This window comes from Mizuhopecten yessoensis, unplaced genomic scaffold (genome assembly GCF_002113885.1).
Source record: "Mizuhopecten yessoensis strain PY_sf001 unplaced genomic scaffold, ASM211388v2 scaffold716273, whole genome shotgun sequence".
Taxonomy (NCBI): Eukaryota; Metazoa; Mollusca; class Bivalvia; order Pectinida; family Pectinidae; genus Mizuhopecten; species Mizuhopecten yessoensis.
The window spans coordinates 454564-526652 of NW_018480034.1; the positions used below are offsets into that span (position 1 = coordinate 454564).

Genomic DNA, 72089 nt, shown 5'->3' on the forward strand with positions numbered 1-72089 from the left:
GTTCAGTGTTACTCGGTATTGTTTTATTTAGCATGATATAACTTACAAAAACGGGGTTTAATTGAACGACATAATTATGTTCATTACTGTAGGAATTTCTCAATGTTATGAAATTATAAAATGTGAAAAAGGAGTTGCTGTTGTCAATTGATATTTCTGTTTTGCGGAAAAGGCAAAACTATGTGTTGATGTTTGATGATCACCGGCTCAAAATGTACTCGGTATCATATAAGAACGACAGAGTTGTCTCCCCTCACTTGTGCTGACTGAACAGTTCGTAATTTTCCAAAAGGTTAAAAATATAAATTATGATTAATCAACATAGAAATAAAAATGTACTTGATACTTTTGAAATAAAAAATATAAATATCATTTATCAAGAATTGTATTCGGAAACAAAACAAGATTTACACCTCGCGTAGCGTTTTTGCTGTGATGATTCCTCAGTTCCCGTTGTTGTTTTTCCTTTTGTTTCGGTCTCTCCTCAGTTCCTGTTGCGGTCCTTTTGTTTTTCCTGTTGTTTTCTTTCTTGTTTGTTTATGTGTATACTCAGTTCTGATGTTGTTTTTGTGAATACTCAGTTCTGATGTTGTTTATGTGAATACTCAGTTCTGATGTTGTTATTGTGTATACTCAGTTCTGATGTTGTTTTTGTGAATACTCAGTTCTAATGTTGTTTATGTGTATGCTAAGTTCTGATGTTGTTTATGTGTATGCTCAGTTCTGATGTTGTTTTTGTGAATACTCAGATCTGATGTTGTTTATGTGAATACTCAGTTCTGATGTTATTTATGTGTATACTCAGTTCTGATGTTGTTTTTGTGTATACTCAGTTCTGAAGTTGTTTATGTGTATACTCAGTTCTGATGTTGTTTATGTGTATATTCAGTTCTGATGTTGTTTATATGTATACTCGGTTCTGATGTTGTTTATGTGTATACTCAGTTCTGTTTTTGTTTTTGTGTATACTCGGTTCTGATGTTGTTTTTGGGTATACTCGGTTTTGATGTTGTTTTTGGGTATACTCAGTTCTGATGTTGTTTATGTGTATGCTCAGTTCTGATGTTGTTTTTGTGAATACTCAGTTCTAATGTTGTTTATGTGTATGCTAAGTTCTGATGTTGTTTATGTGTATGCTCAGTTCTGATGTTGTTTTTGTGAATACTCAGTTCTGATGTTGTTTATGTGTATATTCAGTTCTGATGTTGTTTTTGTGTATACTCAATCCTGATGTTGTTTATGTGTATACTCAGTTCTGATGTTATTTATGTGTATATTCAGTTCTGATGTTGTTTTTGTGTATACTCAATCCTGATGTTGTTTATGTGTATACTCAGTTCTGTTTTTGTTTTTGTGTATACTCGGTTCTGATGTTGTTTTTGTGAATACTCAGTTCTAATGTTGTTTATGTGTATGCTAAGTTCTGATGTTGTTTATGTGTATGCTCAGTTCTGATGTTGTTTTTGTGAATACTCAGTTCTAATGTTGTTTATGTGTATGCTAAATTCTGATGTTGTTTATGTGTATGCTCAGTTCTGATGTTGTTTTTGTGAATACTCAGTTCTGATGTTGTTTATGTGTATACTGAGTTCTGATGTTGTTTTTGTGTATACTCAGTTCTGATGTTGTTTATGTGTATACTCAGATCTGATGTTGTTTATGTGAATACACAGTTCTGATGTTATTTATGTGTATACTCAGTTCTGATCTTGTTTATGTGTATACTGAGTTCTGATGTTGTTTATGTCTATACTCAGTTCTGATGTTGTTTTTGTCTATACTCAGTTCTGATGTTGTTTATGTGTACCTTTAGTTCTGATGTTGTTTTTGTGTATGCTCAGTTCTGATGTTGTTTATGTGAATACACAGTTCTGAGTGTATACTAAGTTCTGATGTTGTTTATGTGTATGCTTGGTTCTGATGTTGTTTTTGTGTATCCTGAGTTCTGATGTTGTTTATGTCTATACTCAGTTCTGATGTTGTTTAGGTGTATACTCAGTTCTGATGTTGGTTTTGTGTATACTCAGTTCTGATGTTGCTTATGTGTATACTCAGTTCTGATCTTGTTTATGTGTATACTGGGTTCTGATGTTGTTTATGTGTATGCTCAGTTCTGATGTTGTTTTTGTGAATACTCAGTTATGTTTTTGTTTTTGTGTATAATCGGTTCTGATGTTGTTTTTGTCTATACTCAGTTCTGATGTTGTTTTTGTGAATACTCAGTTCTGATGTTGTTTTTGTGAATACTCAGTTATGTTTTTGTTTTTGTGTATAATCGGTTCTGATGTTGTTTTTGTCTATACTCAGTTCTGATGTTGTTTTTGTGAATACTCAGTTCTGATGTTATTTATGTGTACACTCAGTTCTGATCTTGTTTATGTGTATACTGGGTTCTGATGTTGTTTATGTGTATCCTCAGTTCTGATGTTGTTTATGTATATGCTCAGTTCTGATGTTGTTTTTGTCTATACTCAGTTCTGATGTTGTTTTTGTGTTTACTCAGTTCTGATGTTGTTTATGATGTTGTTTATGTGTATATTCAGTTCTGATGTTGTTCTTGTGTATACTCAGTTCTGATGTTATTTATGTGTATACTCAGTTCTGATGGTGTTTATGTGTATACTCAGTTCTATGTTGTTTATGTGTATACTCAGAGTGTATACTCAGTTCTGATGTTGCTTATGTGTATACTCAGTTCTGATGGTGTTTATGTGTATACTCAGTTCTATGTTGTTTATGTGTATACTCAGTTCTGATGTTATTTATGTGTACACTCAGTTCTGATCTTGTTTATGTGTATACTGGGTTCTGATGTTGTTTTTGTGTATCCTGAGTTCTGATGTTGTTTATGTGAATACTCAGTTCTGATGTTGTTTTTGTCTATACTCAGTTCTGATGTTGTTTATGATGTTGTTTATGTGTATATTCAGTTCTGATGTTGTTTTTGTGAATACTCAGTTATGTTTTTGTTTTTGTGTATAATCGGTTCTGATGTTGTTTTTGTCTATACTCAGTTCTGATGTTGTTTTTGTCTATACTCAGTTCTGATGTTGTTTTTGTCTATACTCAGTTCTGATGTTGTTTTTGTCTATACTCAGTTCTGATGTTGTTTATGATGTTGTTTATGTGTATATTCAGTTCTGATGTTGTTCTTGTGTATACTCAGTTCTGATGTTATTTATGTGTACACTCAGTTCTGATCTTGTTTATGTGTATACTGGGTTCTGATGTTGTTTATGTGTATCCTCAGTTCTGATGTTGTTTATGTGAATACACAGTTCTGAGTGTATACTAAGTTCTGATGTTGTTTATGTGTAGACTCAGTTCTGTTTTTGTTTTGATGTATTCTCGGTTCTGATGTTGTTTTTGTGTATTCTGAGTTCTGATGTTGTTTTTGTGTATACTCGGTTCTGATGTTGTTTATGTGTATCCTCAGTTCTGATGTTGTTTATGTATATGCTCAGTTCTGATGTTGTTTATGTATATGCTCAGTTCTGATGTTGTTTATGTATATGCTCAGTTCTGATGTTGTTTTTGTCTATACTCAGTTCTGATGTTGTTTAGGTGTATACTCAGTTCTGATGTTGGTTTTGTGTATACTCAGTTCTGATGTTATTTATGTGTACACTCAGTTCTGATCTTGTTTATGTGTATACTGAGTTCTGATGTTGTTTATGTGTATACTCAGTTCTGTTTTTGTTTTGATGTATTCTCGGTTCTGATGTTGTTTTTGTGTATACTCAGTTCCTTTAGTTTTCTTTCTTGTTTGTTTTCTTTCTTGTTTGTTTATGTGTATACTCATTTCTGATGTTGTTTTTGTGTCTTTCCCTTTTTTCTCTTCGTGTCTCCTCAGTTCCATTTGTTTTCTTTTCCTGTTGTTTTCGTGTATAATCTGTTCCTTTTGTTTTAATTTCTTGTTGTTTTCGTCTCCTTCAGTTCCTTTTGTTTTCTTTTCTTGTTGTTTTTGTGTCTCGTCAGTTCCTTTTTTAATTTTCCTGTTGTTTTTGTTGCTCCTCAGTTTCTTTTGTTTTCATTTCTTGTTGTTTTCGTGTCTTTCAGTTCCCTTTGTTTTCTTTTCCTGTTGTTTTTGTGTCTCTTCAGTTCCTTATTTTTCATTTCCTGTTGTTTTTGTGTCTTTTCTATGAATTTGAAATCAAGATACTTCATCAACTCTTCTTCAATTTCTTGTTCCATTTATTCCTTTTACAAAGCATGGCATAAAGAAATATATTTAAAAAGCTATACAGAATTGCATTAAGTTTCGGACTCGCCAATCATTAAGACGACCGGGGCTGGACGGATAAAGGTATTGGGTCACCTGCAAGACCAAGTGGGGTTTTCTTGGGAACTCCGGTTTCCTTCATCCAGGCAGACAAGAGTGATTGATACAAGTTTTTTTAAAAAGGTGATAATTGTCGTGGAATACATTAAAAAAATACATCAAGTTTTCATAAGTAATTTTTTCATAATATAATTCAAATACGGACGGCAATTGTTGCCTTTACTTTGTATATTGTGCTGTTAGTCATACAAAACCTTCAACAAAATCTTAAATAAATAACATTATATGTTCAGACCATATAATCATGAACACTCAGTTTTTACGAGTAAACTCGACCATTGCATTTACTAAAATCCACGAGGCGTTTTCCATTTTTTCTTTCTTTATCCTTACTTGTTCTGTGTTTGGATAGATTAAAGATATTTAACTCATTTTCATTTAACATCACCTTAGCTTTTTGGTCTCTTTCATCTTTGAATTGCCTCTTTATTGATAGCAACATCCACTCTTTCCCAACATACAGTATATACACGTGACAGTTGAGTTGTATACAAGAGCTTGCTAAGAATGACATGTTTACCATGATAGATGTCGACTGCTGACGGGCAAACTTACCACACTAGGTGTCCAGGCGAGATGCAGGTTGATGAAGGCAATGTGTTATTTCTTGTAATACATGACGGTCCTTGTATTTGATAGTGCTCATTATAGTGTACACTGGCTCTCGCTTTAAGAACGTAACTTTAATACATGACGGTCCTTGTTTTTGATAGTGCTCATTAGTGTACCCTGGTTCTCGCTTTGAGAACATAACTTTAATACATGACGGTCCTTGTATTTGATAGTGCTCGTTATAGTGTACACTGGTTCTCGCTGAGAGAACGTAACTTTGATACATGACGGTCCTTGTATTTGATAGTGCTCATTATAGTGTACACTGGTTCTCGCTGAGAGAACGTAACTTTGATACATGACGGTCCTGTTTTTGATAGTGCTCATTATAGTGTACACTGGTTCTTGCTTAGAGAACGTAACTTTAATACATGACGGTCCTTGTATTTGATAGTGCTCATTATAGTGTACGCTGGTTCTCGCTTTGAGAACGTAACTTTACCTTGACATATATTTACACTGCAGTTATCGTCAATGTAAGAAAAGACCCTTCGGAATACCTGATCTCATTCTTCTTTAAATTGTCAAGGTCTCCGTGTAAATATTTCCTTTGATCACATTCTGCCCTATTTATATCGATTTTGAGGTCAGGTTGTTGTTTAGTTCAATCTTTGCATTCTGTTGCTGGGTTTTTTTACGCAACCATCCACTCGTCAGTCTTTAAGAGACATGCAACCAGGAAATATCGGCTCTGGCATTTTTTTAAATTTTAGTGTCCACTTTGAATACTTAATTTGAAAAAGCAATGCAATTACGTATTACATGCATATGTGATATAACATCAATATATAATTATCTGAATTATCTTTGATAACTAATATATTATATAATCAGAAAAATATAATATTTTGTCGTAGTGAGAACTGTAACAATATGATATAGTAAGCCTTTCAAATGAGATATTGTGAAAAATAATTATAAGGAAACAACATTAGGACATATATTTCCTTTTACTAGGACACACATTTTTTTATTTCAATGACAAGTTGTGATCATATATTATATAGATGGTGTATATCATTCTATTATGGATAATTAAACTATTTTCTATTGTATTTATTTTTTTACTGGTATTATTACTGAGTCAGCTAATTATTTATATAGTTATTCAAGCGGCTGTGTACCCCGAAAGTCCAGAATATAGATCATTCATACACACACTTTAAACGCACGTGAGAGTACGAGACTGGTTTGACGTGCAGTGCATACCTGCATAACACAATAAAGCTCCCGCGTCAAGGTGTATTTTGTTCGTTACAACTCAGTCCGTGAAGTGAAAATTGCAATGAAATACAATTTATACAGACATTCGTGTATATGGATGACGCAATGTAGGTAATTTGATCTTAACTCGGATTACTTACCTGTTTATTACAAGCACATATGTGACAAGGAGGCACTGAGTACAAAGCACGCGCAGGAATATAGATTATGCACGTGATCACGTTCACCAATGAAAATGTTCGTAAACACGGACAGCCAATCAGAGCTGGTAACGAACAGCGGAATTATATTCACAATAGTCGAGTTTTACAATTCGGCGGGTGTACATCATTGTGAGAACACAAACTGACCGAGCTGGACGTGGTTAGTGTATTTGCCTTACCTTTTTTTATTTTCCATATTCATGCGTTAAGCGTAGCATTTATGATTATTTTGAACCTTTACAAGATACAAGATACAAGAAACTTTATTTAACGTCGCATACAGGTAAACAAGGAACATTAGCTCTTGAGAGCTATTATTGCGACAAACATATGCAAAATAACAATAACATATTATATTACAAGTAAAGGGAGATAATCACATATATTAATAAAAAAAAACGGTAATACATATACCTTTAAATAATACTGTTGACGATTGTGATATAAGATGTGTATATCGTTCCGATAAGGACTGTATTGATCAAACAATAGTTTGAATGACATTAATTGGAATTCTTGAGGAAATTATTTATCAGTTTTGTAGATTTATATCCTTTTGTCCATCCCCTACACTAGCATTAGGATGTTTTATTCATTCTCCTAATTTATTAAAAAAACACCCACTAAACAGGTAGGTACCTGTTAAACATTATTATTGCTTTTGTGTATGCTTGATTTCTCTGCAAAAAAATGAAATTAAAACTTCAAATGAATTATATTCATACACAAAATCACTGTTTGTTTTAAGGAGGCTCCACCCATTCGCAATTAGCCAGCAGAATTCAATGAAAGTTTCACATGATGGTTATGTCACTATGTAGAGATGATTTTATGAAAATCTAAGCATTCCGATAAACTGGGGATTTTTGTGTAAAAAATACCGAAAAATTGATATTTTGTCAAATTCAACACTTTCACATTTTTTGAGGTTGTGGCATTGTTCAAAACTATAACAACAATAAAATAATGAAAAGAAACATTTTTAATCAACCCTACACATATTTTATTTATCATAAAATATCTACAACATGTTACAAAAAGCGTTTTTTTATTGAAATTGTATGTATAAAAGTTACTAAATACCAGTTTAAAGCAAACAGGACACATAGTTTCATACAAAAAGAGTGAAAAATTGAACCAAATACACACAAAGTCTTTATAATTAATTTATTTTACATTTTACAATAATTTTGATCCTGGTGAGAGTTGTTTACCTTGGAAAAAACCAAAACTTTTTGCAGAGGGATAGAACTTATACAATGACACTTATTTTCTTTACTCTACCAAAAACGATGGAAATAAATTAAATTACAATATATAATTGTCAATTTACTGTTCTTTTATGGAACAAAATTACTCTCAATCATGTACCTTTGGACATCATTCCATAGCGCGCTTACGCATGGTATATTAACATGTCAGGTACATATGTAACCATGTGCTATCGCATGGTATGCCGTTATTACGTGCACGCACATGTACTTGCATTTTATACGGATCTTGATATTTTACAAACCACTATTTTCACAGAGTCATAGTAATTAGTTAACCGATTTATCTGACAGAGCAACTCGCTCGACAACAAAAGTCGTAGCGACCAAGAGCTTGTGAACTACTGTTAGCACGTGATACGTACAGGTGAGGTCGGTAAACAAAACACACCAGTCTGCATTCCAGGCGCCTAATATACGACCTTCTTGAAGTCGTCTGATCGTATGTCAATGTTTTCCTGTGAGTTAATTAATGTCTTTGTATCATAAGCTTTATTTCTGAAGTACTTGTGATTACACATTTCCAAGTTAAGTCTCGATATCGGGTGTTGACATGTCATCGTCACGCACGTGTACTATTGTTTATCCGGTGTTACCATAATTTTCACTACGGTAATGGAATGCCCGATACGCAATACGGAAATGACAACACGAAAATAGAAAATGAAAACCTTGAGTCGACAACACAGTTAAACATAACAAACAGTCAATGGTAACACTATAAAAGCAAATACATGACATTAGGCGACAGGTGAAAAATGGGAAAGAATGACATTCGGATCAGTCATCAAAAGCTGTTCTAAACCCTCCTCCGCGATCAGTTATGCAGCATCCAAGCGCGTAGCGAAAGAGCATGCACGTGAGGTTTCTGAAGATAAGACCATTTACAATTTCGTCTTCAAACATCCATCTCAAACTGAAAAAGAAGCAAGTAACGGGCGCTCGCAGAAATCCTCAAACCCAATTCCGGTTCCCCTCTTCCGCATGTGCTACAGGTAATTCAGAGAACATTGTCAATCATCACTCGCCTCCAAACACGTCATCTGGACCGCAGTTTGTTGGGTTCGTTCCTGCAAAGAAAAGAAGAATAAGGAGGTATTATATTCATGGAATAGACAAACAGAGGTCATCTGTAAATGCACTGCGCGATTTTCTGTATGAAAACTTTATCGAATATTCCTACTTGCAGTACTTTTCCCGGTCATGGAAACACTGTTTCAGCTCAACTGAATGTAGTAGACGACGATAACATCACAAAACGTATCGAAATCCCTCGTTCTGGGCAAATGGGGTTCACGTACGCGAATGGCTGCCGCATAATGGTTTCCAGAACCATCTCGAAAACAATTACTTACCTTAATTTCAATTTCATGTGTTGGAACATTGAAGGTATTATGGCAGGAATGCTCTTCCTTCTAGAGTGCTTAGATAAATACGACATTGATGTTTGTGGTATCTCTGATCATTGGGTAAGATAATGCAATATATCTTTTTTTTGATTCCTTTAAGATCTCGGATGATTTAACTTGCATAGTTAAACCTGTTCAAGAATTAGACCCTTTTCGCTATAGATGTAACATTAGATGCGGTTTTAACACAATTTAAGAGTACAAGAAATTGCTGTTGATAACCACAGAATTGTAGGACTTGAGGTTCAAATGCAAAACAGTAAATATCTTTATGTTTGTTTTCGGTTTACATGCCTGCAGCCTCCAGGTCAATAGAACACATAGAAACTCTGGAGTCGTTAGTAGTTGTGTACTTTGAAAAAGGGAAAGGGGTTATATTGGGAGATATGACGTTCAAATTCGTGGTAGTCGGTGTCGGTTTGTCGAAAATTAAAGATCTTCTAAATTTCAGACCTTTTTGGATATTTCAAATATGATGTCTTTAAATGTGACGGACATATACTCAGCAAAAAAAGTTAAGGGTAACTTTTTAAGATTGAAGAAAATTCCTCAAAATTCCCCCGGGATTAATTGTCTGCTATCCGTTTAGAAATTACTGCATTCACTATAACGTGCACGTGTAACATTGTGTCTAGGAGCACGACAGCCAGTCAGCGTACATGGATTTGTATACGTACCCGACAATATAGAGTGAAACCTGAATATGATGATCATCAGAAACCACTAGTAAATGAAGTGAATCTCTCTAATTTAGAAGTAATTGAATATTGTCATAGCCCATATTTGACGAAATGCTCTAAAGGCGGCACTTGAGCGAACAAAAGGCCGGTAGTGTTTTAGGAATACTTCAAGCTGGCACGACTCCGCGAAATGTGGCCCGAAATTTTAATGTCAGTCAAAGTGTAATGGAAAATTGTGGCAACGCTTTCAGGCAAGTGGTTCTGTCGGCCAGAGACCAAGAAGTGGTAGGCCAAGATGTACGACAGCCCGCCAGGACCGCACAATTATTCTACAGGCCACGAGGAATAGGTTTTCCTCTGCTGTAGAGCTGAATACCAACTTGAGAAATCATCTAAGGGTGCGAATTTCAACTTAAACCTACCGAAACCACATACCCGAAGACTGGAAACGGGGAAAAATTTGACATTGTTTGGCACGACGGGTTGCTTCTAAAACTGTATCTTTTGGTTTCAAGGGCAAACTTTGGACTATATTAAAACATATGTATACCGGCTTTGTTAGTAATGGTTATAGTAAAAAGAGGTACAATGGCTCTTATTAAGGTCTGGTACTCACTCTAAAACTCTCAACCCATTAACTGCAGCCAAAATAGTTAAGACAAAAGTTTTTCCGTCTGCTTTTTATGGGCGTGAATTATGACAACTATCTAAAACAGAATTAATTAAACTAGAACGTATTCAAGCTTTCAGTGCTGGGTCTAGAACCGATATGGTTAACTTACTGATTGGATGGACATCAATCGAATCTTGCATTGATATAAGAAAACTTTTGTTCCTTGATCGACTTTGTGGAATGAATACAAAATATTTTACCCAATAAGTGTTCCTGAAACGTCTTCTTATGTACTTTTGTAGGATTTTTGTGAAGGTGGTTTTATTCCCGATATTGTGAGAATACTTCGCAAGTACGATTTATTTGACTATGTACTAAAGTCTGTTTCATTGTGGAAATCACTTGTGTACAAAGCAGTGTACAATCAAGAAGAACTGATGATGCATGATAGAACGATAAGCGATTCTGATTTTACAAGATTTTTGCTTATTCGTGATACCATTTACTTTATGGACATTAGCTTTGAAGTTCCCTGGGCACTTCGATATGATACATAATGTAGTAAGGTTGTGCGTAGACATAAGATCTACCAACGAAATTGAGTTGTGTCATTTTTGTGGTATTTTACATTCTGACATTACTACACACATTTTCCTTCATTGTATAGAAACTGAGAAACTTAGAGACGATCTTTCGTGTCTTATTAGTACTGGGTTTGATATAGAGCTAAATATCTATTTGCATTCCTTTTCAGACTACAGTTTAATTCACGTACTACTTGGAGGTATCTTCCATTACAAGTTATGTGAATTAGATTATTAAAACCTTGTAATGTGCTAACATTTGATCACGGACGAACAATGTCTTATGTTTCATGTGATTTTTGTACATAAGAATATCTAATTATTAATTGACCATTAATTATCTTGTATATAAAATTATGTTATTGTAACTCTTGAAATTGGAGGAAATAAAGGAAATAATAATTGATTTAGATTGTTGCTTTAAACATTTTTGAAGCGTGAAAAAGCAAACTATTATATTATATTTGTTAATTGTTTACAACGATACATGTCTTTAAGTTCAAACTGAATATAATAAACCCACTTTATCAACGAAAGAGACTTTTCGCTATGCTAGTAACAAAAAGACAATATTTTCAAGAGCCATCACACACGAAGACTTAAAATTCCAGTCTGATAAAAGTAGTTTTGTATAAGATATTTGCGTTTAATCAACTGCCATTTCTTTCTAAATGAACAAAAAAGATAATTTAGAATCTTAACATTGATAATACATAATCGCTTTTGGAGACTGAAATGTCCTTTTCCTCTGCCATCATTTAACATTTGTATTACTATATTATACAAATGACAGGTTATGGATAATAATTGTTAAAGTAATATTTTAAGTAATTGTTACACCCCTCACACGAAACTGACTGAAGTATTACGTGATACAATACATCAGTCTGTCCATCAGCTTGTGCCAAATAAACATATCATTGGGTTTCTTGCTGAAGTATTACTTAACAATATTGACAACATTAAGGTGAAATATCTTAACATGTTTTCACGACATCCTCACTCACAGTCAATGGTTTATCAGACCGGAGTAATTGCACTATATATTAAAATGCGTCCATACAAGTTTCCCCCTGAATGAAAATTTATCCGTAACAAGTAAGTTACTACGAGCGTACTGTAATCCCATACATACAGATAATACTATTATCATAAACAATTTTATGATATACAATTTCATAAAGAATTTTATGATAAAAGTTCTAAATTTGAACTTTTATTTAATATCTCATTTTATTCGTTATTTGGCGTATTTTAAACTACCAACTTGTTAACTTTCAATTAATTTATTCCATCGTGTGACATAAATACAATGAATATCCTAGAACTATTTTGTGTAAATTGTTTCTCCTTATCTTGTGTCAATTGAAATAAGTTCTATTAACGAAGCTTTTTCTTTGAAGTGGACATGTATGATTCGTTTGAACCATTGTTGTCAGATTAACTTATGCATTGACTATGTCCAACGTATACAATTTACACTTTTTACTCAATTCTATTACGTAACGGGATTAAGAGGTATTACCAGATCGGACACTGCTTTCAGTCTTAGACAAAGGACAGCTAAATTGGCTTACCTGGTCGGCTACGGCCTGGGTCCGAAAGTCCGATTGCTATGAATGGCAGATGTCACTCAAAAACTAATTACTTATTGCCATTGTGTAATGTGCTTAGAACATGATTATGATTTGTAACTTCAGTTAGGACCTAGGCATCTGACTGTACGGGTGTGTTTTTTGGATACTCCAGAAATCACCCACCGACCTGGAGAAAGTTATTCTAATAAATTTATATTTGGACCATACAACATCTCCAGAACTTTTCCTTTTCAAATTAGATAACAACATCCCACAAAAGTGTTGTTATAATATGATAGAGAAACAAAGTATACACAGAATGTACGGTAAGTATAAGTCTGTCGCGATGGAAAACAATTCACGGCATTTCCGGACTTTCTCGATGTTTTACGAACATGAATATTTGGAATGTATTGATTTTGATAACTTCTCTGTTGACATCAGTTCCTGGTACGATTTCCTTCCATCATGTTTGGTTAGTCATTGTGTGTTATTATGCTTCTTCAAAAATGTATTGAGGCAGTGGTCTACAGGTACAGTGATGCTGGTCTGAAGGATTCCTCTTGTATTGGACTGGACTGGGATGACAATGTATATAAATATGTGGACGTGGTTCCAGTAATGTACATCTTGTTTCACCTGATGGGTCAAGTAGGAGGATATTGTTACCAAAGCTGTCTGGTATCGCCATTCCGCGGGGGTATAGTTGTCCACCACACCAAACAAGAATTCGTAGTCACTTCTTACATGGAGTCAACTTCACTCGAGGTGTACAGTTTCAGTAACATTTAGTAAAACAAGAAGTACAGTCACACATCATTACATTACTGATAATCAGATCTCTTCTTTCCTATGAATTCAGTCGTGTATATTATACGTTTTATACTTTATATCACTGTAGTAAGTAAACGTGTATAAGCACAAGCTAAACAGCTCAGAGGGCCCAGGTCATCACACCGTGACCGGGATAACATTGGTAATAGAACACAGTATTAGGACAGACTAAACAATGGCCCTCAATGACTCCACTTGGGGATGGCCGAAAAACAATGCATAGTATGAGGTGGATATGAGTATGAATCCAAACTATTCCTAATAATAAACATATGACCAGATGTTCTTGCATTTAGAGTAAAACCAATTTGACAATCATGGATGATATTATTTCTTATCAAAAAAAAATTTAGTCGTGCATTAAGGATGCTAGTGAAAAGTTAACCAATTGTACTTGAAATAGTTAGACTTGTGCATTAAAATAATGAATCCTTTAGCCCATGAACTAGGACAGACAGGCATTAAAGATCGTACTTAAACCTGACAAAAGTGAGCCCTGACCATATTGAATAATTTGATTAGATACATTATCCAATCCTGGAGATTTATTGCCATTTAACTTGGATAGTGCTTTAAATATTTCTTTTTCAGATATTAAACAATCAAGCTCATTAAAGCATGCACTGGTTTCTAACCTTGCAACAAGTTCATCTAAATAATAAACGTGACTCCTGAGAGATATCCTATCTTATTTTAACCTAGACAAATAGTTGTTCCATGTAGTTGTTGGAATGACTGAGCTCTTGTCATCATTTTTGCTGTAACGTCGTTCATTGATAATATTCCAATAAAGCCTGGGATTGTCACAATGTCTCTTAATGATGTAACATTTGTTGTTTATATTGTTTACGTTTAAGAGTTACTCAGTTGAGCAAACTCTTTTCAAAGTTTGTAGAAATGAACTTTTACTATTGGATTCTTTGGGAAGGAAGAATGAATTTTTGCATAATCAATTAAATGTTTTCTTGCCTAAATCAGTATCAAACCATCTTTTTCTACGACTTTGTTTGAGCTGCCATTAATTTTCTTACGTCTCAGTAAGACTTCACCTACAGAACTTATAATTCTTGTCAAGTTCCTGTAACCGTATATGTATATCAGGCGAAGACAATGCAAAATTTCTCTGCAGATGTTTCAGACCATATAAAATTTGGCTGCAGTGAAAATTTTGCTACATAATCACCCCTGTCAACTGTACTTGTGGCAGAAAGTAACCATTATAACAGACAATGACAATCAGAAATAATTGGCATAAAATCTTCAATATAAAAAATATAGTATACAATCCAAGAGTAGTTCTGACACCATGCCATAGTATACAATACTTGATCCATAAGGTGTATAACCAGTACTTTTACCGAAACAATCACCAAATGTTCTACCATTAAGTCATCTAATTTGATGAGTAATAGAAACGTCTAATAAAGTTCTATCTCTAGCATCAGTTGTGCTATCCTGACTCGAGCGAGGAATTGCACCTTTATCAGCAGAGTAATTTCCATCCAAAGGAAGCAATAAGTCATTAGTAAAGTCAGTGCCATTAGAAACTCTGACATTGAAGTTACCACACATTAGTATATCACCTTTTTTATTTAATTGAGACAGATCATTTTCAAGATATTCGATAATGTCACGTTCTAGATTCTGAGTATAGGATGATGTTTCCGGAGGGTTGTATACAGCAGATGTATAAAGATCTCTTTGAAAACCAAAGAACTTTTCTAATTTGACCAACTGATAATCCGTATTGCTATTAGATAAACTTTTAACCTTGGGTTTTATCGGAACTTTGCACAGTACAGCTAAACCACCGAAGTGTCTATTATTATTTGATTTAGGCCTACGGGTAGCATGACAATGAAAGGCTCCAATATTTGGGATGGCAAAATCATAACAAATATGGGTTTCAGCTAAAAACATTAAATCGAGAAATAAAAGGTCTTCGAATTTGTTTATATCGTTTTGAACAAGACCACCAACATTAAGGAAACCCATCTTCTTGGTTGAATTACTGTTGGTACAGTACATTGCAGTGGGGGAAATGCATTACTACACTAAAAGATAAAAAAAAAGATAACGAAAAGAGAAACAAATGTTTCTTACACACTGAACTCAAATTAAATCTCAACAGGTATGCAAGTTAAACTAGAGTTGTCTACCTTTACACAGTGTGCTACAAGAATTAAGTAACATAATGCAACAACGGAGACTGAATGATAAACTGGTGTAACACCACATTAACAAAATAGCAGCAGTTCAATTTCCATACAGAATGATAACAATTGTGTGAAATATTTTGTCTTAAAAAAAGAAATTGGGTGTAACTCCTTAACCACACAAGAATGATGTACTCAATTTTACACAAAAACTGAGAATATATAGAACACCTGAAACAACAGATCTTACCTCCAGTAGAAGGTACGCATTACTACTAGTAATCGGTTGTATGTGGTTCGATCGCGTCCATATTCTCTCGACTGATTCCGATCAAAACGCCCCCGACCTCGCGATCTGCTCCTATGTTTGGGTTAGTTCCCAGTTTAGAGCAGAGTGGATGGCGTTGCGGATGTTAATAGTTAGGTAGGCAACTCCTCGATCACTTAGATGTATATTGTATATTCTTCTGTTTCAGCGTGGCATTTATAATTTGCCCATTGGTGAAATTCATAAGATTGTCATTCCTTGAAGTTGAAAGTGACAACAAAATTTTGGCATTTTGCCAATTCTTGGTGATTTCTGAGATAACTTCATCAATCTTGGTAACACACGCTGTAGGCTCATTGTTATTGAGACCATTGGTCATAATTTGCAACACAACAGCATCTGAATCTTTTATAGATCACATGTTATTACTTCATTTCTCGCCTCGTTGATGGTATATGTCATTTTTTAATGATATATGCAACAGGAGTAAGCATGGCTTCTCAGAGTAGGCAAGACATCTTAGGCTCTTGATAGGCATTTCGAAGATGTATCCATCAGATCTTTTCCTGGTAGACCTGATTTGAAATGCAGGCACTTTTGTAGTTACAGGGATAATCCTGAGCTTTATCAAGTTTTGTAGACAGGTCCTCAACTTTCTGTTCTAGCGACTCAATTTCATCAGTTTTTTACTCCAATCTGTTCATCAAAAAGTCATCTTCGAACTTTGTTGCCGTCACAATATTTTTAAGTTCATTGCGGGTTTCTCCTAAAAGATATTTATGGTTTTTGACAGAGTCATTTCCCCCGCTGAATTTGTGTTTTGAGTGATGCATTTTCATTCTGTAACGACTTGACTTTTTTTCTCCAGTTCCTAAATCTTGGAGGATTGACCTGGTTTTGTTTTATTTCATGAAACGTTTTGAGGAGATCAGTAATAAGTATGGTATTGCTATTTTGGTAAGCTTCTAATTTATCTAAAGCTTGCACCAAGGTATCCTTCAGACGTTCTACCTACGTCAATGGATTTCAGTCTGATAATACTTAGTAGACATACTCGTGTGTTCATGTGCTGTTTTGAGGTCGGTCTCTGAATCATTAAGATCATTACAAAAAGTCGGACGCCTCTCTGTTGTATCTGTATTTGACTCCTCAAGTAGATTGCACTCTTTTTATCATATCAACCACTTTAAGAGGAACCTCGAAAAGGTGAATTGCAAAAATTTCATAATGTGCCCTAGGCACAAAAAGTGCCAGTAGAAACGAAAAATGTTACATTGTACACGAGAGAGCCCTGGTTATCTAACAGTCCTATGCGAACGGAATTGTCAGTATCTGAATTGCACCATTTCTGAGGATTGTCTACCTTTTTCATTCCCATGCCTTCCATTTGCCAATATTATCATAATACGTTATACTCAAGGTGTTCAACCACAGAAGAACTCCCTCCTCATTAGTGTAGATCACATCACCGTTCGAGCATTTTCTTCATATAAATTGCGGTCAACGTCTTCAAATAGATAACGTTTTGATTTACCCGTTCTGGGTTCGAACTGTCTTGGCAAACACGATTTTGGATGTTTATTAATTACGGCCTCCATAGACAGGCCTACTTTAAAGTTTACTAGTTTTTTGAATTTACAAAATTTAATTTATAAATTTTAAAATTAAATTTGATTTTTAATTTACAAATCTTTGAATATATCAGATCGGACCCACGTCAACAAAACGCTGCCATTTTGGAATTGGAATGTGAAAGATGCGGGGTGAAATCTAGAACGTATCAGGTATGTGACGATTAACGTTACGTTACACACAAGTCACATGTGTACTACAAATAGTTAAATAAGGATATTTCACACATTGAAATGCTACATTAGGTATAAGAAACACCAGTGAAATCTTCCAGGAGTTCTGCGACAGCGGTTATAATCTCATACTCGTTATCAATGACGTATATATATATATATATCTCGAGAATCACAACACTTGCCAAGAAACCTCGGAGGGATTTTCAAGGAAATGATTGATTTCGCTGCTAAATTTTTGCATCTGATCAGTTAAATAAGAATTTAAAAAACTAATGAAATATTTTTTTCTCCTTACATATAAGGGAGTAAATAAAGCTTCAATCCATATTTTGTTTCATATCGTTCACTCCTTCTGAAATTAAACATGATTCATAACGAGTAATGTCCACTCAAACACTGTTGTTTTTTAAAACAAATCAGATATATCATCAATTTTCTTCTTCTCACACAGGGAGCTTGATTCAACACGAGTCATGTACCATCGTGTCTGTCACTTTAGTTATTTTTAATGCTTCTATTGAGAACCTAGTGTTTAGCGCTGAATATATTGTGTAATTTTAACTGAAATTTGTGCTCATTCTAAGCTGTATGGTATTGATCAATCCCTCTCACATAGATTAATGCATTGACTGCATAGCTTATCGAACAATATGAAGCTATAAGTATTTAGAGTTACCTCCCGTTCACAATGATGATCAGGTGATTAGTTGGAAGAACCAAGGCGGAAGTAACCTACAGCATCGACATTTTCGCCAGGTAAATATTTATTGAAACTTTCGAGTGCGTAATGAAAGTATTATTCAACATAAAAAACCTTGTGTAAATAGAAATCATATTTATTTCTCAGTGTCATTAAAGCAAAGTATCATGCAAATAATACTTTTATTAATACTGAAAGTAGCAGTAAGTTAAGGACATTCCAATATGGCTGCCACACCAAACTGTATATCAAATTCAATAATGCATTCTGTTAGCATTAAACAATCCCTGTCACAAAATAATAATCCTCCAATATTTTTCAAACATAATTGAGGTACATGCACACTGAATTTCAGAAAAAAACATTCAATAACTAATGAAAAAACTCACTTTTTTGTGTACATTTTCCAAGCTAAATAAAAGTCACGTTTAAACTTGTAAATATCATACGGTTGGATGTCTATGGAGATGCATTTGTCGAGAAAATTGTAAGAAAATGTGTCAAATCTCCAGAATAATGGCATATATTTCCCCTCAATCAATGCTGACTAAGGTTGGAATTTACCTGTACACCATTCACTACAGGTTTCTCACTCAGGTAATATGGCTTGACTTGTATCAAAAGTCTTGTTAGCTTGATGAATTATTTTAAAATATCCAATCAAAATACATGTCATTCTCGAGATTTGAAGCATTTTCTCACATTTTTCTCGACAAATGCATCTCCATGGACATCCAACCTTATGATATTTACAAGTTTAAATTTTTTTACCCCTGAATCGTGACTTTTATTTAGCTTGGAAAATGAACATATAAAAGGGGAGTTTTTCATCAGTTATTGAATGGTTTTTTTCTGAAATTTAGTGTGCATGCACCACAATTATGTTTGAGAAATATTGGAGGCGGATTATTTTGGGACAGGTGTTGTTTAATGCTAACGGAATGTATTATTGAATTTGATATACAGTTTGGTGTGGCAGCCATATTGGAATGTCCTTAACTTACATAACGTGAGGGTTTCTAAAATGGAACACTTTTCATATTTTCAGAAAGTTAAACCAATATACAGGTAACAATAACAATAACAACAATCCTTTCGTCATGCCCCAGCTATCACGATGTGTACTCGTTGTGTACAGTAAGTATGCGTGTATCATGATGGACAACTTTTCACGAAAATTCCGGTCTTTCTCGACAGCTGTCTAAGATGATCATTCCGAATACGTTTAATATAAAGGTATTAGGTTTAGAATTTGTCTATCTAACCATAATGGTGACACATCGCATCCTTACTGGTGTCCTTAAACTGCTGTTATATTACACCACGACCAGGGGGAAACACCGGGAAACGACACAACCGGAAGTTGTGAGACAGAACATAGACTGTTGCAGAAAATGGCATACAGGATCTTATTAAGAGATATATCGCTGTTTTTGATTATGTATGCAGACGATACTGTCCTTTTTTCTGAGTCCATAGAAGGACTTCAGACTATGCTTGATACCTTGTATGACTATAGTACCACATGGAATATAAAGGTCAATGTGGCCAAAACGAAAATCGTTGTCTTTCGTAATGGCGGTAACCTTTCAAATGATAACAGATGGTATTACAATGGAAAAACCATTGAAATTGTTGAGTCTTTCAATTATCTGGGTGTAACATTGTTTTATAATGGAAAGTTTACCCAAACTCAGAATATTATTAGTCAGCAAGGTCGAAAATGTGTATACCGCATAACGAATATTTGTAATAACAATTTTTTTAACATTGAAACTAAAATATACGTATTTGATATTTATGTTTCAAGTGTATTAAACTACGGCTGTGAAGTATGGGGATTCCATGCTGCCCCTGACGTAGAGAAAGTGCACATAGATTTTTGTAAGCGCTTACTTAATGTTAGAAGGTGTACTCCAAACAATATGTTGTACTCTGAACTTGGTAGATTACCACTTTGTATAATACGGAAAATGAGAATAATTAAGTATTGGTTGAAATTACTTGAAACAGATAACTGTATTTTGAAAGCCTTGTATAATGATATGTTGTCTGAAGTAAATACAAAGGCCAACTGGCTTAGTAATGTGAAATCAATGTTAATGTCTCTAGGTTTTGGATATGTTTGGTATGATCAGAAAGTTGTATGTAAGAATCAATTTATATTGGACGTTAAACTACGTCTACGTGATGTTTTTATACAAAATATGAACACTTTTTTTGAAAACTCTACGAAATGTTTTTTATATAGATGTCTGCCCGAGGTTAATTGTCTTCAGTATTATCTTTGTAAATCTTTTCCTGAATCTTGTATTTTAACCATTGCGAAATTTAGATTATCTTCACACGACCTTCGTATAGAAAGGGGCAGATATGAGAGAATACCTCGTAATGAAAGACTTTGTTTAAAGTGTAATTTAGGCGATATAGAGGACGAATTGCATTTTATTCTTGTTTGTCCATTTTACAACGAAGTAAGAACACAATATATTGACAGATATTACAGAATTAGACCGTCTATGTTTAAATTAATTAATTTACTTTCTGTTAGAAGTAAGAGGAAATTGAATAATCTTTCCAAATTTTTAATTTCTGCTTCACAACTGAGATCAAATGAATAATTACACATATTGTCCATCCTCCATAATATGTCTGTATTGCTGTGTATCACTCACTCAATTTTGTAAAATGTATTGTAATGTTTATGCTGATTAGCCGAAAGGCTAAAGGCCAATAAACTAAACTAAACTAAACAGAGGGATTGTCCTCCCGGCCGATATATCGGAGACGGATTCACTGCAGTTTTTGAATAATTATATAAGATCGCATGAGCGTTTGTATGGTTTCACTCATCCTTCATATTTTTATTAGACTATTGTGTCCTTATTTTGGGTCTCAAATGTTACTTGAACGATATTTTGAATCCTTTTTTATCTTCAACAGAACACCTAATCACTGCACGGACCCAACATGGCAGAAGCAAACCCAGATCCAGAGTACAAGTGTTTGATGTGCATGAAACCCTACAACGAACCAAGAGAGCTGCCCTGTGGTCATACCTTCTGCTACCAGTGTCTGACGTCATACATCGACAAGGAACACGTCACGGCAGACGAAGACCGGCATTACTTCCCCTGTCCTGTCTGTGACACGCCAATATCTCCTCGTGACGTCAGTTTGAACGTAAGAAACTGGGCGACATCATTTCCTATCAATAATTTGTTCCTTTCCTCTACAGCCCAGAGGTCGAATGACCGGGTCTGCGGGGCCTGTCTTAGGGACAATGAAACCAGTGCTGGCGAGGCCTGGTGCGCGGATTGTGCTGAGATACTATGTAAACAGTGCAGAGCTGTTCATGGCCGAATCAAGGTGACGGCAAAACATCGACTTGTTCCAGTTGGAGAAAACGTTGGTGGGTTTTACGACATGATGGTTAATGGGGTCTGTTCAAATCACGACGAAAAACCATTAGAAATCTATTGTCTAGACCACACTGCGATGTGTTGCAGTGTTTGTGTATCCTTGTCACACAGAAGTTGTAATCATGTAAAATCTTTACGTGATGTTATAGAGAAAACGATGACAGACCGAAGTTCACACGAGACAGAATGGGAGGATATCACAGATGAGTCCAAGAAGATGTTAGATGAAGAAGATGCCGGATTCACCTTCCTAGTTTCTAAAGAAAAGGCGGTGTCGGCCGAAATGACGAACAGGATACAGCAAGCGAAAGACAAGCTTGATGACCTCAATACAACATTTCAGTCAGACCTCGCAGAAAAATGTAACGAACACAGGAAACAATTGTCCCCCCGACGGAATCACGTTAACACATTTCACATCAATGCTGAAAATTCTAATATGTTAATGACTCGTCTCGAGAAACAGTGTTCAGACAGAGATCGGTTCATCATGAGGGAAAAGACAAAGAATCAAATATCGGCCCATTACCGTCGGTTGGATCAAAACACCAAGAACCAGCCTAGTAGGTTTGAAATCACCCTCAAATTAGGAACAATTATTGACGAAATCATGAAAGTGACATCCGCAGGGAATGCTGACGTGACTTCGACAGAATCATCGATATCACAAAACGCGAATGTGCGTATACAAACATTACTTGGAGCTTTGCTCTCCACGCCATCAGTTACAACGTTTGCAAATTCGACTTCGGCCTCCGACATCGCTGGTTCCCTGCAACATATGACAGTCCAGTCTGCTCCAGTGACGGAACCGGTGGATGTGTGGACCGGTTCAGTGTCTTGCGTACATTCTTTAAACGCTAGTGCACTAGGAGGGTCAAATAGTTGTTTATTGAATGGGGGCATCTTTACTGACAACGGGGAGCTATTGATGACAGATTGCAACAACAGCAGACTCCTCCTATTTGATGATATGTATTCCTTCCAGAAAGAATATATATTTGATAGTGGAAAACCTCAGTAGATATAGCACGTGGAAGTACTGCTGACGAGATCTTTGTGGCTTTCCAAGATGACGATATTGTGAGGTGTACACTACGGGATGGTCAACTGTCCGTGATCAACACGATCCGCGGTCCACTTCAGACCTGCGGCATTGCAGTTATAGCGGACAGCATCCTGGTCGCTACAGCTGATAGTGTGAAGGACATGTCTATGGATGGTAATGTGACTAGGTTAATACAGACACCAGCGATTAGGAGGGCTTATCCCTGCCTTGCCGTATCTACCTCTAAGGGAACATTGTACCACAATGACAAAAATGGCGTTATGTGTAGACAACTAGACAGTGGCGCAATAGTTTACAGGTACAAAGCTACTAGCATGACTCATAACAGAGGTATTAGTCTTGACGGGGACGACAACTTGTATGTATGTGGCTCTGGTTCCAGTAATGTGCATCTTTTTTCATCTGATGGGTCACGTTGGAGGATATTGCTTGCCAAACTGCTGACTATTAGAGATCCATGCTGTTTAGTAGTCCATCCAACCAAACAGGAGTTCGTTGTTTCGTCATTATTTGGGTCGACGTCACTCGAGGTGTACAGATTCCGTAACGTCAACAATTAGGATTACAATGAGAACTATAGTCAAAGAGATAACGGACCCTGTCCCAGTGCGGGCAAAACACTAGGTATTTCGATTGTAGTGTTTTGTTCATAGAGTTACCTCCCCTTAGTTTCATTTTTGCTTTTAAATAGTTCTTTGTATTACATGAGCATTTCTTGGGTCGCTTTTCCAGGAAGTGTCCCGTTTTAATCCACTGACCGTATGCATGGCGGATTTGCTCCTGAATTAAGTCAAAGAGACTGCAAGGGTCACTAAACTCTGACGCCGGAAAAATGGCGCGGTATAGATTTATCATTTTACTTGAAACCTGGGCAAGGTCGGGGTGGCCATGTGTTTAGAATGAGATCGGAGGAGATATTACATTTGACTAACACCCGAGATAAGATCGCCATTGGTCATGTCGCATTTCTTTAATGAAGTTTTCGATAATTACGTTAGACGTCTGTATGATTTGTGGGATTTTTTATAATAAATAATTTGGGTACAACGATTTAGAGTCAAAAGATTTCTCAATGCTCACTCTTTTTTATTTACATTTTTCATATACCTTTACCATAACGTTTTTTTTCTTTTCAGTGTGATTGCGTATTTTGTCGTGGATGATTATTTAGTATCTTGCCATTTTCATTTAATTTTATCAATATTCTTTTCTATGTCCATTTTTTTGTGCAGTGTCGGAAAAAATTGATAAGGAGTTTTTTCTCTCTCTGGTGTACCCCGTGTTAGTTGATAAACGTCAATTATCAGTTTTCTATAGAAGGATAAAAAGAATAAAGATTATAGATTATCACACTGTATTTACATTTCCACTGCAAGGTTACCTGGAAAAATTGCGTCCATAAAACTATGAACACAATTCGATCAGTGTCATTTTGAATCTTAGCATACATGTTTTTCTATTTCCCATATTTGGTGTCATTTTATCATCCACAACATTTTTCAATGTTATTTCCTACATGATTCTATCTTCAATTTTGGAAAAAATATGCCTAATTACAGCACACACACTCAAACATTCGTATGCATTAATCTTTCTGTTTTTAAGCCGACAAATAATATCAATCAGAGCACAATTCTTCATATTCACTCGCTTTATCTCTATCTGAACACATCGCTTAAGGTGATATGATAGTAACAATGTATTTTTTGTTAGTTATTATGCTTGAAGATATAACTAGGGGAATATATGTGGTCAGGCCAATCCCTACCTACATATATTCCCTAGATATATACACTGTATATTACTTTCATAGAAAATCTACTCATTATTTTTTTCCTTTTATATCGATTTATTATATAAGCCAGATTTTGTCCTCGTATCAAATTTATTTCACCGTCTTTTTTTTATTATGTTCCTTCCTCACCAACTTTCTCTGTCCGTCTCTTTGTATGTGTGTGTCTCTCTCTCTCTTTCTCTTCTTTCTCTCTCCTCATATTTATTTATTGTATCGAGATTCTATAATCATCTTTTAGAGTTCAACCTAAATGATTGGTATAAGTTACACCTCATTCAAATTTTATTTATTCGTTTTGTAAGTTTCGATATGTTTTGCCTTAAATCAATTAGTTGTATTTCATTCAATACAGACGCAATGATTATTGTTTTCTTTCATTTCGGCCTGATACCTTAAATATAGCGAAATCAACCAAACTCAGCAAAATATGTATTTCTTCATTCCGTATTTCTTATATCCGACATTTTACATTTTATGAAATAGTAGTTACAATCTGCCTCCATCTTGTATACATTACACAATTTGTCATCTTCCCATTTCCATCTTTTTATATGATCTTTACAAGGTATTTTAAGTTATATTATTACATTTGGTTACATTTAGATATTTTTTTGTGACCAAAATTAACATGGACTCAAACGTTTTACTTTTTCTTGGTTTTACATTGCCCCACATGCACGCTGTACCGCTATTAGTCCGAAAAAGCTAACTATCTCCTTTTAAATGTTTTGACGGGGCAGAGATAGTTAGAACGTTCTTCTTAGGGTCTCTTTTGAAACAATTCGCATCGGGTTTATTGCGTATTGTAATTAATGGTTTTCTTGTATACTGCAACATGTCCACATAATTTGCATTCACGGATGGAATGAATATTAATTTAACCCTGTAATTAGTTTTTTACTCAGGTGCTCGGGTTCTGGAATATATTTGATATATTATCGCACCCCCTTATACTAATAAATCATATGATTCATTAGTATAAGGAGGTGATATATATAGTGGGGTGCGATAATATATCACATATATTCCAGAACCCGGGCACCTGTGTTTTTTTTACTGATACACGCCGTAACCCCAGTGGTAACAGGCATTACAAAGCGTGTAATATTCTCACAAATTCAATCGTCTTACTTTTACACAATGTTTTTCTCACTGCGATCAGCTGTAATGTCCTCAATAATTAGGTATGTATTGTAGAATTTTGATAAATTATAATAACAATTCAGGTAGCAATATACAGTAGCATACAGTGGTCATGGGTGATGTTGTTGTACAATAATAACCCCTGTTATATTAATTGTATCAAAATCTAAAAAAAAAATCAGGACTAAAATTAGCATAAACATGATAAAGTCGACTATGTGAGCTTCATACATTTTCAAGAAAAATATGTTGCATTTGGTTTGAGAGTACAGTTTCAGCCATTTACAAATTTTTATCTACACAACAAAATCTAGCTTTTCATGTAGTCTAATTTTGAAGTCGGCACATATGCAAATATTTTGAAAAACCCACAGGATTGTCCTATGCTTAAGCGTGAATATTTCTGCATGTTGGATTTTTGATGTGGTAGCCATATTACTTCTAAACCATACTATTTTCAGAGATGAACATGAATGTCACTAGGTGCGCAATAAAGGTACCTTTTCAATTTCAACAGTGGTCATGTTTCTGTCTTTTAATTCATAAATTTTGAATATCTTTTGACACTCATAATTATAAAATGGTTGATATAAATATAGGTGTGTTGTGCAGGATGAATCCATTATGCATGTGTACCTCAAAAACACCCTTTATTTTAAGTAGCAGACAATTTCTACCAAATCCTGTAATTAACTATGCAAATGCATTATCTTTTTATTTTCAGAATATTTATATTGGATAATTTAGTATTCCATGCCTTACTTGAAGATATGAGGAAGGGTGGGTACTAAGAAGACCCATAAGCTGATTCTAAATTGAAAGGCTGTCTGTCCCCTTGTTAATGAAACTTGCTGATAAGTTTTGACTTATCCAAGTTCTAGGCTATAGTGTCTTAGATAACATCATTAAGATCTCGTTTCAGGTTTAGAATTTTAACAGCTTCATTGACGTGATTTGAAATTAATAGATTGACATTTGGTCAGCATTTTTGGAGAAAAAGCCAATATTGTCTACAAATTCATTTTTTTCGGGATAGTTGGTGTTTTGCTTACAACAATAAGACACAAAAAAATCTGCAGTATAGTATACCTTTGAAGACAATATATTTAACAAAAAGAATGTTGAGGACCACCCGCATGAGTTTAATACCACACAATAACCTGGATAAAACATGTGCACCCTCCCCATGGTTCACCAATTATTATATATATACTAATCAAGTCAGTGCAGGTTATTTCTGGTACTTTCCCCCTTAACATATAAATTGCAAATAAATAAATAAAAAAAACCAAGATGGTTGATATATAAGAGTTATCTCTCATTAGATGTAGATTTTCAAGATTCCAAGACCAGCGCTAAAATTACCCGCTGGAAGAGAAATAGAATAGGAAGTTCGTAAGAATCCCCATATCACATGTAAAAGTGTAACTTCATATTGATTTTTTTCCCGGCTTTATAGTTTTCGTCACAAAATTCATAAAAGATTTCTGAGTGTTAAAAACGCAACGGGGCCAAACCAGAATTCCAACCTGGGACCTTCGATGAATATGCTGTCGCTCAAACTGACTGGTCAACATTAGCACCCTGGCACGCATGCACTACATGTACAGTTATACCATATGAACAAAATTAAACATGAGTTTCTATGTGTACGATAACAACACGTGTAATTAGCTAGTGTTTTTCCTGACGGGAGCAGAGATCCACAAGACCTATTGATTATACATTTACAAATAACTCATATATAACGTATCTCCTCCAGGTACTGACAGGTTCCTCTTCCCTATCATTGATCATTCTTCGATTCTCTGCCTCTTTCGCCTTCCCTCCCTTCCTCATTTCATAACTTTCCCTTCCATTCATTTTCTCATTTCTCCTCTCCCGTTCCTGTTGATGATCCGTTGTTTAACTAACAAAAGTCAAGCATAAACCAACATTGTTTATTTACATCAAAACAACCTAAAATAGGTTCATATGTAGGTAATAAATTCATCTATTCATCTATTCATCTACAGGATGAACATATCCATACATATTAATGTGTACACATGTCTCTTCTCATTAATGATGTGTGCACAAATTTTGTCCATTCATGTTGTCGGGTTCTGTTCTTGTTCTCGTATTCTTGTCGTGTTTTCGTCTATTTGAATCCCTTTGTTGACGCCTTCTTACACAATGTTTTGTTAGGCTTAGCATTGCACTAAAGAGAATTTAAATTTTCCTTATCTAACATGTATATATTACTAGGAGAATTAGGTCATCTGTTGCAATAAATAACAAAAGTCAACATCGACAAACATTGCTAATTTTATTTTTTGTTAAGAAAAATGAAAAGATGATAATTATTTTTACATTCAAACAATCCAGAATTATTTTTACAAACGTAGGTAACAAAGTGATTTATCTACAAACTGTATAAATACATATATATCAGATGTATGAACATACTGTACTAATACTGTTGTGCTGACGTACCTATATCATGCAAAATGATGAAAATACTAATATCACGCACATATACTCAATCACACTGTTAAAACGGTATGTTTTCTCAAATTACAAATACACACACAGAGTTGTCTCCCTTCTCACATAGTTATAGTAGATGACCCTGTAAAAAAAAAGTTTAAAACCCCCCAGATATGCTCATATCTCAACTAATAAATTATTAGCGAGCCAAATGGGGATAAAAATAAAAACCACATATATATCTTGTATATACGAGAGGAAGAATGGTAGGAAATGGGAACAGTGCTTAGCCCGAATCAAAATGAAATTTATAGAAATTTAGAAATAAATATAATGACTGCCATTTGTATGGCAAATAAGCTTAAACCCGTACAATTCCCAGATCTCATTAACACCACTTAAAGCAAAATTATCTTTATGAAGAAAATATGATTCCGGAAGTACTTTTAGATTCCCGTAAGTAATTTAAATATTGTTTTCCCATATAAATAACACTGAATTTTGTAGATTGTGTGCGCTTATGAACCAATCATGGTCCTTTCTAAAGATAACAACCAAATTTGTAATCATAGTAACATAAACGCAACTTCACTTGGAATTTGATTGGTTCATTTAGGAACATAAAACACAATCGCCAATATACAAAATTACGTATATTATGGAATGAACATACAAATGTATCTGATTCACTTTAAACGAACATAGTACTCTGCTATCTTTTCGTAGCTCCACTTGATGAAAAGGACCTAATATTATTACCATCTGTATGATATTTAACGTATTCGAAACAAAATTTTGACCAGCAGAATTTTCGAATATATATGGAAATAATGAAAAATGAAAAAATCCTCATACAGTCATATTTCATACCTATATAATGATGATGGTCGTAAATGTATTTGACGTTTCACCAACTCTGATACAATGCATTTTATATTGTTTGTACTAAACTCATTCACCACTGAAGACACAATTAAACTCTTCCAATTCAAAGGTTTGCATTGTTCATATTGAAATTTCAGGATTGAACGAGTTAAAGGTACAATAATACTATGTAGGTATTGATAAAAAAGACATAAATTTCATTTTAAATTGTGAATTGTACGGTTGTTATCAAGACCGAATATGTAAACATTAAGATAACTATATGGAAGAAAACGAGAGGCATTTTCTTTTTTCATAGGGGCTTGGATGTACTACATTTCATTTAAGGCAATGCAGAATGACGCGAAAACTAAATCGTTAGAGATGTGCAACATTTTCTAAATACATCATTGATAACTTTCGACCGTTACAAATGAAATAAACAAATAAACCTTATCTGATGAGGGGGAGTTTTACCTAATGTATTATGTAACATAATGCTTTAGTTGAATTGTTAATAAGTAATTTTATACTATATGATGAAAGTAAAGCAAGTTTACCTCAAAATGTGATATTTACATTTTAGTAAAACGTAATAAGTTTAATCACTTTCTATGGTGTCAAAAGAACTAAGCACTTAACGGGACACATGTTACGTTTAATATGTAATTTTTGTCTTGACTGGTTTGTTTTTGCACTTTATAACCCGTTTAGGGTCGTGTTTGGGTTTGGAGAATGGAATAATTATTGTCGATTTTTATTCCTTTATTTTATTTGGAAGATTTTGTACTTGACCATTTGACAAAACAAAAATATTGTCAACATGATGTCTTGACTTTTACCACACAAGATTATTTAAAAAATGATCCTGATTCAACGCTGAAAGTAGTACAGGAATCAAAAGAAATGTCAAACTTGAAAACACAATACTTTCACTAAAAACGATTGAGCCCACAGTAATGCATTAATTTTTATACGGAGTCAATCCAATGTGAACATTTAGTTTTCGATATCAATGATTGTTATAACTTTCACATACTGATCAACTGCAAATATCGATTCAACTGTGGCGGCGAAATGTGACCAATTATGTAAATATCGACCAACCGTTGTGTCGAAAAACGACGTAAATAAACTTTAGTAGCAAATAATGACACTTCGGACTATTGTCGAAAGGTGTTCCGTTTTTTAAGTATCAAACTATGAAATAGAAAATATTTACACTGTGAAATGTACAAGTTCATAATTAAGTGATCTTTTAAGGAGTTAAATTCCAAATGGGGGAAACAGTGAAATATATATTTTAAAAAACTGCTGATGAACAAAACGTGTATTTAGACTTTAAATATAATCATCCGAGTTTATGAAATTTCATTTTGGATTTAATGAACGTAGATGACGCGTGCAACATATTAGTATCTTTCTATAAACAAATTCATATAAAAATTCCACACGAGATATAGTTACAGGGGTTACTGGTTATTTTAAGGATGCATGTGCCTTTTGAGGCCCGGATTTAGAGGATTGGTCTTTGATAACAATAAGGGCGTACTACTAGTAATATTGAATCCAGACGGGGGTGACGTGGTAGTTCTTTGGGGCAACACCCCATCCAACCCTACATTTGCGAAGGAAAAGCTCTAGTTTCACAACTTCTGGAAGCTTTGCCCTACACAGACCTCTCAAACGCAATTATGTTCCTGGACACAGACAGCTGTCGCCCTTTGGACCCCTTCATAAAACACTGGATGCACGCCTGTTAAGGATTACTTGGCCGTGTTTAGTACTGGGTAGTATGATCATACTTTGGTGATTTTAAGGATTCACGCGCTGTAGTAACTATAGTAACTTTAAGGACGTCAATGCTATATTCTATAATGGTTAATGTCACTTGCCTAAAAGAGCAATCTCTATCCAGAGTTGTCGTTCCTTTTCAATGATTAAAGGGAGTGCAAGGACCGTGACTCTGCGTGGAGATTACTTTCAACTTTAAAGATGCCGATGCCGTATTAAACACATGTCAATATGGCCTGCCTATGGTTACTTTAAGGATGCTTATACCTCAGAAAACACTGCTGGTTAGGACGATCAGAGTGCAATTTAACAATGATCAGTATAAATACACCAAGGACGCCCTATGGAAATCTTACTATCACGACCAATTTGAGAACATTAAGGAGTCGTGTGCTATAGGGAGACTATTAAAAAACGGACCACAGTAATATTAAGGATGCATATGCCGTGGTAAACCCTGGTTAGGACGATTCGTAAATGACTGTTTACAGTCAAGACAGCAGAAGAGTTTGCCGTCTTTCAACAGGAATTGCTGATTGATAAGGTTGCGTGCGCATACATGGCAACTGAAGCAGTGTGGGCATGCGTGCCAATGAAATTCTCCGTGAGAAAGCCCTGGGGAGTCGGCTGTAATGGTCTTGCCACAGGTCACACAAATCTACAAAGACAAGATATTTGATTGTAATTTTTTAACAAAGAATATTTTCCTGACGAGTGATAGTTTCTATTGAAATATCGACGGAGTTGTCAGTGAAATCAAACATGAGCTGAACCTGTTGGATAATAAAATCATATGTGAAATTAACACTTAACAAAATCCTACTAACGGCGAAATCAATCCATTTAACTCATATTTCGTTTGAATCCGAGTGTGTTTTTCTCGATAATATTTACTAAAGATATTATACCGAGATATCATAAATAATGTTAAAGCCAGTTTAGTTACATTATAACCATATCTCCAATAGGCAGTTCCTAGTCTTGTGGCAACTGCTGATGTGTAATGTAGTTAGCCATTCTTTATTTGCTGAGTTGCAAAGGTAAATAAAGAATCTTTTCTTCTGTGCATGGAAAGTGTGTGGAAAGGCTTCGGTATACAAGAAAACATTGATTGGCGTGCGAGACCCTATTGAGGACGATTTGACCATATCCACCCCATCAAAAACTACCATGAATGTTACAAAAATCCCTCTTATACAAAATTATTACATTCAAGTTCAAGTTCTTTATTAACTTTGAGTCTTGCGACTCATCAGTGTAACACATATACATGATATATATATATATATATATACTTTCTCATAACATTGACAAATATCGAAAATACTAATAAATACACAGACGAGACAAAACACTCGGAGAGCATAACTACTTATGTTAATAAAGCTCTTCTTGAATTTGCAGCTTTAATGTATTTGGCCAATTTTGCTAATTCATTTGTGTTTTGTCCGTTAAATAACTGAATTAATTTAAACATGCTCGGTTTTTTACAATAGTACTTTTTTAAAAATTTCTCACGTAAATCAGAATAACAGGGGCATTTAAGAATAAAATGAAATTCATCTTCGACATCATCTATATCACAAGCGGTACAGATTCTTAAAAGTCGCGGAATATTTTGATAACGACCTTTCTCTACATTTAAATTATGGGCTGAAAGCCGAATTTTTGTTATTTCTTTTAAGTAACCTTTCATAAACGATTTTCTTAAATAACCCTGTATACCAACTTCTTTGTTAAGACATGTATAAAAAAATCCTTTTGATGATGTTCTAATTTGTTCTATACAATCTTGTCTATAAATATCTAAAAGTCTTTCTTTAATTATAATCAAACAGCTATTATCAATGTTATCTGTTTGCCATATGTAACCTAGACCTATTCTATATAATTCATTCTTGATATTAATTACCCATTTGTCGTTACGCACTAACATGTCTTCATAACATGATTTTAAAATGCAATTATCAGTATTTATAATCTTTATCCAATACTTAAAAATTCTGAATTTCCTCAGCAGTGATAATGGATATCTACCAAGCTCTAAATAGACCATAGCATTACAAGTATTTTTACGCACACCGAGTAATTTTTTACAAAACATAATATGTATTTTTTCAACATCCGGGGCTTTATGAAAACCCCATATTTCTGAACCGTAACACAAAATACTGTTCAGGATCGCAACTACAACTCTAGTGTAGCAATATATATATATATATATAAGGGTCAAAATGTTATCTTCTATTCAGAAATAGGTTGTGAAACACCAAACTGTACACTGAACGTAGATCGCGTACATGTATTGTCATTTAAAGATAGAACTGGTTCATAGCGCTCCTCTATTTCATCTAGCGCATTTGCCTTTCACCAAGGCGGCCGGGGTTCGATTCCCCGATCGGATGTGGAAAGGTTGGGGTCATCTGTCCGAACACATGGGTTTTCTCCGGGTACTCCGGTTTCCTCCCACACTAAGACCCCCCACGCGCTAACATCCGGGCCAACAAGAGTGATTAATATAAGTTGAAATAACTTGATTCATAATTGTTGTAAAATAAATTAAGTTTATATTATTTTTATTTCATCTTGGATGGATACCTTACGAAATTGGTTCAGTAATCGATTAATACGAAAATGTTGTTTTGTTTGTTAGATTGTAATGTTTCGTCTCCATGACGATGGGTTATATAGTGTAGATTTCTCAATTCATATCGAGGTAACAATAGAAAAAAGGTTAAACCTCTTAAATGTTTCCTTGTCCTTGACACAATCTTACAAATGCATACACAGTGCTCTTTTCGGGAGAAACATCCCGGGAAAAGCGCTAGAACCCTGGGATAGATAAGGGTCTTATCTGTTTTGTTTTCTTGATGTTCTGTGACGGGTCGACAAGTGCGTGAACCAAAAACGCTATCGTTAAAAACTCGAATCATGCCAAAAATATGGCATAAATCCATGTCCATGATATTGTTCCAGAAGGTTGAAACTTACCTTGCTGTACAGTTTGTCGAAACATAGAATGCAGTAGGGGTTGCCGTTCTTGGCAATGTAGCGTTGGCCCGCTAGAGGCGCATCACAGTACCAACAGCAAAAGTGTTGCACGTGCCACGTCTGCTTCTCCGCCTGGGTATACTCCCGCGCAAAGATTATCTGCAAAAGTTGTCATATGGATTTATCAATTGTTTAGGGGATAGATTTCACTGTAATTTGATCTGAATGAATATGCGTGCGTATACAATTTTTTTATGAAGTAGCTGTCCAAGCATGCTCCTAATGTTCCGAATATCAATAGTGTACTGCTCTTGTGACACATCTAGGACCGACATTACTGTGAACGAGGAAAAAAGGGTTCATAGAGAATAATTTGAGATTCTTATGTACCGCTTTATCACAACCTAGTTCGTAGGTCGTCTCAGCGCGGTTCACAAATTATTATACGTGGTTATAGGGCCTTTGCGACCAGCCAATATCTTTCTCAACTCACTGCGGAGCATACAGCCGGTGCTGCCATTTCGGCGCTCACAGCAAGCATTCAACAATTCTAGCACTGCCCAACCACGTATACTCATTTACAGCTGAGTAGACTGTAACAAGCGGAGTCTTACTCAAAGATACAACACAGTGCAGTGCCGTGCCTCAAAAATATTCAAGAAAGATAGGGTGAATATGCATCAATTATCACCGAACCCATTAGATAGCAGTCATCGTCTGATATTATGACAATATAAAGAACATAAAAAATAATAAAATGGGCATAAATGAAAAAAAAATGCATTTATCAATGCCGGACAAAAGTTAATTAACTATTCTCACGATAATGCTGTATCCAGAAAGTGTCCGGTCACTGTGCTCTGAATACATACAGTTTGTATACAGAGCTCAGTAAATATTGCAGAGACTGTCTACAAAATTACTCCCACATTTGATAATTCTCACGCATTTGCAAACAGGCAATTTCACAGTTATTAACCTTCTGTTGACGTATTAATAATACACATATTTCTGTGTCAGAGAAATGAAAACGAGCTCATTTTTGTCTGTTCGAAATTACCACGAGTTTATATAACAAAGCCAGTAGTCTGTAATGTTCTCGCCGATTCGGTTACGACGACTATACCGCCGAGCGATCACAGGACCGTTGGTCTTTTCTGTCCTGTTTCATTTTATAAACACTGATGAAAGCCCACAGAGCTTTATTGGCAAAAAAGAAACGTTAATTGGACCATGTGTAACAGATGTTAAGATAATTTACTTGGCATGTCAAGCACGCGCGTTATAGCCATGTGAGGTTATGACGTCATAGGAAATTTACATAACGGATACAGACGCAACAGGAACGTGACATTATCACGTTTTTATCGGTAAAGGTTTAATATTTTATCATCTTACAGTTGAAAGGATAAAAACAGTGCCCTGCTCCTGTAGTAAGCTATACGCATGTGGAAAAAGTGAACTAGAAAATATTATGGAAATTCCATATGACACTCAAAACTGTACATTTCTAGTCTTATTGCAACTTTTGGAAGGCAATATTTTTAAAATTATCTTATAGAATACTAAATGTACTAGAAAGTTACGTATTCAGATATTGATGTGGGCCGACTCGGGTCTGTGTCGCAAATATAACCCTAAAAAATACTTGTTTCAGTGTAGTTTCGCTGAAGAGTGACTTTACGCTCTTTCTATTAAATATCGTCTTATCAAATGGGCGGATGTTGATGAAAAACTTCTGTTTTACTTCTTTTTAAATGGGAGGGGAACCAAAGAGCAATGGTTACATTTTAGAAAAGGTCAGAGTTCAAACTCTTACCTCGTCACAGGAGGAACAGCGTGGGTATATGGAATCAGCGTAGTGACGTTCACAGTAGATATCGTCACTTTTATGGAAATATATCATGTCGACTAGAAGCTCCGAGCACGTTGCGCACGTGAAACAACCCGGATGCCAGCACGTGCCAATGCCCATGCGGTCTGCCACGACAGCAATCCCGCCACTTTCTACCGCCTTCAAGCACCGATGACATTTCTATAGAATACAGAATAAAACAAAATGAGGATATATTCTGAACTTCCATATGATATTTTACTGAAAGGGCATTTGTAACATTACGAACACTTCATTTTAGGGTTCTATTTAAGATACTAATTGATAAGCATTTTAATACACAATTGATAACATAAATAGACACAAATAAAGCTTTTCGTAAATATTGTCATTGTCAACAACTAGTGTCGTCTGCCTGTAAAATACGTCGCCATGAACGAAAAAAAAACACCACGAATTATCCGAGCGCACTGCCCGCTGTTGAGTGTCGTGTATCATACACCGATCTATTTATATACAAATTCGATTTGCATACAAAACTATATATCTCGACTTAAATGCTGGTGAAAAGTTTGGTTTACTCAAGTTTGCAAACTTACTTGCTTTACAATTTATCGCATTATACAGAGCTACTAATTATACAGGTTAATTGATTATACATGGATACTTATTTTATAGGATAACGGATTATACAGGGATACTAATCATACAGGTTTACGGATTATACATGGATACTTATTACACAGGTTTACGGATTACACAGGGATACTAATTATACAGGTTTGCGGATTATACAGGGATACCAATTATATAATTTATGCATTATACAGGGATACTAATTACATAATTTATGCATTATACAGGGATACTAATTACAGGTTTACAGATTATACAGAGATACTTATTATATAGGTTTACGGATTATATAGGTTTTATAAATTTAAGAATTTGACAGCTCCGAAAAAGACGGACTAACGTGTATTCCGATTGCTGGAATGTATACAAGTATTTATTTTTCGGATTTGCGAAGTTTTATTGTATCAAATATTAATACAAACAGACAGCCTGAAGTTGCACCCAATATGACTTTTATAAGACTCTGGTTTATACTGGTGACCAGTTAATACAGGGTTAAGTTTACAGAGGTTATACTGCATATTTCCCTGTTTTAAGCGTTTTAAGTGCATTCCATCGTGTTTATGATCTTTTCCATATCTTGAACGTTATCTTATCTGTGACGTCAAAATAACTCGAGGTTGCTTTTTTTTTTTATTTAGGTATCAAAATTTGCAAGTTTTGCTCTAGAACTTTATTATATAAACCACTTTAATCTTACGAGTTTCCAACATAGGATTCAAAAGTCAAAGGTTAACCTTCTGGGGTTAAAATTAGGATCACCCAGTGCAGTGTGTTGGAAACTGCCTGCGGTTATCAAAGAGCATCTGACTGAGTAAACCCGTCCAGACACGAGATACACATCTACAGATAGTTATTTATAGTTTCTCCTCTCAGAAGGAAGGAGTTTAGCAATAAGGTACGGTGGCTGAATAAGCCATGCGTGAGCAATTCAACACACGGATCTGTGACGTCATACCGAGGGCGTGGTCAATTAAGCGTGTACAAGAGCTTGAGTCAATGCAAGTGTGTGTAGAGATGTAATCTGAAATGGTTTTGACAGAAGACAAAGATGGGCAAGTGTTGTGAGGTTTAAAACCGAGACGTTTATCGACTCAAAGTCTGGTCTGTATTGTACGTCTTGATATAAAACAAATAAATGTTTAGTGATTTTAAGTATTTTGTAATCATGTAATGAATTAATTAATATGCATACATAAATTAATTACAATACAACTCACGGGGCAATTTCATTGAGGATTTATATTGAGTTATATACCGAATGGTTGTTACCTAGGCCATGCGATTTCTATGGGTGGATACAGAAGAAGTCTACTATTTTAAAAGGTGTGCAAGGTTTCACCTTCAACGTGAACAGTCCTTTAACAAGCTATGTAACATTTCAATTAATCGCATAAATATTTTGACAGGTGAAGGTTTAATTAATAAAGCTAATTTTACGACTCCCTATTACGATGGGCTCATTCTAACTTCATTTTTTATTCTGGTTCTTTTCTTTTTAATTAAACTTCACCAGTTATATCTTTAAGAAAGTTCACCAATTGTTTGATAATGCAAAATTATCCGCGGCAGTTTATTTTCATAATATTTTAATACCGTGAAAATCAGAGTGATTCCATCTTTAAGGCAATGGGGTTTCGATACAGATGGCTCCTGTTACAAATGTGCTACACTACTTACGTGTTCTCCGGATTTGGGTAGGTCACGTATCTGCCCGATACCAGCTGATTTTAATCGCCTTTTGTTTGTAAACTTTTGGAATTTCTGCATTTCTGTTTCCGATAAGCTGTTACAGAATTTGTGATGGAGGTCATGAAGCGGAAGTTGTTTCTGGAGTTGTCTTCTCCTGAGTTGGGCAGCAAACATTTGTTTGTCTTTAGGAAGCATAGCGATGTATTTCTGTGACCTCTGGATCAGAAAGAAAAAAAATACAAATGAAAATCACCTATTTCCTTTCAAGATGTGAATGTAACGTTTAATTATATAGTTAAACATTAAAACAAATATAATTCATTAAAACACTTTATAAATTGTACAATATTTCTCAGTTGGTCAGCTGCTGAACACATTTCTGGTTTTAAAATAATCCACGTACCAGATTTTCCGATATAATCCTTGCAAGCACTATATCATTGTCCGGACCACATATCTGGGTCAAGGCCGCAGAATCGTCAATGTTAAGGCGCTCGAGTCGCTGCAACATATCTGATTGGTCGCCATGACGCGGTAACGAGTCAAACAGGAGGTTGATTGGCTGAGAATCCTTCTCTTCGGGAGGTTGAAGGTCATGATCTTCTCGGGAACATCGACAATGTTTGCAAACTTTCCTGCAATTCAACCAAGGCAAACACCCAGATGAACTTTTTGGACAAATTGTTTTGTTTAGAATCATATTTTACAATGCAGTATAAACCTATTAAAACCGACTGGAACGATTTAAATCAAAATAGAGGTAAAGACTTGAATTCGTCTTGTGGTCTATATTAGATGACGACATGTATTACTGCATCCTCATTGGCTGAATCATAATCACGTGGAGTCGGTGATTTGTGATATTGACCCGTTGTTTCTCTTTATGACGTCACTTCAATTGTAACGTCACAATGCTTTCCGCGAAAACATTTTTTTTTTCTTTTGACGACTTCATTACGTTCTATCTTGTTTCATTAAAAACACAACGTAATTTAATATCTAATATGACATTTAAATACTTTTATTTCGGTGAATGTGTGGTTAAATGGACCTGAACATTTATAATAATGGAGACAAAGCCGAGGTTAATATAACTTTTCAGGCTCATATAACCACGTATTCATCTCAACGAAAGTCCATAATTGAAAAAACAAATGATTTGCTGACCATTTAAGGGTTAGAGTAGACAATACATTGATTTATCGATGAACAGACAGATTACCGAAACGCACTCTTTACATCAACCGCGAAGTGTGATCATCCGATTACATCGACAGACCAGTTTACCATCTCGTTCAATTCTTATAATTTAATTAACTTATGATTTGTGCATGCTATGTGCGTATGGACATTGCGGTAGATACGAAAACACACTTTTGTTACATTATACACGGTAGAATAGATATAATCAACATATGTTTGTTTATTATGTTGGAATATACAACTCGGGATTTGAAAATATTGACATATGAATTCAGGCCAAAGAGACCTTCTCCAATTATTAACCCAACATTCTCACATCCTAGTAACAAATGTATATCTTCCACAATTATACATGCACGGACGTTCTTAAATGAATAAATATATAAATAACGAATAGGATTTCATAGTGACATATGTGTATGATAAACAAAAGCATTCTTGTTTCCAGATTTTAAAACAATTAGCTGTCTTAAATTCTACAGTGTTGACCTTGGTGCACTCGAAATGATGGATATACCGTAGATGCCATATTAAAAATGAGACAAAACATTACGAAAATTACGCATATGGCGTGCCACTTTATGACGTAAGGCTTGCCACACGTTGAGAAGATAAGGAGATACATTTCAAGGTGATTATTATAAACCTATTACCAGTTATCTAAGTTGTCCTTAACACATTGCTCAAAAGTGTTTAGCTTTTATACAAACATCTGCGCAATATCACTGCTCAGGCCTGGACGCATTGTCGACTTTTAAAACAAACCATAAAAAGTTCTCGCATTTAAAACACAATCGAATTGTGTGTGTCTGCAGGATAAGTTACGTAATTTACTCACGTGATATTTAGAATTTTAATATCACTCAGATTCAGAGTTTTGATGGTATTTTTTTTTATAAATAGGCAAAATGAAAAAACGACAAACAAAAGTTCCGCTAGGCCTGTATTACTCACCGTTTCCCTAATTGACCTCTGTAAATGTGAACATGTCATGTATTTTATTTCAGTCATCGAATAAAAGTAAACAACGATGTTGGATAGGAATGTTGATGCATGGAAAATGATAGCAAATAAGTAAGGTTGAAGGGAGGGGAAGAGGAAGGCGAGGTGGGGGAAGAGGGGGAAGGAGGAGGAGGAGGAGGATTAATATTGTTATTAAACATAAATATTAAAAGTAGTTGCGGCTAACTTGTTCAAAGCTGTCAGATAAAGTTGATTCACACTTCAAAGTTTGAAAAAGTAAACCTCTGCACATTCAAAAGAGGGACAGACTCATACTCGTAATATTTGTCAGCTTAAGCCATGAGAAACCTGGTTAAAATGAAACTGAGATTGTTCATGAAGCTAACAAATAATAATATTCAGGAACAAAATGGCACATAACTCTGTACGATAAGGCTTGTTATCTGTGACAAACAATTTTCTTTATTATTTACGAGTAAAGTTCCAAAATGTTTCATGTACTCTCTAAGAGTAACCTCAAACGTGTTTCTTTCCATGATAAGAAAAGGGAATTTCAAACACAGAATCTCACATAAATGGAGGCAGGATTAGGAACGAGTAACGAGCTATCGTATAACCTGTCTGGCTCAAAACGTCACACACTCATTCCCTTATGTCCATCTGACTCAAGTATTTGACCCCCAAAAGTACTATAACCGAAGTCACAAACTAATACAAGAGGCACAGAGGGTCTGTGTAGCTCAACTGGATTTTCAGCGATCACGACAAAAGATTATCATTAAAAGCAATCTTGTAAATATTCTCATTTGGAATCCGTCTTTAAACACCAAGAGGAACCATACCTCCATTTATATAACAGTTGGTTCGCTGGTCCCACGGATGCTTCATAGCAAATTTCTAGTGGTTAAAATATGAAAAATTCTTCACCAGGAGTAGACTTTTAAGACTTTTTAATGTCTAAGGTAACCCTTTTCTGAAGGAAAGCTACATTTTACCTTAACACAAAAATGGAGCTTTTCTTCGACGTGACAGGCAAGCACATTTTTGTGTAACATTCTTGTAGAAAGTAAGGTCAAAATTGCATGGTAATAACTGAGTTATACATGGACAGTATAGAGCAGACTGGTTATAAAAAAGAATCTCAATTAGTTTAACGTTATGACCCCTGGAAAAGTCCCATGGGACGAAGCTGGATCCGGGACACAGGTCTGATCCCGGTGGCATGGTTGTGCTTGTATAATATAGATATACGTTCATAAGGTAGTGTCTCAATTGTTTTTTTCTGTGATAACCCAACGACATTTGTGTCTTTAAAAGCAAAAGGTTAGAACTCCAGTCCAAATATCTATTGGCTTAATGTATTAATATTTATTTGTTAAAAACGATTTTAGCCTATTACGACTGGCCAACACCCAAATATAACCGGTTACCACGAAAAAATATACATGTATTAGAAAACTGTATTCTCTATCTTTTGTCTCAGATAGTTATGTAGTGTGAAAAAAAGACTAGATAAAGAAAATTGAAACGGATGCAAAACATATCGTATATGACTTCTACCAGCTCTGTTCGCGTGTTAACGTGAAAACGTAGCTATGTCGCAGCATGGCCCTTACCTCCAGTAATGGGTGTCGAGCCCCGGACACTTGTCGCCACATTTGAGACATCGTAACTTCCGCTGAGAATCTTGTGGTGTGTGTGGTTCCAAATCAGTCTAAAACAGAAAGGAATTGTTTAAATTGTTTCATCAAATTGAAAACAATCTCGCATAACTTGTCGTACTGGAAAGTGATTTCCTCCGTCTTATCCTCTAGCAGCAGGTTTATAACGCATTTCATGTACTAGTGCTTGGTCTTAAAACAACAATCCCGAGGTATTGCCCTCGTATTGTCTGTATTGTTTTGCAAGTATTGTCAGCTTTTTTTTAATTTGACTTTGGACATGGTTTAACCCTGACACACCCAGTGAGTATTTTAATAATTTCTTCTAACAAAATATCACAGGGAACGTGTTTTGCGTATTTCTGTTTAAATATCTATGTCGTCAAATTGCGCTTTAAGCTTTCCTTTTTAATGAATGCGGTAATATATTTTCGCTATGTTTATCGTGTTTTGAACAAGCGGTCTCATGTTGTATTTTTTGTTTTAGAAAGTACTTCAAATTATGTTAATTACCGATCTTAAAGACACACGCTTCATCCACTGTGGTTACAATAGTACACTCTTTAGTGTACAGTAATTTCTTGTTCCGCAACGCCCAAATTCCCGTGTTAAATGAAGTCTTCAAGATCGCGATGTTATTCAAAATCGTTTAACCAGCATGGATATTTTAAATTGCTATGACGTAAAATCAAGATAGAATCAGGGTTTGAGCTATTTTGTATGTCTGTAATATGGTGAGTAGTTGCAATAATCAAATTATCCCTTCTGGATCTTAACCGGAAGAGATCTTTCCATTGACAGTCAATATGAATATCGGTTAGGGGGCGTTTGTAAGCACGTACAGTAAGTTTGCTTCAAATCATCGTTAAGGCGATTGTCAGTGGTGACGCCTTTGTTTTTGTATACATATTAATTACAATGAAATATTTTGGCAAGTAGTGTATTCCAATCCACTGAAGAACGTCTTTGTGGGTGTTTTTGATGTAGACCGGAAGTTTCAGCTCAAGAACGCCAACCCTATGTCACTTGATTGGTAACATGTCACAAAACAGTCTCTGTTTACTTTACACGTGCGTGACAATCATAGAATATCGTCATGGTCACGTGATTCATTTGTTTTATCGTCAATTTAATAAAATCTTTATTTTGTTTTGTAGATTAAACAAAAAAAAGACATTGAAATGTTTGTTGTAAACATTTACTAAAGCATATCCAATCTTTTAATCTGAGCGCCACAGCAAATGTGTTGTGTATTTACGTCATTCTGACAGCAGTATTTTACACTAAAGCAACGGGTATTATGTCATCTGTACGTGGAGAATCCGTGAGAAAGTAAACAAGACCGGTTACACAGTCAGAGCGAGGACGATTGATGATGAGTACAACAGATGGGGAGGTGAAGCTGGGGAACTCTTAGAATATTAGGCCGAGGGCCAACTTGTTTCACCTGCTGCCCGGCGCACCCCGCTCCGGGTTACTCATTCGCTATGGCGGCACAGAGCCAAGTACAACCCATTTCACCTGGTCAGTGAAACCCATACCCCTCCCCCTACTTCCTACTTATCCGTCTTAATTAGTTTATCCCGATCCTGACATTCAAGGCTTCGTACTTGGGTCAGAGTCGGAGAAAACATTGGTTTCTCAATCATCGAAGCCAGACCGACGTCTTAATAATAAAACCAACGTGTGCGCCGTCCGTATATTTCTACAAATACAAGAATAACACATTGCGTCGGTGGTGTTCAGCGAGTCAATAGTTTAGTGTTATTGTGATCTAGTTACTGAATTAATCAGAAGAGTACACATTTATATATGAGACGGGATAGATAACAGACAACTATTTTTATTGATCAAATAAAAATAAATACGTTTATAACAGTAACATCATCTTCATAAAATGAAGAGTTCGTTTTCTTGGTAAAAATACACGCATCAATCCAACGGGTATGACCTGGTAGTCTTTCCTTAAATACTAAGTTTTCAAACATGGCCGACAATTGTCGTTAACCTCAAAATGGGCAGATTGTTATAAGTTATACATTTTGACGGAACTTTCAGTGGATTAACCTGTTACCATCGGACAATCATTAAATGACTTAACATAAATGTACTTCGTAACAGGTTATTAACACGTGTTAGTGATGTGTTTGTGAAACTAACTTGATAATTCAGTCGTCAAGTAGGTAGAGGGCGCCTGTGTCAACCGACCAAAAACGTTCATATTTTAAGAAGAAAAACAACCCATTTTCTATAATAGCAGTCATGTCACTAACAATATAAAATCAGGTATTATATAAATTACTACTCTGTATTCCTTTAATTTAGCTACTGAGCAGTGAAAAACGTGTTGATAACATCATACATTTGTTAACGTGTTATAAAAGGCCGCAGTTCAGCTGGAGAAAAAAAGGATTATTGATTGCAATTTTATTAATTTCTGCCGTTAAGTTTAACGACGTTCTCACATTAACGATATCCGCTCATGGAACAATATGAACATCAAAGGCTGTATAAACATGTGGTTAACGAATTACATTCTTCCTGAATTCCTCATTTCGTCGTGATTTAGTCACGTGACCAAGTATGTTACGTCACTTCCGCATTCATCAAACGAGCTATCAGGTAACGTGAAGGTATCAAGTTGAGATATTTTTTATACAAGCGGGGTTAGGTCACATATTGCAGTATCTGGCAACGGGATATACTCGTCTTTAAAACTGACTTAATTTGGGAATGTAGCTTGACATAAAAAATGTAAGAAGTATATGTGGGTAGTAGTTGCATGTATCCATGTTCTTCTACCAACGAAAGGATTGTCGATTGAACATGAGTTGGGGTATTTTATCGGCTATTTCGCAATTAACAGAACTGAAATATTTTTTCTCAGATAAACATAACACTATTAATAAATTTACAAGTTTGTTCTTAATTTCACTGCTTTATTGAAAATACTAAACTAATAAAACGCAACACGGTAAAGTATTAGATTCTCTCCATTCAGCCGTTCGTCCGTCCGACATACAGCTTTTTGTCCGGTACATCGTTCAAAACATATTTCTTTTAGAGTAAAAAATGTTGTTTAGGGCAATGTGCTTGCAACCTGAAAAGGTCAAAGGTCAAACTAAAGAATTGTGTGTTCACGTTTCACTGAAGACGATTCAATAGCAATAGGTCGATTTACGCAATAGGTCGATTTACGCAACAAAATTATTAAACAAAATAAACTATTTAAGAATTTCTTATGATCGACGAAAGAAAAATAGCTTCATTGTATTTCAATACTTGCAGCCATGTAAGCTAGGAAACAGCGAGGCACCTTGTCTGAATCCTAACCCTAACCCTAACCCTAACCCTAACCCTAACCCTTTTTTCATAAAAAGCGAAAATATTGAATGTTATGTACATAAATATGGCCATGAGCTTAATATTGAGAGGTGGGTTCTTTTTTGAGTGAAGTTATATAATGGGCCTTACAATTCATATGGGGAATGGAGACTTAGTTTAATTTGTAAATTGATTAACTTTTTTCCTTTAAGTTTTTAGTACAAAGCTTCAGAAAGACAACGTGCTAAATTTATACCAATGAAATTTTTTATGAAAATATACATTATCAGTGTACAAGCTACAAGGAAATTTTATGCGAAAATTGAAAATAAAAGCAAATACATTGATCAATAATACACAGTGCTAGCCACGTTCACAATTTCTTATACTGATCTGGGTTGGTCGATTAGTTTTCATAAATGTTTGCCCTCCAAATGGCTTCCATCCAATGAGGTTGTATATCATTAAACGCTTTCGGTTCTAAAACATCCCAAAACATATTGTATAATTTGATACAATGTTGCCTTGCCAAGTATAAACTAGTATAAGACCTTTTCATAACCCTTGCCAGCTGTCATGTTAGGCCAGACGAGTTAAGCGAGCACCGCTAGATCTTGTGAGCACCAAATGTCGAGCTTTGACGGCCTAAACAGCATCGATTTTGGCCTATGACCTTGGACTGGATGTGAACCAAAGGTCATGTCGAGAAGAGTTTACTGTGAAGCCAATTGGAACAAAGTATTGTCGTGAACGAATGGAGCAATGATTTTACGTAAAATTTCAATGTTATTTTATTTATATATTTATATTCAAATTCCACAGCTAATCATTAAAATCGACAAGACTGTGATATAAACTTTCATTATCTGTTGTGAAAGTAATAAACGTTCAATCAATAATTCCTGATTAGCAGTGTTCATAATAGAAGAGTTCCGAATATTTCTTTGACTGTAACCCTTTTAGCAAATCAACCAAGACTCCGAATACATTCCGAAATGTTTGTAAAGCAACTGTTGCGCTTGATGTAAAGTGGTTTCGAGGAGGGAAGATGGTTTTGTTGTGATTCATGATTCGGTCAGTGAACACACGTGTGTCATAGTTAATGGTGTTATTTCTGAGTAACCACTCCAATGTTTTGCGGTTACGGGATCAAAGATTGAAACACGAGGAACTATTTTACGAATACCTCATTACCGAACAAGACCGGTAACGAAACAGATAGAACCCTCACAGATGTGTCGTACAGCGCTAATTACAGTCAATGTGGTACTGATGTGGTAATTAATTGGGTGTATCGTTTGCTTAATGAATGTCACTACTTGATTTTGTTTTTATATATTTCTAACATGTGTGCATTAGTCAGGTTTAAGTATCACAAAGGCGGAGATTGAGTGAGAGCGATGTCTTTACTTACAAAACGTCCCATAGGATATCAGGAGTTTGAACGGAATGGTTTCGAGAAAACACGATGACAAACTCCAAATATCTGCGAAGAAACAACATTAGTTGGTAACCATATACGGTTAGGGTCGGTGTGAGAATATCCGTTCGATATTGCCCGACTCTTTGTAAAAACGCCCATACTTATCTAAAGAGATGGCAGCGCCGATGTCAAGAACGAAACCTGATAATGTTAACTTGTCTATACCCCGCACAGACCGTGTATTTCTATAGCTAATCCATCTGAGATTATCATGTTGATATCTCGGTAGCTTTCAGACACTAAACGCTGGCTACTGTTAAGTTTCTGTGTTGATATGGACCCTCCCACACACGCCTGCTGATGAAAAGCACACACAAGATATTTTTACATTGTATAAAAGTATCATTTAATCGACTTCATTGTTTAATTAATTTACAACAGTGTCGTTTTATTCTCAGTTATGTGAACTCACCAAATGAAATAAAATTACTTAAAATAATTGTGAATGAAAAAAAACCCACGTTGTTGGGTTTGAGGCTAATTTTATATTTGTCATTACGACGCTTGGTATTTCGCTTCAAATACCACAATGAACGCCTTTCATCCAATCGCTCAAGTGACTACAAATGTAGGAGTACTAGTCATTTATCATTATTAGAGACATTTTGATGAGTTAATTTTTTTCGACTATAAGTTCCAAAGGGAGATAATCTGAAACCAAAACATTTCAATAATAGTTTTGACAACATGCATATTCAGCAATCTATGTTTTGATTTTGATACTAAAGATCAAAGTGTGGATCTTGTTCAAAACAATCTGGCGTGACCTATATAGAGAACTTCTTATATTTTCAGACAATTTCGAATATGTATGTATCTACAATTCTACCAGGGCCGTCGAAACGAAACTGGGTTTATACGGATTTCTAAAAAAAGTCAACTGTATGGGCGTAGAACATCGTTTAAGCTTTATTTTCAATATGTTGCTGTAATACAAATAATAAACATGATAAAAGGATTAGAAAGCAAGTGCAGAGTACTTACATTCATTAAGCAGAGATCGGACGTTATTGACTGTCGGTGCATTAAAACTTAAAGGAAATAAAGGGGAGGGGTGAAAGAGAGTTAGAACAAAGAGCTGGCTGTAAGTGGCGAATAAAGCGAAAAGTTCAATCTGTGAAGGGAAGAATTATTGGAATATGATATGGTTACGCAACGGGGCTGTACAAGTCATAAGTTAAGTACGATCTGTCGGAAATCATACCTGAATATGACCAATCTATTTAGCCTTAATATATACATGAATACTACCACTTTATTAATTATAGAACGAGGCACTCCTGCGTGAAGTATAAAGCGGTGGTGAATATTGGAAGGTTTGGCATACTTACTTCACATCAAAAACGATACGAGAATATATAACCGTTTGGCACGTGATCACGTGGGCTTACGGTCCTGTTGCGCGTGGGAAAAGAAAACAGGTTCCTATCGGATAACCAGTTGTAGGAACATCGTAAAATCTTCCGGCTTATCACTATTTTACTATCCTAAAATTGGTTAAACTGGGTGAATTTTCATCTGTCGGTAATCCCTGGTATCAGGAGTCGGATTTGGGCGTGGTGTTGAGTGTATGATATCTATTGCTATCATATAGCATACCCCCCCCCCCCCCCCCCCCCCCCCCCCCCCCCCCCCCCCCACACACACACACACTAACACCATAACTACCACTAAACCAACCATCCTCCAAACATTTCAAGCAACTGCACATAGACTCGTAGACTGTCTCCGTCTCTAGAATATTGAATTATGTTTGATTAAGAGTTTTCAACCAGGGGGAGATAAGCTAGAAGAAAATTGAAGCTGGAAACATCTTTACAAAATCTCAGGGGCTGGTATAGCCAGTCTTACATTTCAGTTTAACATTCAAATAATACTCAATATACAAGTTCATGTTCATGCTTGTCTATTGGGAGAGAAATGGATTAACGCCATATTTTTAACTAATATATCTTAACGCATAATCCAATGTTATATGAATTAGGTGATTTTTAGTTTTTATAATAATTAACGAATAATATATAAAAAGTTCAATATCAGAAACGTTTTCGTGTTATTTGAATTTTTTTTTTTTATGTCTTAGCATCTGGTGAAATTGCGATTAAGTTATCTAAGTATTCACGAGAACGTGTTTCTATGTGGGGAATTCTATGAATTATTTATGTCGTATTTACGAGATGCTATGTCGTAATTACAACGTTAAAATGTAATTTCAAGTGGCACCAACTTTTTTCCGTACAATGTAGTTTTCTAGATTTTGGCATTCATATTCAAGCTATTACGCAAGACATGTTACAGAGGCGCTTGTGATTCAGATCATTTTTTTTGGTCTTAATCAATGTCACATTATAAAATCCTCCACAAAAACTTCAAATGATTTGCAATTATGAAAATATATATAAAAAAAAATTGAAACGTGACATTTAAAGATGACACGTGATTGTGATTTTGATCGGTCGCGGGCACTATCTTGCCATTTCGGGAAATGCTATAATTATGAATACCACATTTACAACATCATTTATATACTTTTAATGTTTTTCTTTTTGTTGTTTTGCAATTTTGCTGACATTTATTTTCATGCTTTGTTTATTTGTGAATGTATCAGAGAGAAAAAACTCGTACTTACGAAATAATACAAAAGTGCATTAGGTTCCGGTTTGCGAATGTGCTGGATAGTTTTAATTTTACAAGTGTTTGTAATTGTTTCTGGTTCACAAGCGCCTATCATACAATATGCACTGACAGGTATATTACTTATAAGTATTATCACAGAACGCTGGCAGAGACGAAAATGGCCAAAACTCGCGATAGCTCGAGAGTTTAAAAAGAGAATGTTTCCGATAACAGGGAAATGGCAGGAGGAATGCTGATTATCTCAAGTGTGACAGAGAAAAATCCATCTCGGCACACTTGTAAAACTTGTAAAGACATGTCATGTTTACTCGATGTTACGTAAATAATCAAAGGACTAATTATCACATGCCATCATCTGGACATTTCCCAAAAGTCTTGACATCTTAAAATGTCTGCGGAAATAAAAATACACCAATGAAATCTCAGTTTTTATTTAAATATTTTTTGTTTATTGTTTAAACCAACCAGTCTTGTGCTATTTTTATTTGTTGGTTATTTATTGTCTATTGAAATTGTTTAAAGAAAATTAATGTAAGCTGTCTAGGATTTTAATCACGTATATCCTTTTACTGAAAGTTAAGTCAGCTTAACGAGACGTCAATCAAAAATTTATATTTTTCATTTTTTTACAATTTTTTTTTAATATTCATGTGTTTCTATACATTTCGCCATTTTCACAAAAAAAAATCTGTGCATGTTTGGTAAAAATCAATACTTTATAACTTATTGAATGTATTTATTCATTAGATAAAAAAGTAAACTTTTCGCAAAGCTAACCAAACTTTGAACAGCTGGACTTTGCTATTTTCCCTGTTGCTAATATTACATAACACTAGCGAGGTTAGTTTACAAAGTCATACAGAGAGTTATGTCTTCGTTTACAAAATAATATCCCTCACTTGAGAGATAATCAAACTGGGGATACACTCTAGAATGATCTTTGCCAAAATTTCTGTTGATACTAAATCTAGGTATTTGAGGCGTTTCCATACAAACAGTCGGAATTTAAATATAAATCAAAGTGTGATGGATAAAAAAACCTCTATCAGTTGCAACTTCTTATAAAGTCTATTGTTCTGATAATGTAACAAGTAGAAAATCTCTGTAAACTGAATAAAATTTCTATGTAAACAGATTAAATTTTTTTATCAGAAAGAAGAAAAATCGAGCTGCTCTATGGAGTCACTGTTCTAGAATCCAAGAATGGTCTGGAATTTTTGGTTTTAGCATTTGTTTTATTTCTTTGCTTTACAATGTATAATCACTGCTATTATTTTCTTGTTTTATCGGTCGTAAATCTGGGTTGAATATCCTAACAATTGGTTTACGGTTAATGATATCTTTCCTGTCTTACCCATCTTGGGGGAGCATTGACCGGTACCATTGACGATGGACGTAGGATAAATATTTGGATTCCAAATAAACAATGCTAAACAATACAGATTCTGTAAATGATTATCGCTTGTTTCTGGAAGATTTGAAACATGGCAACGATATATAAGATAACAGATTATAACCGTGTTTATCTGGGTTTGTCACTTTTGATAAAAGCAAATGAGACATTTCTCTTATACGAGGATCATAGCGACCAATAAATAATTAATAGAAATTATATTGGAGTTGGAAATAGTCCAGGTATGAAAGTTCTTAGTGTCTTGAATACCCAAACAAATGTATTTGATTTTTTTGTATTAACGACAGTGATCATCTTGAAATAGAAAAGTCGTTAAGGGCATCGAGTCGTGTTGGAGTCCGTCCCTTGGTCATACTAACGAATACACATGTTTATTTACCTTTTCACTGTAAATCTTGTACAGTTGAATTTCTAGGAGTATGAACGCAATTTGATCTGTGTCATTTTGACGCTTCTCCTCATACCTCGTATAACGTGAGACCACAATAAGATGCAAGCATTTAGATGACGTGAGACTGTTTCACGAATATGGTTTTAACTGATGACACAGAACGATCACATACGGCTTATTTCTAAAACTGCTATTCCTTGCTTAAATGATCATCTGCCGTTGACGGTGATTAAAACATTTTAACATTCTAGATAGAATACCAATCCCCTAAGTACCTGTAACTGGTACAAAACATTGGTCATCTACGAAACGTACTCCAGCACAACTGTCTTGGTAATAATGTAATGTTATACCAAGTAAAAACGAAATAAAACCTTGAGGTTTTTCTGATCTCTTCATCAAAAGAGTTCCACTGATAGGGGAGATAAGTGATAATCATTGGACTAAATAAATCATCAAAGAGTTCCAAAAGTATCCTGAAGTGCTGTTGCCTGTAAAATAGATCATCTCCAACATATTGAAATGTTTAATTTCGGAAAAATCTCTTTGCAAACGTTTCACATGATCGGTACCATCTGCCCAAATACCCAGGTGTCTATCTTAGTAGCGTTTCATACGCAGTCTGCGTCGCATCAACGTTTTGAACTTTAAAACATGGCAGTGGAGTCTGTTGAGCGCCTATCTGAGTGAGATCAATGTGGGTCTAGCTGCTCTGAAGAGTATAACGATATGTAAAAGCCCTTCGTGACAAGTAAATCTAAAAGTTGATTAAGAACCAAAAGATTTCAGTGACTTTTATATTGTTGGTAATCAAGGTAGATAAAGGTCTGGACTGAACAATTTAAAGTCGACATCGTCTGGAAGAAAAGTTTGGCGCGGTATCCCATAGAATAGAGAGTGTTGAATGAACCTTGAGGAGCAGCCTGGGTAATTGAAAGAAAGAATAGAAGTTTGCTAGTACCAGCAATGTTAGTACTTTTACAATTATTATACAAGTTGAAAATAAGAAACTTGAAAATTGATTCGTTCAGCTATTCGTCAGGAATATTAACATATATTAACTTGAATTATCCATGATGATTTAGTTATGTATCCACGTGGATATAAGTCGATATCTGAGTCACAAGACCTTTTGTTTTAGGGACAGTGATTCAAACGGACAGTCATTGAATTTTTGTTGTTTTAATCAAAAACGAATGTTATCAACCGTTTTAAACCATTAGAATAGATTGTAGATAAATCGTTTAGATATGTTTAATAGGTGGATAAGTATATATTGATTTCTTTAAAAAAGTTGTAAAACTTGACAACTTCAGTACCCATTGTCATAGTTACGCTTAAATCTGCCAGACCTTCAAATAGGTCCCACTGTACACATTTTCATTGAACCCTGTTTAAACTGTATATCTGTATAAACAAGACCTTCAACTAGGTCACATTGTATATATTTCTATGTAACCCTTTATAATCTGGACACCTGTACAAACCAGTCCCTCAACTAGGCCCCACTGTATACATTTCTATGTAAACCTGTATAATCTGGACATCTGCATAAACCAGATCGTCAACTAGTTCCTACTGTATGTATACATTGTTATGTAACACTATATAATCTGTACATCTGTATAAACCAGACCTTCAGCTAGGCCCTTCTGTATACATTTATATGTAAACCTGTATAATATGGACACCTGTATAAACCAGATCCTCAACTAGTTCCTACTGTACATATACATTGTTATGTAACACTGTATAATCTGTACATCTGTATAAACCAGACCTTCATCTAGGCCCTTCTGTATACTTTTATATGTAAACCTGTATAATATGGACACCTGTATAAACCAGACCGTCAACTAGTTCCTACTGTATATACATTGTTATGTAACCCTGTATAATCTGTATATCTGTATAAACCAGACCTTCATATAGGTCATTCTGTATACATTTCTATGTAAACCTGTATGATATGGACACCTGTATAAACCAGACCTTCGACTAGTTCCTACTGTATATATACATTGTTATGTAACCCTGTATATTCCGTATACCTGTACAACTACAAATGTAGGTATCGCTGTTTGTATTTTTATGTAACCCTGTATAATCTGTATATCTGTATAAACCAGAACTTCATCTAGGTCCTTCTGTATACATTTCTGTGTAAACCTGTATGATATGGACACCTGTATAAACCAGACCGTCAACTAGTTCCTACTGTATATATACATTGTTATGTAACCCTGTATATTCCGTATACCTGTATAAACCAGACCTTCAACTAGGTCCCGCTGTTTGTATTTTTATGTAACCCTGAATAATCTGTACACCTGTATAAGCCAGATCTTCAACTAGGTCCCACTGTAGCCCTGTATCTTAAACTGCTATATGTAAACAAAACTTTGCTATCCTAAAACCTTTCTATTCCAAACGGGGATGTTAGATCCTGTGTTTTTCGGAATATAGATGTTTTCCCACATACAAATACACATTCGCTTGAATGTGAACGTTCTTACTCTTTTCATATCGTTTTTCTCTCCGGATACAATTAATGTCAACTGACCGGGGCCCACCATCTGTTGTTGGTATGTTAAAACCGAGATAACGTATCGCTCGGGGAGATAAAACTGGAGATATGATGATCGCGGTACAGTTATTAAAGATATATCACCTAAACCTGTTTGGTTGCCTTGACAACCATGGCGTCCGGCTTCGTCAGATCGGGAATAATTTACATGTATATATTTTGGCATGTACAAGTTTAATATACTTAATATACATATTGAATTTATTTTTGCAGACCAACCTCATTTCAGTACAAGCTTGATTTTCAGAAGACAACGTGATTTCGGTTGTTTAAGATCGGATGTTGAAATCACGTGATCTAAATAACATTTCAAATAGTGTATAGGGACAAAGACTGTGACGGGGGTGTAGGGAGAGGGGGTTGATTAAAAAAAATAAAAAAGGGGCACTTGTCTAATATTAAAGTACGCTGTAGATGAGCGCTGGTCGTCAGATTTGCGTGTGACATTATGGTCTGTTTTGTACATAGAGCCTGGACAAAAAGTTTCACGAGATCTAGGATGTGGACTTCAGTTTTCAATTTCTTTATTTCCAAATGCAACAGATAGCATATAGGAGTTACAATACATGTACAGTGGACACTGATCAGGCCAATCAAACCTCGGATTTTGATCAGTTTCACGTCTTGACCTTTGACCAGGATCTGTTTCACGTCAATAACGCCCTGGGCTCTGATTAGTTTCACGTCATTTAGGCGCACTTTTGTTTCGACATTGATTAGTTTTAGATATCTACATATATTCAAGTTACATTTCAATTTGCAAATCAGTACAACAAACTTGAGCTAAAACACATTATTTTTGTCTATTTTGGGGGTTCTTAATAATAATCATTGAACTCTAACCTTGGTTAAGACAAACTTGAATGTCTCGATAACAAATAAAAGTAAAGTTTGATACACTATCAACATACCACTCTTCCAAGAAATTGTCTAAAAGCCAGAATAATTTATCCGATACAAAGTTGTATTAACTCTAAAGCAACACAATGATTTTACAGATGTTTCTGTGTGTACATATATTTAGAAATATTTAATAACAAATGGTACGTCCACCTGCTCGCTCTTTACATATATATCTAAACAGACCCACTTTAGCTGTACAGCGACCTCCTCCCCCACTATCGAGCCCCCACACGTACACCGGCTTCAGGATCACACAGTACAATATGTATGGTAAACTTTTAAAATATACTTACAGCTGTGAAACCGGGTCCAGGAATGACCACTAGCCGTGTAGCCATTGTTTCGACTAACTTGATCCAATTAATAAATCCAGTTCACTTTATTTCTCCACTTCCGTTACCGGCTACGAACATGCAAGTCCATTTCACGGCAGTGCCGATCAACAACTGCCCTTATCATCAACATCGCTCACGTATCGGATGCTTCGAGCACATTTGCATCCTACACACAGCATCATCGACGCATGCGCGGATGCATGTACCATCAAAACCCACGCGAATACATTAATTGTTTACTTATACCGGCGGGGGAGAGTATCATAGCAAACCAGATGGCGGTTACATTATCATACTTTGAAAAGATATGATATCAAAATTTAAACTTTTTAGGGGTTGCGACTCTATACGAGAAAGTCATCGACAGCCGTACCAGATACAAGTCGTTTATATACGGTGTTATTAACACTGTATACAATGTATGTTATACTATGGGTAAACTTCTACATTAGCGAATATTGGCATCTCATTTAACTCTTCAAAATATCTCTCTTCGTCAGTCTCATTCGTACAAATCCAGTTCTAACTTTGTATTACATATAAATCAAATTACAGACATCTAGTGGATGTTTGTAAGGGTTGTCTATGGGCGGATTGTCTATAGAAAGTAAATGTAAACTTGTTATACCCTTCAGTACCTCATCTCAGTATTCCTTTGAACCGCAATACTATCAAATTCACGTTATTATACATCACCTCGACACTTCTTACCCACAGGAACCTGAACATATGTCACAGCCATTGTTGTACGAAAACCTACAGTTATCAAATACAAAGACATATATATATTTTTTAAATTGATTTAAAATACAATACATTTTATTTTGCTTTAACAGACGTATTTAGAACGCTTTTTTGGCTTATATAAAACATGAAATATGGATTGAAAAATTGACAGAGAACAAATGGCAATTAAATGGAGGGCAGTTAAAAGTGAACCTTACCTGAAAAGTTAGAAATACAACGAATATACAGACAAATACGCATCACAGTCACAGACGGATTTATAACAGACGAAAGTACAAATAAAGAACAATATAGGCAGAGAGAACAACAGATGTACTGTCTTATACGTAACAGACACAAGGACAGATTGCGTACAGACAGATATGTAGTAATCTAGATGTAGCTTTAGTTGTTATAATAACATGCACTTCTCTGGGTGTGGTTCAATCTTTTGTTTATTCAGATGAAGGATAAAATGCCCCGGCTCAAAAGCAACAAGATAACAGTGCATTAGACATAAGAGTCATACAGTCAAGGGGTATAACTCTTACAAAATACCTTTATACGCAATTAGATTCATCAGTTTGGCATGTGTTCAAAACAAACTTAGCATTTGAAATACCTATCAATTTTAGAAATCCATTTAAACCAAACACAAATAACTATCTAAATTTCGGTTACAAAACACAATAGCCCTACAATGTAGGAAAATACACAACAGACATATATACATGTATATCAGAAAAAACAGAAACCGAGGTTATTGTAGGAAAGGAGAGGATATACGAGTGGAGCACTATTTGGTTATGATGAATATCCTTAATTGTGTCTAAGGTATATCGTTGGGTATATACACGTTTTAAGAGGTTTACATCGACCTTCGGTAAAAATGCCACCACCAATAATGTTATTTACGAGAATACGAAATTTGATCTAAATCCCTAAAACGTGTAAAAATTACTCTGAACACATTCGTCCAAATATAGCTGTAACAAATTATCAGGTCCCTGTGTCCCTGTGGTACACAGGGATAAACCCACAATTTCCTTTTCATCAAAGTCTTCGTTTCCGTGGAAAAGTTCAGACAACGTCAGAGGATAGTACTGAGTAAATTAAGTTCGCTAGAGAACACGCACTGCATTTATTTGCTGAAATTTAACAATTTACAAAAAATTAGTTACGATTATTTTTAATCTTTTCTCTAATACTTAGTTATTCTTCATCGTCCCGTATAGGACATCAACAATGCGTCACCATTTGTGTCTGCCGTTGGCAGCGTGTTGTGCCTCGCCCCATGAAAGCTCCATTCAATTCCTGTGTTATGGTGCATCTCCGTGTTTTCTTTTTACGCCCATGCTTTCTTTTCCCAGGTGGTGTCCATTTCAGTGCAGTTTTGGGGGGTCGGGACTGATCCATTCTGAGAACGTGGCCTAGCCATCTCATCCGGCGCCGCTTGATTTCAATGGTGGCGTCCTGGCTGTTGGTTCTTCTGTAGAGCTCTTCGTTGGAGATCTTCATTGGCCAGAATATGCGACAGATTCTCCTGACGGGACCTTCTGTTTTCTGTTCTTGTGCGGACCCAGGGGCTTCGTTATCATCATATGACGCCTGGAGTATGTATGGCCCAAGATGTATCTATCACAAAACTTCAATAAATGTAAAACTTTTTTTTTTTTTAAATTATGATAATTTTACGAAATAGACAAACGCTAATTTTTCGTTTGAAACGTGTTTCCTCAACTTCAAATTTTTCAATATTTCCAGTTGAAGAAATTAAGTTCATTTTGGCAACCGAAGCAAAAAATCAGTTTGTCTGGACCACAAACACTTGGACTTGTCGTGCAGTAACTGATATTGATGGTGTACTGTTCGGAATGTATCTATGTTGTTTAGGTTAATTGGTCTAGGACTTGATATAATGTTTGCGCTATAACACATAACATACAACTAAATATAAAAACGTTTAACATTGATGAAGACTCTTTTAAATAACAATCACTGCAACAGGAAATGTAAGCCACTTTAAGTATCAGATACATGAATTGCACTGAAGAAGTTTAGATGAGATTACACGATTACCACGGGGAAACTGGCCAGAAAATTAGGGTTTAAGTGGGCAGTTTTGACCAATTTTACCTATTTTTCCATTCATTTCAATATAACGCTTTAACATCCGACCGATTTTCATTATTTTAAATCGGTTTAATATGCGAAGCATGTCCTTCAAGGAAAACAAAAATATTACTTATTAAAATCAAATTTTAAAAAAAGGCAGACTTAATGATAAATAAATCCCTAGCAGCTGTAAGTAAAAATAAGAAGGCATGAAGGTATTACTTGTTTAAATGGCTGTTTGACTTACTCTGTTAGCAGTAATATATAATAATAATTATTATCTACTGGTTTAATTTAGCCTACATCTAAGTTACATAATTACTTGGGTAAAAGTAGGGACGACATGTGACAATTGATTGGTTAAATCATTCATATTCTAAAAAAACACCCTTTGCTCTAAATAGGAGGACTGCATACGGAGACATTCAGCTGACCGTCATCCCTCCCGACGAGGTGGGTTTTGAAGACCGTAATTTTCTGGAAGACTTTATTTTACTTTTGAAAGAACAATACAGAATGAATTAAAAAACGGGTTATGGACACTTAATGGCTATTAACCTATTCGCGTAATCGAACAATACACAATTGAAATGAACATTTAACATTCTTTGAAATAATATATAACATTTGGATGGAATGTCGATAAATAATAGCACCATGACGTCATTATACGTTTCGCTTGTTTAAAATCCTCACTTATCTACATAATTCGAAAAAAAATGTTTGATTACATTAATTTAACAACGGAACTTTTCGGATAAAACCCCCCATTGGTGTAAAGAGAAAAACTGGCCTTTGAGGACTTAAGAAATATCTCGTTCATGGTTGGTCCTCCTCGATATCCAGGGGTTCGTTTACTTTCGCTCACTTTCGCTCTTTGCACCCCTGGAATATGTCATAGCAAAATCGAAGACACGAAGATAACTATTTGATTGGTCTCAGGTTAAAAAAAAACTGACCAATCGCTTACAAAGGAGCGATACTCGACTTCAAAGCCTGTCATTTTTTTTACCGTAAAGCGACTGTGAGATTCTTTTGATGTACATCAAAGGCTTGAACTAGTCTGCTTGTCTCATCAACAAGGTGGTACACACTGAGCCTTCAATTTTGCAATGACGTATTACATTTACAGGGTTGCAGAGAGCGAAAGTAAGCGTAACCCCTGGACATCGAGGATGATGGTTGGTACGCCAAAACTGATTTTGAAATAAAGGAATTTTACGTTAGTTTATCGAACGAAATGCAGCAGAAATAATAATGCCTTTATAAATTCCTCTCAAAAAAGGGAGAAAAAAAAGTATGGGAATTAAAATTTTACTGATTAAAAAACGGAATTTATCGTAATTTGTAAATTAATTCGCTATTTGTTCGAACTACGTCATCAGGATAAGGGTGTCTGCTTGTACATCATTCTGACGTTTTGGAGTAATAAAACATACTGACAGCCTGAAGTAGGCCTAAATAGGTAATAAGAATGGTAACTGGTATGTTTATTTTGAAATATTCTACCATAAGATTAGTGTTTTCGGGCTTTTTTTCTTCAAAATAATTACTTTGAGATACAAACCAACCATTTGGTACGTAAATGTCAACAGTCCGACGAGCAAGTTTACTCGCTTTGTAACAACATAGCCACTTTTCTCTGCGTATCACTTAGATAGACGGCACAATACACACGCATTTTATCAAAACTTTCGAGTTACCTCCCGTTGACCGATCGGCTTGATATTCTCCATGCGTGTTTTTTCATTTAATTTTAATTTCTTCAATGCTCATTCATCAAGTTATATGTTTTAAGCAATACACATCGAATCTGTTTCGAAATTTTAAACTCATATATGAAAACTCCGCCATTTATCGTTAGATGGGGAAGAATATACAAAAAACCAATGCTCTGCACGGGGTTATTATTATGTCAGGAAAGACAGAAAATCGAAATAGGGACATGGAAATGTCAGGAGTGACACAACATAGTCATGGGACATGGTAATGTCAGGAGATACACAACATTAACATGGGGACGTGATAGTAACCAATTCAATTCAATCTTTATTTCCCCCGATATGGAGATAAATTGTACATAAACATATAATGTAAACATTGAAACACATGATTTATATATATACACATTTATAATAACAGTAGACACTGAGGAAAACACTTTCCTTGGTTCAATTTAGTGAATATAAATCTCAGGTGAACATTCACACGCATTCTCTCCCTCCCACATGCACACACGCACGCACGCACGCACGCACGCACGCACGCACGCATCCTCACACACGTACAAACACACACACGCACTCATCATCACACACGCGCACATACTTCCTTGCATATACACGTACACGCACACACACCAATCATCAGACTTACGCACGCACACATCATCACACACACGAGCACGAACACCTCCTCACTCACGCACGCACTCACCCTTACACACTTAAGCACAAACTTCTCACAAACCCACGCAAACATCCTCATACACACACGAACGCGCCCTTCCTCACACACGCACGCACTCACACACTTAAGTACACACACCTCACAAACGCACGCACACATCCTCGCACACACTCGAACGCACCCTTCATCATGCACGCACGTACGCACACATCACTGTTATGCGCTACCACCAATATTCAGCTAGTATTTACACATACTAATTAATCAATAATTAGTGATTAGTTTGTATATTATTGGTAAGAAACACAATTGTGGTTCAGCAAATAGATGAGTAGCAGTGCCTGCTCAGTTATTGCTTTACTAGATTTGCATAGCTTCCCTGATGAAGGCTGCACACTTAAGTCTGAAATCGTCTCTGGTGGGGTGTGGTCTGGCATGTCTGGGACTAGGGACTCGGCACCAAAAAGTGCAAAGAGGAAATCCTCGTCTTCCATGTTATTTAGATAACTATAAACCTGTGGTCCATACTCAAGCATAGCATTAGTCAAGAAGCGGTTTTTCAGTGGCCTGGTTAAAAGCACATATATGGCGGGTCGTGTCTTGGACGTCTACTGACAACAGGTACATCGGATTTGATGTGAATTAACACAGGTCAAAACATTACACAGGAAGTACACTTGTCTAATATGCTTCGTACATGTGCAAGCAGCCCCCAGAACATAGGGATGGTACGTCGAATGAGTTCGTCTAAATCTAATAAAGTCATCATCGTTGGATAGACTCGTTGTTAAGGCAATATTTTCAAAACGGCTAATGGTTCTCTTTACGACACGTTTCCACTCACATTGTCCCGGGAATTTGAACTCTCGCTCAATTGTATTGATTAAAAAACGGAATTTATCGTAATTTGTAAATTGATTCGCTATTTGTTCGAACTACGTCATCAGGATAAGGGTGTCTGCTTGTACATCATTCTGACGTTTTGGAGTAATAAAACATACTGACAGCCTGAAGTAGGCCTAAATAGGTAATAAGAATGGTAACTGGTATGTTTATTTTGAAATATTCTACCATAAGATTAGTGTTTTCGGGCTTTTTTTCTTCAAAATAATTACTTTGAGATACAAACCAACCATTTGGTACGTAAATGTCAACAGTCCGACGAGCAAGTTTACTCGCTTTGTAACAACATAACGCCTTTTCTCTGTGTATCACTTAGATAGACGGCACAATACACACGCATTTTATCAAAACTTTCGAGTTACCTCCCGTTGACCGATCGGCATGATATTCTTCATGCGTGTTTTTTCATTTCATCAAGTTATATGTTTTAAGCAATACACATCGAATCTATTTCGAAATTTTAAACTCATATATGAAAACTCTGCCATTTATCGCTAGATGGGGAAGAATATACAAAAAATCAATGCTCTGCACGTTTTTTTTTATTATGTCAGGAAAGACAGAAAATCGAAATAGGCATAGGGACATGGTAATGTCAGGAGATACACAACATTGACATATGGTCATGGTAATGTCAGGAGATACACAACATTGACACGGGGACATGGTAACGTCAGGAGATACTCGACATTAACATGGGGACACGGTAATGTCAGGAGATACTCGACATTGACTCGGGGACATGGTAATGTCAGGAGATACACAACATTGACATGGGGACATGGTAATGTCATGATATACACAACATTGACATGGGGACATGGTAATGTCAGGAGATACACAACATTGACATGGGGACATGGTAATGTCAGGAGATACTCGACATTTACATATATTTGATATGTGTATTAAGTTGCATTACCACGCAATGGTAATCAAAATATCATCTTTTATGTACGAGACAACGATATTCAGTTGTTACTCTAGACGCATAATTATATTGCTCTATATGTAAAAAAAACAAAAACCCACCACAGTGTAACAATGTACTACACAGTTTAATGACATACACTATAATATACATTGTAATACAGTATTTGGTATCATACAGTGTAACAATGTAATACACAGTTTACTGACATACACTATAACATACATTGTAATACAGTATTTGGTATCATACAGTATTACAATGTACTACACAGTTTAATGACATACACTATAACATACATTGTAATACAGTATTTGGTATCATACAGTGTAACAATGTACTACACAGTTTAATGACATACACTATAACATACATTGTAATACAGTATTTTGGATCATACAGTGTAATATTGTACTACACAGTTTAATGACATACACTATAACATACATTGCATTACAGTATTTTGTATCATACAGTGTTACAATGTACTACACAGTTTAATGACATACACTATAACATACACTATAACATACATTGTAATACAGTATTTTTTATAATACAGTGTAACAATATACTACACAGTTTAATGACATACACTATAACATACATTGTAATACAGTATTTTGTATCATACAGTGTGACAATGTAATACACAGTTTAATGACATACACTATAACATACATTATATTACAGTATTTTGTATCATACAGTGTAACAATGTACTACACAGTTTATTGACATACACTATAACATACATTGTAATCCAGTATTTGGTATCATACAGTGTAACAATGTACTGCACAGTTTAATGACATACACTATAACATACACTATAACATACATTGTATTACAGTATTTTGTATCATACAGTGTAACATTGTACTACACAGTTTAATGACATACACTATAACATACATTGTATTACAATATTTTGTATCATACAGTGTAACAATGTAATACACAGTTTAATGACATACAATATAACATACATTGTAATACAGTATTTGGTATCATACAGTGTAACAATGTAATCCACAGTTTAATGACATACACTATAAGATACATTGTATTACAATATTTTGTATCATACAGTGTAACAATGTACTGCACAGTTTAATGACATACACTATAAGATACATTGTATTACAATATTTTGTATCATATAGTGTAACAACGTACTACACAGTTTAATGACATACACTATAAAATACATTGCATTACAGTATTTTGTATCATACAGTGTGACAATGTAATACACAGTTTAATGACATACACTATAACATACATTGTATTACAGTATTTTGTATCATATAGTGTAACAATATTTTGCATAATTTTGAAGCATTCTGTGTTATAAACAATGTATGATTTGTTTTTGTTACATATAGTGTAGCAATGAATTGCATACTTGTATAACCTTAAAACAATGTAATACATTTGAGGGGGCTCAAAGACTCGCACATCTATGACCAAGTGTTAACAAAGCGTAGCTGATTTGAGTCATTTCGGTACATATATAACAACTATTGTACATACGTTTCAAGCGTAGCCGAAATCGACATCGATTTTATGGACAACTCGTACACATATTACACCTTTGTGTGCATTCGCTTCATTGGTCATTTGTCTGATGAAGGTGACAGTGTACATATCGTACTAGTCATCAAAACGTTACATAGAAAATCTTGTTGGTTGTGTAAAAAAGAACTTCTCATAATTCATACTTACCAACATGAAGAAAATGTTTAGAAATGTAATACATGATTTATAGCATACAAAGATACTACGTTTTATTTAACACACAGTATGCCAATGATATAACATTATTTTGTGCTTTCTGCACCACTAGCCCTCCACCGCTGGGTGGCGGGTTCGAGGCCTACGTGGGGCAGTTGCCAGGTACTGGCCGTAGGTCGGTGGTTTTTCGTCGCGAACTACGGCTTTCCTCCACCAAAAAAAACTAGCACGTCCTTAAATGACCATAGCTGTTAATAGGACGTAAAACACAAACACACCAAACATATTTTGTGACACAATCTTAATCGTTGATTGATTTACACACATTGTCACAACAATTTCATCGTAAATATGTTGTAACTTTGTGTGAGAGATGCAACGCCATCTAAACATTAAGTAACGAAAAAGTATATAAAATTCAACGACACATCGAACATCAAACTTTCATTACAAAATTACTTTTTCAAGTAATTAAACTTTCATTCTTTTTATTTTCCTTTTAAAAAATCAACGACATTTTACATTCTATCTCTTACATCAAACATCAAACTTTCATTACACATCAAACTAGAATGACATTTCTAGTAATTCTTCAAAGGAAACATCCGCAGTCTATTTATTAGCGTAATGGCCTAAAATATTTGTGAAATACACGATGCATGAGGCATTGCATCGAAATTATTACGGTCGCATCTGCATCGGGACGGATTTCTTTCAAATTCATTTAAATTCATTTGCATAATGTTTTTATAAAGTATTCCGATGTAGAAATAACAGGCCCTATCTGATGTTAGGATCTAAATTGTTGTATAAAAACATGTAACGCCGACTGCTCAATGTAAATGTTTTATCAGTGCATACGAATAGGGTAATTATCAGCACAGTTAACTTTTTCTATACATTTGATATGATTTAATGCCTATTCAGGTTTTCTTGTCATGATTCGCTTACCTGAAAAATACATGTTAAGATTTCTAATCTGTTCACCGGGGTACATCATACACTTTTTGTCAAAGCAGTTGAAGACTTAACTAAACGTATTTATACCGTCCTACATTTTTATTAGAATTTGAAAATATTTTCCCACGATCCAAGATTTGTCGAGTAAACAGATTTGTTGAATGTCAACGTGTTTGACTTTCATACCGCTGTCTTACTGTACAAGCATATAGCATTTGCACCTCGTTTTATTTTTCACGTCGCGTACACGAAACATATCAAGGTCCCCTTTTCCTTTTGTCTTAACATTTCCTCTACACGATCTCTTCGATATATCTGCAAACCCCCTTATAACGCCAAACTTTATCTGGTCGAATGGTGACAATAAATTCAGATTTAGTTTATTTTATTTAACAAGGTCATGACAATTTTCTCATGGCCTTCATTGTACTAATAACCACTTATTTTTTCATAGCATGAGTACCTATAAAAGATGTTAATGTTCCACTAGCTATCGCATAGTGTTCAAAACTGCTTATAATGAGGTTTTTTACAGTAATGTATAAACTTGCCAAAACACTTTTGTATGGTAACCAACACTCCGATCGGTAACTAGAGCTTAGACAGGCAACTAAACCTAATACAAGTAACTAACCCTTAGACAGGTAACTAATCCTTAGACAGGTATCCAACATTTAGACAGGTAGCTAACCCTTAGACAGGTAACTAACCCTTAGACAGGAATCTAACCCTAAGACTGGTAGCTAACCCTTAGACAGGTAACTAATCCTCAGATAGGTAACTTACCCTTAGACAGGTAGCTAACCCTTAGACAGGTAACTAATCCTTAGACAGGTATCAAACATTTAGACAGGTAGCTAACCCTTAGACAGGTAACTTACCCTTAGACAGGTAACTAACCCTTAGACAGGAATCTAACCCTAAGACTGGTAGCTAACCCTTAGACAGGTAACTAATCCTCAGATAGGTAACTTACCCTTAGACAGGTAGCTAACCCTTAGACAGGTACCTTACCCTTAAAAGGTAACTTACCCTTAGACAGGTAACTAACCCTTAGACAGGTAACTAATCCTTAGACAGGTATCAAACATTTAGACAGGTAGCTAACCCTTAGACAGGTAACTTACCCTTAAAAGGTAACTTACCCTTAGACAGGTAAGTAACCCTTAGACAGGTAACTAACCCTTAGACAGGGAGTTAACACTTAGACAGGTAACTAATCCTTAGATAGGTAGCTAACCATTAGACATGTAGCTAACCCTTAGACAGGTAACTTATCCTTAGATAGCTAACTAACCCTAAGACAGGTAACTTATCCTTAGATAGGTAACTAAACCTTAGACAGGTAACTTATCCTCAGATAGGTTACTAACCCTTAGACAGGTAACTAATCCTTAGATAGGTAGCTAACCCTTAGACAGGTAGCTAACCCCTAGACAGGTAACTTATCCTTAGATAGGTAACTAAACCTTAGACAGGTAACTTATCCTTAGATAGGTTACTAACCCTTAGACAGGTAACTAATCCTTAGATAGGTAGCTAACCCTTAGACATGTAGCTAACCCTTAGACATGTAGCTAACCCTTAGGCAGGTAACTTATCCTTAGCTAGGTAACTCAACCTTAGACAGGTAACTTATCCTCAGATAGGTTACTAACCCTTAGACAGGTAACTAACCCTTAGACAGGTAGCTAACCCTAAGACAGGTAACCAACCCTTAGAAAGGTAACTAACCCTTAGACAAGTAGTTAACCCTTAGACAGGTAACTAATCCTTAGATAGGTAACTAACCCTTAGACAGGTAGCTAACCCTTAGACAGGTAACTTATCCTTAGATAGGTAACTAACCCTTAGACAGGTAACTTATCCTTAGATAGGTAACTAACCCTTAGACAGGTAACTAACCCTTAGACAGATAACTAACCCTTAGACAGGTAGCTAACCCTAAGACAGGTAACCAACCCTTAGAAAGGTAACTAACCCTTAGACAAGTAGTTAACCCTTAGACAGGTAACTAATCCTTAGATAGGTAACTAACCCTTAGACAGGTAGCTAACCCTTAGACAGGTAACTTATCCTTAGATAGGTAACTAACCCTTAGACAGGTAACTTATCCTTAGATAGGTTACTAACCCTTAGACAGGTAACTTATCCTTAGATAGGTAACTAACCCTTAGACAGGTAACTAACCCTTAGACAGATAACTAACCCTTAGACAGGTAGCTAACCCTAAGACAGGTAACCAACCCTTAGAAAGGTAACTAACCCTTAGACAAGTAGTTAACCCTTAGACAGGTAACTAATCCTTAGATAGGTAACTAACCCTTAGACAGGTAGCTAACCCTTAGACAGGTAACTTATCCTTAGATAGGTAACTAACCCTTAGACAGGTAACTTATCCTTAGATAGGTTACTAACCCTTAGACAGGTAACTAATCCTAAGATAGGTTACTAACCCTTAGACTGGTAACTTATCCTTAGATAGGTAACTAACCCTAAGACAGGTAACTAATCCTTAGATAGGTAACTAACCCTTAGACAGGTAACTTACCCTTAGACAGATAACTAACCCTTAGACAGGTAGCTAACCCTTAGACAGGTAACTAACCCTTAGACAGGTAACTAACCCTTAGACAGGTAGCTAACCCTTAGATAGATAACTTATCCTTAGATAGGTAACTAACCCTTAGACAGGTAACTAACCCTTAGACAGGTAAGTAACCCTTATACAGGTAACTTATCCTTAGATAGGTAACTAACCCTTAGACAGGTAACTAACCCTTAGACAGATAACTAACCCTTAGACAGGTAGCTAACCTTTAGACAGGTAACTAACCCTTAGATAGGTAACTAACCCTTAGACAGATAACTTATCCTTAGACAGGTAACTAACCCTTAGACAGGTAACTAATCCTTAGACAGGTAGTCAACCCTTATACAGGTAACTAACCCTTATACAGGTAACTAACCTTTAGACAGATAACTTACTCTTAGACAGGTAGTTACCCTTAGACAGGTAGTAAACCCTTAGACAGGTAGGCAACCCTTCGACAGGTAGTCAACCCTTAGACAGGTAGTCAGCCCTTAGACAGGTAGTCAACCCTTAGACAGGTAGTCAACCCTTAGTCAGGTAGTCAACCATTAGACAGGTAGTCAGCCCTTAGACATGTAATCAACCCTTAGACAGGTAGTCAACCCTTAGTCAGGTAGTCAACCCTTAGACAGGTAGTCAACCCTTAGACAGGTAGTCATCCCTTAGACAGGTAGTCAGCCCATAGACAGGTAGTCAAACCTTAGACAGGTAGTCAACCCTTAGACAGGTAGTCATCCCTTAGACAGGTAGTCAGCCCATAGACAGGTAGTCAAACCTTAGACAGGTAGTCAACCCTTAGACAGACAGTCAACCCTTAGACAGGTAGTCAGCCTTTAGACAGGTAGTCAACCATTAGACAGGTAGTCAAACCTTAGACATGTAGTCAACCCTTAGACATGTAGTCAACCCTTAGACAGGTAGTCAATCCTTAGACAGGTAGTCAACCCTTAGACAGGTAGTCGGCCCATAGACAGGTAGTCAAACCTTAGACAGGTAGTCAGCCTTTAGACAGGTAGTCAACCATTAGACAGGTAGTCAGCCCTTAGCCATGTAATCACCCCTTAGACAGGTAGTCAACCCTTAGTCAGGTAGTCAACCATTAGACAGGTAGTCGGCCCTTAGACATGTAATCAACCCTTAGACAGGTAGTCAACCCTTAGTCAGGTAGTCAACCCTTAGACAGGTAGTCAGCCCATAGACAGGTAGTCAAACCTTAGACAGGTAGTCAAACCTTAGAATGTAGTCAACCCTTAGACAGGTAGTCAGCCCTTAGACAGGTAGTCATCCCCTAGACAGGTAGTCAGCCCTTAGACAGGTAGTCAGCCCTTAGACAGGTAGTCAAACCTTAGACAGGTAGTCAAACCTAAGAATGTAGTCAACCCTTAGACAGGTAGTCAGCCCTTAGACAGGAAGTCAAACCTTAGACAGGTAGTCAACCCTTAGACAGGTAGTCAAACCTTAGACATGTAGTCAACCCTTAGACAGATAGTCAACCCTTAGAAGGTAGTCAGCCTTTAGACAGGTAGTCAGCCCCTAGACAGGTAGTCAGCCCTTAGACAGGTAGTCAAACCTTAGACATGTAGTCAACCCTTAGACAGATAGTCAAACCTTAGAAGGTAGTCAGCCTTTAGACAGGTAGTCAGCCCCTAGACTGGTAGTCAGCCCTTAGACAGGTAGTCAGCCACTAGACTGGTAGTCAGCCCTTAGAAAGGTAGTCAACCCTTAGGCAAGTAGTCAACCCTTATACAGGTAATCAACCCTTAGGCAGGTAGTCAACCATTAGACAGTATCTTATGTTGAGACAGGTAACTAACCACGTTAACTCATGTTAGACAAAAACCCTTAGACAGGTAGACAATCCTTAGACAGGGAGTCAACCCTTAGACTTAGACAGGTAGTCAACCACTAGACAGGTTGTCAACCCTTTAGACAGGTAGTCATCCCCTAGACAGGCAGTCAGCCCTTAGACAGGAAGTCAACACTTAGACAGGGAGGCAACCATTAGCCAGGTAGTCAACCCTTAGATAGGTAGTCAACCCTTAGGCAAGTAGTCAACCCTTATACAGGTAACTAACCTTTAGACAGATAACTTACTCTTAGACAGGTAGTCAAACCTTAGAATGTAGTCAACCCTTAGACGGGTAGTCAGCCCTTCAGGGAGTCAACCATTAGACAGGGAGTCAACCCTTAGACAGTAACCCTTAGACAGGAAGTCAGCCCTTCAGGTAGGAACCCATTAGACAGGTTGTCAACCCTTAGACATGTTGTCAACCATTAGACAGGGAGTCAACCATTAGACAGTAGCTTATGTTGAGACAGGTAACTATCCATGTTAACTCATGTTAGACAAACTTATCGAGTGGTGTACAAGGGGGCGTCTTCAGGTTAATTAATCAAAAACTAAAGTAGCCCTAACCCGTCGGTACCCCAATCCATATTTAAAAATACGTGTGGTGAGTTAGACATTCAAATCACGGACCGTTATAGATATTTGGACCTGAGGTTTACAGAACATTTGTATATGACGATTACAGCACGTGGATTTTCTAATTCAGCTGGTAGAGGTAGTCAACCCTTAGCCAGGTAGTCAGCCCCTAGTCAACCCTTAGTCAGGTAGTCAACCCTTAGCCAGGTAGTCAGCCCCTAGTCAACCCTTAGTCAGGTAGTCAACAATTAGACAGTATCTTATGTTGAGACAGGTAACTATCCATGTTAACTCATGTTAGACAAAAACCCTTAGACATGTAGTCCTTAGATAGGTAACTAACCCTTAGATAGGTAACTAACCCTTAGATAGGTAACTAACCCTTAGACAGGTAACTAATCCTTAGATAGGTAGCTAACCCTTAGACAGGTAGTAAACCCTTAGACAGATAGTTAAACCTTAGACAGGTATTCAGCCTTTAGACAGGTAGCCAGCACTTAGACATGTTGTCAACCATTAGACAGGAAGTCAACCATTAGACAGGTAGTCAACCCATCCTTAGATAGGTAACTAACCCTTAGACAAGTAGTCAGCCCTTCAGGCAGTCAACCATTAGACAGGGAGTCAACCATTAGACAGGAAGTCAACCATTAGACAGGAAGTCAACACTTAGACAGGTAGTAAACCATTAGACAGGTAGCCAGCACTTAGACATGTTGTCAACCATTAGACAGGGAGTCAACCCTTAGACAGTTAGTCAACCATTAGACAGTAGCTTATGTTGAGACAGGTAACTATCCATGTTAACTCATGTTAGACAAACTTATTGAGTGGTGTACAAGGTGGCGTCTTCAGGTTAATTAATCAAAAACTAAAGTAGTCCCAACCCGTCGGTACCCCAATCCATATTTAAAAATACGTGTGGTGAGTTAGACATTCAAATCACGGACTTAGACAGGTTGTCAACCCTTTAGACAGGTAGTCAACGGTAGTCAACCCTTAGACATGTAGGCAACCCTTAGACAGGTAGCTAACACTTAGACAGGTAACTGATCCTTAGATAGGTAGCTAACCCTTAGACAGGTAGCTAACACTTAGACAGGTAACTAACCCTTAGACATATAACTTATCCTTTGACAGGTAAATAACCCTTAGACAGGTAGGTAACCCTTAGACAGATAGGCAAACCTTAGACAGGTAGTCAGTCCTTCAGGTAGTCAACCATTAGCCAGGTAGTCAACCCTTAGGCAAGTAGTCAACCCTTATACAGGTAACTAACCCTTAGACAGGTAGGCAACGCTTCGTCAGGTAGTCAACCCTTAGGCAAGTAGTCAACCCTTATACAGGTAGTCAACCCTTACTAACCCTAAGACAGGTAACTTATCCTTAGATAGGTAACTAACCCTTAGATAGGTAACTAACCCTTAGATAGGTAACTAACCCTTAGATAGGTAACTAACCCTAAGACAGGTAACTTATCCTTAGATAGGTAACTAACCCTTAGATAGGTAACTAACCCTAAGACAGGTAACTTATCCTTAGATAGGTAACTAACCCTAAGACAGGTAACTTATCCTTAGATAGGTAACTAACCCTAAGACAGGTAACTTATCCTTAGATAGGTAACTAACCCTTAGATAGGTAACTAACCCTAAGACAGGTAACTTATCCTTAGATAGGTAACTAACCCTTAGATAGGTAACTAACCCTTAGATAGGTAACTAACCCTAAGACAGGTAACTTATCCTTAGATAGGTAACTAACCCTTAGATAGGTAACTAACCCTAAGACAGGTAACTTATCCTTAGATAGGTAACTAACCCTAAGACAGGTAACTTATCCTTAGATAGGTAACTAACCCTTAGATAGGTAACTAACCCTTAGACAGGTAGCCAGCCCTTCAGGTAGTCAACCATTAGACAGGTAGTCAACCATTAGACAGTATCTTATGTTGAGACAGGTAACTAACCATGTTAACTCATGTTAGACAAACTTATCGAGTGGTGTACAAGGTGGCGTCTTCAGGTTAACTAATCAAAAACTAAAGTAGTCCTAACCCGTCGGTACCCCAATCCATATTTAAAAATACTTGTGGTGAGTTAGACATTCAAATCACGGACCATTATAGATATTTGGACCTGAGGTTTACAGAACATTTGTATATGACGATTACAGCACGTGGATTTTCTAATTCAGCTGGTAGAGCATCATATGGACTTTACACGAAATTAATATTAGCTGGCGGTATGACGTATACAGTCTTTATACGAGTCCCTTGTTGAACCTGTTCTATTTTATGGGGCGGGTAATCTGGGACTGAACAAATATAGACTTGTACAGTCAACCCAAAGTCGTGCTTGCAGATATTTGCTAGGTGCAGGTAATGAAGCCTCACATAT

At 35.8% G+C, this 72089-nt stretch overlaps 2 protein-coding genes across 4 annotated transcripts; one reads left to right on the forward strand and one right to left on the reverse strand.

The window, feature by feature from the left end:
• Positions 1-18280: 18280 nt before the first annotated feature.
• Positions 18281-22915, forward strand: LOC110442497 (probable E3 ubiquitin-protein ligase MID2). 3 transcript variants are annotated; one of them, XM_021486139.1, is made up of 3 exons: positions 18298-18337; positions 19330-19349; positions 21225-22915. In XM_021486139.1, the coding sequence occupies exon 3, from the start codon at positions 21252-21254 to the stop codon at positions 22725-22727; it is 1476 nt and encodes a 491-aa protein (XP_021341814.1). In that variant the 5' UTR covers positions 18298-18337; positions 19330-19349; positions 21225-21251; the 3' UTR covers positions 22728-22915. The 3 variants fall into 3 exon arrangements, with proteins under 3 accessions (XP_021341813.1, XP_021341814.1, XP_021341815.1); XM_021486138.1 differs by lacking the exon at positions 19330-19349 and having other exon boundaries at positions 18281-18337; XM_021486140.1 differs by lacking the exon at positions 18298-18337 and having other exon boundaries at positions 19339-19418.
• A 4738-nt stretch (positions 22916-27653) lies between these two features.
• On the reverse strand, positions 27654-55042 carry LOC110442498 (testin-like). Its single transcript, XM_021486142.1, has 7 exons — positions 54850-55042; positions 41773-41870; positions 38394-38625; positions 37979-38206; positions 35648-35863; positions 33829-33987; positions 27654-31495 (listed from the first exon to the last, which is right to left on the reverse strand). Exons 1-7 carry the CDS (start codon positions 54892-54894, stop codon positions 31268-31270), a joined length of 1206 nt encoding a protein of 401 aa, XP_021341817.1. The 5' UTR covers positions 54895-55042; the 3' UTR covers positions 27654-31267.
• Between the last annotated feature and the right edge of the window lie 17047 nt (positions 55043-72089).

Excerpts from the sequence above, each read along its gene's own strand:
- LOC110442497 (XM_021486138.1), top strand. The coding sequence starts at position 21,252 with ATGGCAGAAGCAAACCCAGATCCAGAGTACAAGTGTTTGATGTGCATG.
- LOC110442498 (XM_021486142.1), bottom strand. The coding sequence starts at position 54,894 with ATGGCTACACGGCTAGTGGTCATTCCTGGACCCGGTTTCACAGCT. Across the intron at positions 38,207-38,393 it reads GGATTATATCGGAAAATCTG|AGGTCACAGAAATACATCGC; the intron begins GTACGTGGATTA and ends TTTCTGATCCAG. Across the intron at positions 31,496-33,828 it reads TCGACAAACTGTACAGCAAG|ATTTGTGTGACCTGTGGCAA; the intron begins GTAAGTTTCAAC and ends TTGTCTTTGTAG.